The 61,487-nt window shown below is 29.8% G+C and overlaps 2 protein-coding genes across 3 annotated transcripts; one reads left to right on the forward strand and one right to left on the reverse strand.

Annotated features, from left to right (window-relative positions):
* Positions 1-33,084: 33,084 nt before the first annotated feature.
* LOC130664724 (damage-control phosphatase ARMT1-like) lies at positions 33,085-40,435 on the forward strand. 2 transcript variants are annotated; one of them, XM_057464795.1, is made up of 6 exons: positions 33,085-33,244; positions 33,324-33,429; positions 34,393-34,637; positions 34,728-34,913; positions 34,984-35,386; positions 39,043-40,435. In XM_057464795.1, the coding sequence occupies exons 1-6, from the start codon at positions 33,174-33,176 to the stop codon at positions 39,397-39,399; spliced, it is 1,368 nt and encodes a 455-aa protein (XP_057320778.1). In that variant the 5' UTR covers positions 33,085-33,173; the 3' UTR covers positions 39,400-40,435. The 2 variants fall into 2 exon arrangements, with proteins under 2 accessions (XP_057320778.1, XP_057320779.1); XM_057464796.1 differs by having other exon boundaries at positions 33,113-33,254.
* LOC130664725 (Golgi phosphoprotein 3 homolog sauron) lies at positions 40,221-58,133 on the reverse strand. Its single transcript, XM_057464797.1, has 5 exons — positions 57,690-58,133; positions 57,197-57,443; positions 56,943-57,118; positions 50,203-50,478; positions 40,221-40,402 (listed from the first exon to the last, which is right to left on the reverse strand). Exons 1-4 carry the CDS (start codon positions 57,933-57,935, stop codon positions 50,230-50,232), a joined length of 918 nt encoding a protein of 305 aa, XP_057320780.1. The 5' UTR covers positions 57,936-58,133; the 3' UTR covers positions 40,221-40,402; positions 50,203-50,229.
* Positions 58,134-61,487: the final 3,354 nt, after the last annotated feature.

Consider the following 61,487-nt stretch of genomic DNA (forward strand, 5'->3'; position numbering starts at 1 on the left):
TTTAATTCTAAAATAATATTTAATTTCTGTTCCCGTGGAAGATTCAAAAGAATAAAAGAGGATTGGAAAAAGTTGAATTCTAAATAATTCTTTTTAATTCTAAAATAACTTTGAATTTCTGTTCTCGCGGAGAATTCAAGAGAATAAAAGAGGATTAGAAAAAGTTTAATTCTACCTAATCCTTTTTAATTCTAAAACAATATTTAATTTCTGTTCTCGTGGAGGATTCAAAAGAATAAAAGAGGATTGGAAAATGTTTAATTCTAACGAATTTTTTTTAATTCTAAATTAACTTTGAATTTTTGTTCTCGCGGAGGATTCAAGAGAATAAAAGAGGATTGGAAAACGTTTAATTCTAACTAATTCTTTTTAATTCTAAAAAAATATTCAATTTCTGTTCCCGTGGAGGATTCAAAAGAATAAAAGAGGATTGGAAAAAGTTGAATTCTAACTAATTCTTTTTAATTCTAAAATAACTTTGAATTTCTGTTCTCGCGATGAGTTCAAGAGAATAATAGAGGATTAGAAAAAGTTTAATTCTAACTAATCCTTTTGAATTCTCAAATATCTTTGTAATTCTGTTCTCGCGGAGGATTCAAGAGAATAAAAAAGGATTCAAAAAAGTTTAATTCTAACTAATCCTTTTTAATTCTAAATTAATATTTAATTTCTGTTCCCGTGGAAGATTCAAAAGAATAAAAGAGGATTGGAAAAAGTTGAATTCTAACTAATTCTTTTTAATTCTAAAATAACTTTGAATTTCTGTTCTCGCGGAGAATTCAAGAGAATAAAAGAGGATTAGAAAAAGTTCAATTCTAACTAATCCTTTTTAATTCTAAAATAATATTTAATTTCTGTTCCCGTGGAGGATTCAAAAGAATAAAAGAGGATTGGAAAAAGTTTAATTCTAACGAATTTTTTTTAATTCTAAAAAAATATTCAATTTCTGTTCTCGTGGAGGATTCAAGCGAATAAAAGAGAATTGGAAAAAGATTAATTCTAACTAATCCTTTTTAATTCTAAAATAATATTTAATTTCTGTTCCCGTGGAGGATTCAAAAGAATAAAAGAGGATTGGAAGAAGTTTAATTCTAACTAATTCTTTTTAATTCTAAAATAATATTTAATTTCTGTTCCCGTGGAGGATTCAAGAGAATAAAAGAGGGATGGAAAAAGTTGAATTCTAACGAATTCTTTTTAATTCTAAAATAACTTTGAATTTCTGTTCTCGCGATGAATTCAAGAGAATAAAAGAGGATTAGAAAAAGTTTAATTCTAACTAATCCTTTTTAATTCTAAATTAATATTTAATTTCTGTTCCCGTGGAAGATTCAAAAGAATGAAAGAGGATTGGAAGAAGTCGAATTCTAACTAATTCTTTTTAATTCTAAAATAACTTTGAATTTCTGTTCTCGCGGAGAATTCAAGAGAATAAAAGAGGATTAGAAAAAGTTTAATTCTAACTAATCCTTTTTAATTCTAAAATAATATTTAATTTCTGTTCCCGTGGAAGATTCAAGAGAATAAAAAAGGATTCAAAAAAGTTTAATTCTAACTAATCCTTTTTAATTCTAAATTAATATTTAATTTCTGTTCCCGTGGAAGATTCAAAAGAATAAAAGAGGATTGGAAAAAGTTGAATTCTAACTAATTCTTTTTAATTCTAAAATAACTTTGAATTTCTGTTCTCGCGGAGAATTCAAGAGAATAAAAGAGGATTAGAAAAAGTTCAATTCTAACTAATCCTTTTTAATTCTAAGATAATATTTAATTTCTGTTCCCGTGGAGGATTCAAAAGAATAAAAGAGGATTGGAAAAAGTTTAATTCTAACGAATTCTTTTTAATTCTAAAATAACTTTGAATTTCTGTTCTCGCGGAGAATTCAAGAGAATAAAAGAGGATTAGAAAAAGTTTAATTCTAACTAATCCTTTTTAATTCTAAAATAATATTTAATTTCTGTTCCCGTGGAAGATTCAAAAGAATAAAAGAGGATTGGAAAAAGTTGAATTCTAAATAATTCTTTTTAATTCTAAAATAACTTTGAATTTCTGTTCTCGCGGAGAATTCAAGAGAATAAAAGAGGATTAGAAAAAGTTTAATTCTACCTAATCCTTTTTAATTCTAAAACAATATTTAATTTCTGTTCCCGTGGAGGATTCAAAAGAATAAAAGAGGATTGGAAAATGTTTAATTCTAACGAATTTGTTTTCAATTCTAAATTAACTTTGAATTTTTGTTCTCGCGGAGGATTCAAGAGAATAAAAGAGGATTGGAAAACGTTTAATTCTAACTAATTCTTTTAAATTCTAAAAAAATATTCAATTTCTGTTCCCGTGGAGGATTCAAAAGAATAAAAGAGGATTGGAAAAAGTTGAATTCTAACTAATTCTTTTTAATTCTAAAATAACTTTGAATTTCTGTTCTCGCGGAGAATTCAAGAGAATAAAAGAGGATTAGAAAAAGTTTAATTCTAACTAATCCTTTTGAATTCTAAAATATCTTTGTAATTCTGTTCTCGCGGAGGATTCAAGAGAATAAAAAAGGATTCAAAAAAGTTTAATTCTAACTAATCCTTTTTAATTCTAAAATAATATTTAATTTCTGTTCCCGTGGAGGATTCAAAAGAATAAAAGAGGATTGGAAAAAGTTTAATTCTAACTTATTCTTTTTAATTCTAAAATAACTTTGAATTTCTGTTCTCGCGGAGAATTCAAGAGAATAAAAGAGGATTAGAAAAAGTTCAATTCTCCCTAATCCTTTTTAATTCTAAAATAATATTTAATTTCTGTTCCCGTGGAAGATTCAAAAGAATAAAAGAGGATTGGAAAAAGTTTAATTCTACCTAATCCTTTTTAATTCTAAAATAATATTTAATTTCTGTTCCCGTGGAGGATTCAAAAGAATAAAAGAGGATTGGAAAAAGTTTAATTCTAACGAATTTTTTTCAATTCTGAATTAACTTTGAATTTTTGTTCTCGCGGAGGATTCAAGAGAATAAAAGAGGATTCAAAAAGTTTAATTCTTACTAATTCCTTTTAATTCTAAAAAAATATTCAGTTTCTGTTCCCGTGGAGGATTCAAGAGAATAAAAGAGGATTGGAAAAAGTTGAATTCTAACTAATTCTTTTTAATTCTAAAATAATATTTAATTTTTGTTCCCGTGGAGGATTAAAGAGAATAAAAGAGGATTGGAAAAAGTTTAATTCTAACTAATTCTTTTTAATTCTAAAAAAATATTCAATTTCTGTTCCCGTGGAGGATTCAAAAGAATAAAAGAGGATTGGAAAAAGTTGAATTCTAACTAATTCTTTTTAATTCTAAAATAACTTTGTATTTCTGTTCTCGCGGAGAATTCAAGAGAATAAAAGAGGATTAGAAAAAGTTTAATTCTAAATAATCCTTTTGAATTCTAAAATATCTTTGTAATTCTGTTCTCGCGGAGGATTCAAGAGAATAAAAAAGGATTCAAAAAAGTTTAATTCTAACTAATCCTTTTTAATTCTAAAATAATATTTAATTTCTGTTCCCGTGGAGGATTCAAAAGAATAAAAGAGGATTGGAAAAAGTTTAATTCTAACTAATTCTTTTTTATTTTAAAATAACTTTGAATTTCTGTTCTCGCGGAGAATTCAAGAGAATAAAAGAGGATTAGAAAAAGTTCAATTCTCCCTAATCCTTTTTAATTCTAAAATAATATTTAATTTCTGTTCCCGTGGAAGATTCAAAAGAATAAAAGAGGATTGGAAAAAGTTGAATTCTAAATAATTCTTCTTAATTCTAAAATAACTTTGAATTTCTGTTCTCGCGGAGAATTCAAGAGAATAAAAGAGGATTATAAAAAGTTCAATTCTCCCTAATCCTTTTTAATTCTAAAATAATATTTAATTTCTGTTCCCGTGGAAGATTCAAAAGAATAAAAGAGGATTGGAAAAAGTTTAATTCTACCTAATCCTTTTTAATTCTAAAATAATATTTAATTTCTGTTCCCGTGGAGGATTCAAAAGAATAAAAGAGGATTGGAAAAAGTTTAATTCTAACGAATTTTTTTCAATTCTAAATTAACTTTGAATTTTTGTTCTCGCGGAGGATTCAAGAGAATAAAAGAGGATTCAAAAAGTTTAATTCTTACTAATTCCTTTTAATTCTAAAAAAATATTCAGTTTCTGTTCCCGTGGAGGATTCAAGAGAATAAAAGAGGATTGGAAAAAGTTGAATTCTAACTAATTCTTTTTAATTCTAAAATAATATTTAATTTTTGTTCCCGTGGAGGATTAAAGAGAATAAAAGAGGATTGGAAAAAGTTTAATTCTAACTAATTCTTTTTAATTCTAAAAAAATATTCAATTTCTGTTCCCGTGGAGGATTCAAAAGAATAAAAGAGGATTGGAAAAAGTTGAATTCTAACTAATTCTTTTTAATTCTAAAATAACTTTGTATTTCTGTTCTCGCGGAGAATTCAAGAGAATAAAAGAGGATTAGAAAAAGTTTAATTCTAACTAATCCTTTTGAATTCTAAAATATCTTTGTAATTCTGTTCTCGCGGAGGATTCAAGAGAATAAAAAAGGATTCAAAAAAGTTTAATTCTAACTAATCCTTTTCAATTCTAAAATAATATTTAATTTCTGTTCCCGTGGAGGATTCAAAAGAATAAAAGAGGATTGGAAAAAGTTTAATTCTAACTAATTCTTTTTAATTTTAAAATAACTTTGAATTTCTGTTCTCGCGGAGAATTCAAGAGAATAAAAGAGGATTAGAAAAAGTTCAATTCTCCCTAATCCTTTTTAATTCTAAAATAATATTTAATTTCTGTTCCCGTGGAAGATTCAAAAGAATAAAAGAGGATTGGAAAAAGTTGAATTCTAAATAATTCTTCTTAATTCTAAAATAACTTTGAATTTCTGTTCTCGCGGAGAATTCAAGAGAATAAAAGAGGATTATAAAAAGTTCAATTCTCCCTAATCCTTTTTAATTCTAAAATAATATTTAATTTCTGTTCCCGTGGAAGATTCAAAAGAATAACCCTCGCGGACTCGGGATTACTCCGAAATCATGGTGAAATTTCGGTGAAATCATAGTGAAATGACAGTGAAATCACTGTAACTTTGTGCCATTTGCTTACTGTGTGATAATTATCATCCGATGGTAATTTTATGATGATTTCACCATCGATTCATAGTAGAATCACAATAGCATAACAGTCAATTTCCAGTAGTATAGCTGTAAGTTGACAGTATTATTACTGTGTATGTACAGTGATTTTACTATCAGTTTATGCTGGATCTGCAGTGCTTCAGTCATGCTTTCTCAGTAATAATACCGTGATCATACAGTGATTTCACAGCAGTCTTACTATAGATTCTTCGTGAAATCACAATAATATCGCTGTGAATTGACAGTAATATTACTGTGATTTCTTAATCATTTAATCCTGGATCTGCTTAGTTTTCATCGAGATTTAGGGGCAATATTGAGATCCTATATTTATTGATTCAAAGATAATAATAATAAAATTAATAATAATATTATAATAGCAACAATAATCCTAATCTTGGTTTTTCAATAAATAATTTTTCTTGTTTAAAAAAATTGTTTAGTATCCATCCCTTTGTACGACTTCATGTAATTCCCCTGGAGGATTAAATGCTATTTTTTTACCCTCGGTAAAGAAGGAATTTTATTTTTTTTTAACGCATGATGGGACTCGAACTGCCGACCCTTCGATTGAGAGTAGCTTAAGTCATGTACTTTAGCCCGCTCGGCCACCACACGCATTCGGAACTACATATTTAATCTGTTACTTCATGCTATTCAATACTATATATACTCAAGACTAAGCTATAAGAAAAATTATTTTATTAAATACTATAAAATTAAAAGAATTCGATATTTATCAAAAAAAAATTTTTGCCTTCATTTGTAAATCATCAAGTTTTCTTAATTTAAGAATATTTTATTTTAAATTATGATAAATAATAAATATTTACTATTGAAATATTAATCTAAATGATATTCTCTTTATTTTTTGCAGTAGTTTAAATTCAATTTATACAGTTTTAAAAAAAAAGTTATTCAATTTTTTTATTTATTTATTTTTTTTCATAATTCTGAAGAATTTTACCGTCTTAAGCTTTTATAAAATTAACTAAATTAGATAATTACAGATAAAATTTCACTCGGAAATTCCTAAAATAGCTAAATTTATAATAAATAAAATACATTTGTGCCCAAATATTTGCTAAACTTACAAATAATTATAGGAGCATTTATGAAATAATTGATATTATTTTTTTTTTAATTCCATTTCTATCGATTAATGACATTAAAAATTCAAATTTTGATTTTGAAATTGGATTAATGATAGATATACCGTATCAGATCACTATCAAAGTAGAGTGAAATCATGGAGAAAACACTAATAATTTGCTGTGAAAGTATCATAGAGTCACAGTGCTAATACTACTAGGTTGTCATGGGATCACGGTAAATTCATGGTTAAACCACTATGAACTGACTGTGAAACTATTGTAAAGTCACAGAGTTAACACTATCAAATTACTATGGAATCACAGTGAATTCGTAGTGAAATCACGATAAACTGACTGTGAACCCATGATAAAGTCTCAGTGTTACCATTGTTGGGTTACCATAAATCGATAGCTGATCGACAGTAAAATTATCATGAAAGTATGGTAATTTAATTCTAAACCTACAAAAGAATCACAAGTGAAATCACTATGGAACTACCATAAAATTACTGTAAAATTACTATATAACCAGAGTGACGAAATGGCACAAAACGACTGTGAATTCACTATGAAATTACCATCAATACACAGTAAACTTACGGTAAAATTGATTTCACTGTGATTTCACTGTGATTTCACAGTAACCCCGAATCCGCGAGGGAAAAGAGGATTGGAAAAAGTTTAATTCTAACGAATTTTTTTCAATTCTAAATTAACTTTGAATTTTTGTTCTCGCGGAGGATTCAAGAGAATAAAAGAGGATTCAAAAAGTTTAATTCTTACTAATTCTTTTTAATTCTAAAAAAATATTCAGTTTCTGTTCCCGTGGAGGATTCAAGAGAATAAAAGAGGATTGGAAAAAGTTGAATTCTAAATAATTCTTCTTAATTCTAAAATAACTTTGAATTTCTGTTCTCGCGGAGAATTCAAGAGAATAAAAGAGGATTATAAAAAGTTCAATTCTACCTAATCCTTTTTAATTCTAAAATAATATTTAATTTCTGTTCCCGTGGAGGATTCAAAAGAATAAAAGAGGATTGGAAAAAGTTTAATTCTAACGAATTTTTTTCAATTCTAAATTAACTTTGAATTTTTGTTCTCGCGGAGGATTCAAGAGAATAAAAGAGGATTCAAAAAGTTTAATTCTTACTAATTCTTTTTAATTCTAAAAAAATATTCAGTTTCTGTTCCCGTGGAGGATTCAAGAGAATAAAAGAGGATTGGAAAAAGTTGAATTCTAACTAATTCTTTTTAATTCTAAAATAATATTTAATTTTTGTTCCCGTGGAGGATTAAAGAGAATAAAAGAGGATTGGAAAAAGTTTAATTCTAACTAATTCTTTTTCATTCTAAAATAATGTTGCAATTACTGTTCTTTCCGAGAATCCGAGAGAATAAAACAGGATTCGAAAAAGTTCAATTCCATCTTATTTTTTCTAATTTCAAAGTCATATGTTACAATTCCTGTTCTCGCTGAGAATTCGAGAGAATTGTAACCATAACAAAAAAAATTAATTTTTTTTTTAAACTGAAAAAACAAAATAATAATGATTTGTAATTATTTATATATTAAAATTTTATTCTGGGAATGAAAAGAAATAATAATTTTATACGTGAAATTTTATTTTTTTTTATGGAGAAATTTTTGGAAAAAAAAGTAATCATAAGAGAAAAAGGCAACGGGAAAAAAAATGTAAGAGTGATCGTGAGACGCTCGCCGACCGACAATCTGGCGGGAGAGAGTAAGTGAGCGAAAGTTAGTTCTGCGCTCACCGCTAGAGCGTGCGGGCTTCTTGGATATGGACACTTATAGTAGAAGTGTTAAAAGCAAATGCAGCGGACGTTATCGTCAGTCATCACTCCACTGCTACCAAGCGAACTTTGCGTAGCAGAGTGGGAAGTACCTACTGGTACCCAGTAAACACATTGACGTAAATTTGACGTCAGAGTGACGTTACGCTATGTCATCATTTACGTAAGATATAAGTCACGAGTGAGTCAGGTGTGACTCATTATTTCCCACTTTTTTACGTAAGATTATGATGTAAAACTAATGACGTATGCATGATGTAAATGTGATGTCTGTGTGACCTTCTATGACGTCAATATGACATATGGGTGATGTCAAAATTATCAATTTGGAAAAAATATTTTGAAAAAGAAAAAATTAAAATGAAATACCGAATTTTTGATTTGATTATTACCGCGCGAACGCATTGTGAATTCTGAAACAAGATTAGATAACGTTAAATGATGAAAAAATCCTGGGCGTCTGCTGGGTTCGAACACGGCTCCTCTTGGCTGGGAGTCCTGAACGTTGCTCACTGGTCCACATCACGAGAGTTCAAATCTCGTGCTTAATTGATGTATTTAGAGTGAAATGCCGGAAAAGACAGAGTTAATAAGTTTTCGTGATGGATTTTTACAAAATTTAAAAAACTCCATGAACTTATATGAAATTTTATAGAAGCAATATTTGTCGACCTCGATGATAATTGTATAAAATTTCATTAAGTTTCATCAAATTTTTTAATTTTTTGTTGTGATGTGAAATTTAAAAAATTTTATATAAAATTTTGCGAAACATTAAATAATTTCACAAAATCGTATGAAATTCAATCTATTGAAAAATTGTGATACTAAACTTTAAAATCATAATAGCAAAAGAGTTCAAACTGTTGTTACATTTTCTTTGTAATCCTAAATGATATTTTCGATATATCATTTAAAAAAATAAAGTTAATTTTTTTATGCTCACGCTAATGTTTTATTCTAAAACGTCTGAATGATCTATTACCGAGTTGATCGATTACTTTGACCCCAAAAATGTTTGACGTTTAGTTGTTATTTTTACACATTTACACATGTTTGAAAATTCATTCTATGATTGTTTTATTTCAATAAATAGATGATAAAAAACTATGACTCGGACATTACATCAGCATTGCGTAAAATACTGACTTGTCACTGATGTAAAGATATGATTTAAGAGTGACATCCACATTACGTATAACCGTGACTTTGCTACTGACATAAATGTATGATTTTAAAATTACGTCATTATGATATACGGATAATGACTTTATTACTACATAACAATGTGATGTAGATTCTATGTCAAACGTACGTAATACATAAGTCATAACTGTGACATCGTACAAGAGTCATGCTTACATCAATATGATGTCACAAGCTTTACATCATATTAAAGTCATATAGAACGTCAGATTGACATCAAATTTACATCAGATGTCGTGACATTGCTATGACCTACGTATGACGTCAAAATAAGGTCATGTGTTCACTGGGTAGTGGTGCAGTATACCTTGCATCACGTCCTATATATATATATATATATATATATATATATATATATATATATATATATATATATCTGGTATAGATAATACATTATATTTGGTATAACCAGTGGTCTTCCTCACGGACAATTCGGGATATCCATCCCAGTTCGGGCTCTCTATATTTTTCTTGGGAATAGTTTTTTTTTCTATTCGATTTCTCTGAAGAGAATTAAATAGTATTAAAAATTTCAAAATATGAATTCTCCTTAATTCTATTTAATTCTCTGAAGAGAAGTTAAAAGTATTAATAATTTGTAAATATGAATTCTCCTTAATTCTATTTAATTCTCTGAAGAGAATTAAATAGTATTAAAAATTTCAAAATATGAATTCTCCTCAATTCTATTTAATTCTCTGAAGAGAATTTAAAAGCATTAAAAATTTGTAAATATGAATTCTCCTTAATTCTATTTAACTCTCTGAAGAGAATTAAATAGTATTAAAAATTTCAAAATATGAATTCTCCTCAATTCTATTTAATTCTCTGAAGAGAATTTAAAAGCATTAAAAATTTGTAAATATGAATTCTCCTTAATTCTATTTAACTCTCTGAAGAGAATTAAATAGTATTAAAAATTTCTAAATATGAATTCTCCTTAATTCTATTCAATTCTCTAAAGAGAATTAGAACGGATTCAATTCATTTTTAATCCTCTTTAATTCTCTTTTTTAACCAGGGAACCGATTTTGATCTTTGAGGTGTCATTCGACGCGGCTTGTTAATGTCTTGAAGCCGTGAAAATTTGAACTTAATCGGTAGGGTGCGTTCAGAGATATTTCAAAAATAAAATTTTTTCGAAAATGTTTTATTTGGATAACTTTTAATTTGCTTGATGGATTGATTCCAAAATCTAATCAGCTCTAAAACTCTATAAGCCGCGTCGAATGCCACCTCAACCATCAAAATTGGTTCATTCGTTCAAGAGAAACCGTTGACGAAAGAATTCAAAAAAAAATTTTTTTTTAGTTTTTTCGAAATTTCTCAAAAACGACTTGATAAATCGATTTCAAAATTTGATCAGCTTTAGAACTTGATAAAACACGTCGATTGCCGCCTCAACCATCAAAATCGGTTAATTTGTTCACGAGATATCGTGGGAGAAAGAAATACCAAAAAATGGTTTTTTACAAAACAATGGCATACAAAAGTATTTGCGAGCTCGAAGAGCTTGAAAATGTATTCACAATAATGTTTTCGAGTTCAACAAGCTCGAAAACAGCGGGAAGTTTTGGAGCTGGCCCGCAGGGTCAACTTATAGACCGATTTTTTTTTCTTAGCCCAAGCAACTTTTATTTTCACTTAAGCAATTTATTTTTCGGAGCAAGAGAATTTTTTTCTTGGGCCAAGAGATTTTTGTCTTGGCCCAAAGGTTTTTTTTTTTTCAATCAAGACGTTTATTTTTTGGAGCAAAAAAATTTTATCCTTGGACCAAGAAATTTTTTCTTAGCCCAAGTTAACTTTTTTTCGTTCAAAACTTTGATTTTTTGGAGTAAGAAATTTTTTTTCTTGGGGCAAGAAAAAGTTTTTTGGCCGAAGTTAAACTTTTTTTCGTTCAAAACGTTGATTTTTTGGCAAGAGATGACTTATTTTCTGTAGCCAAGAATTTTTTTTCTTAAACCAAGTAATTTTCAATTTCGCTTCAAAAATAAATTTTTTTGGAGCAAGAGAATTTACTGTCTTGAACCAAAAAAAAGTTTTTGAATCAAGTGTTCTACTTTTATTAAATCAAGAAAGAAAATTCGGAAGACAATATTTTTCTTAAACCAAGTTAACTGTTTTTTCTGTGCAGGATATCTACGGTATTATTACCAAAAAATACGATTTTATTATTATAAAATTATCGTATTATTACGGTATTTATATAGCATTTTTTCGTTAAAAGTTCGGCATTTTTATAGTTTTTCTACAGCATTTTTTTGGTAAAAGTTCGGCATTTTTTTAGTAATTTTACTGTAGTAATCTGGTAACTCTACAGTATAAGTACATGAAAAAAACTGGCCAATGTAACCATATTACTACCAAATTATTACGGTAAATTTACGGCATGTGTATAAATGCCGAAAATTTACGGCATTCGCAAAACCGCGAGGGATATAATCAAGCATGAACGAAAATAGTCATTTTTAGAATCTCATTTAGAATATCTGTAAATTATTAATTAAGTAGTTTAATTAGGATTTATTGTCTTCATCAATATCAATGTCGGTTAAAATTAAATACAAAAAAAAAAAAAAAATTATCAACCATCGACAATTATTTTACTACGAGGTCACCCATCCAATTAATGTCCCTCGCCGATGCTGCTTAACTTTGGTTATCGATGGTTTGTAGTCTGATCCTCTAGTCTGTTATACACTTACAATTAAGAAACGTTTATGGCATTACTTAACTCAAATAATCAAATTGATACTTTATACTTTTAAATTGCTGCCGAAACCTTTGAACATTTTTTAAGTATTGGGGATTTAAGTTTGATTGATAGTGGACAAAACAAAAATTTCATAACATTGATATTAAAAAATTATCATATTATTCAATATATATAACACGAGGGTGGCGCAAAAAACCGACAATTTTTTTTTTTTCGATCTCGCGTGAAAATTTGTTGATTTACGATGTTTTGAGAAGCCTCTCCAAAAATCAGCTCGATAACAAATTTTTAAGAGGTCGCTCACGAATTTTGAAAATATCAAAAATAATCGAAATTCGGATTTTTATTTCTGAATTTTCTTCTTTCTCGTGGCAGCAATAGTTTATATTTGTGAAATCATGACTACGCTAAGAATTTCAGCCCAAAATTTGAATATTTAAACCTCGCTCAAGAATTTTGAATGTTTCCGAGTGCTGTCTTTTGGATGTTTTTGAGCGACCCTTGAATATTAATAATAACGCTTCTCGATTTTTTCACCATTAGTTTACATGACAATGAATGAAAATATAACCTGATAAATAGAAATATCAAGTTTTTTACATACTTTTTTATTTTCTAATTCAATTTGTAGGTTTTTTCGCTTATTCAAAACTTACCAAATTTTATTGTTTAAGACTGTCCTATATATTTTTGGTTATGCAAAAGTTATATTTAAGTGACATGACAATAATTGAGTTATGAAAAAATATAAAAACTAATTCAAACTATTAGTTACATATTATCAGTTAATATTCAAAATTCTTGAGCGCCGTTCGAATATTTAAATTTTGGGCTAAAATTTTCAGCATAGTCATGATTTTACAAATATAAACTATTGCTGCCACGAGAAAGAAAAAAATGTAGAAATAAAAATCCGAATTTCGATTATCTTTGATATTTTCAAAATTCGTGAGCGACCTCTTGAAAATTTTTTAACGAGCTGATTTTTGGAGAGGCTTCTTAAAACATCGTAAACCAACGAATTTTCATGCGAGATCGAAAAAAAAAAATAGTCGGTTTTTTTGCGCCACCCTAATATACACCATTATTAAAAGAAACGATTCAAACGATTAGAAAAAAAAATTTATAATACATTTTTAAGATTTTGAATACTTGGAATACTTTTGAATCGCCCTTCTTATAAGCATTTAACATTGGAAATCGTTTCGAATCGTTTCTTTCAATCAGGTTATATATATATATATATATATATATATATATATATATATATATATATATATATATATATATATATATATATATTTAAATATTTATAGGTTTCATATCAATGAAATCTGATCAGATTTAATCATACATAGACATATATAACTACATATAGGTTTATATTAGTCACGTCTGATCAGATCTAATTATATATAGGTATATATCTAATTATACACTAATGGAAAAAATTAAAGGATTAAAAAAATATTCTAAATTTTTAGGCAATTTTCAACAGGCTCTAACTTTGAGAGAAATGGTCGTACAAGAAAAGAAAAAAAAGAAAATTGTAGCTCCAAGTATCTACTTTTTGGATTAGAACTTCAAAATTTTTTAGCGTCAGCAGTTTTTGAGTAATCTTAGAAAAACCAACGACAAAAAAATTTTCAAATTTTTTTAATTTTTTTTTTTTGGTCTCCGGGCGTGGAAAAAATTATTTTTGCTTAACCACTATGAGGATCGGATACCTTCATTATACAGCTTTAATTTCTTTTTTTATGGACCTTGATACGTCCACTTCTCGCCGAGATATCGGTCTTCAAATGGAAAAGGATCCTTTTGTCATTGATTATCGATATCTCAAAAACCAATGATCGCACAGAAAGTTAATGGTGGGTTTTAAAAACTTGAATAAATTCCCTTCAATGATGAGCCATTGCTTTTTCGAAAAAAAAATTTTTTCTTATCGTCACATGAACTTAAAAATGCAACAAAAAAAGGGCTTTTTGTGGTTTTTTGGAAAATCAAGCGCTGGAACGAAAATATTGTGGAAATCGATAATGTTGACTGTGCATTTTACAGTTCAATATGTCCACAAAAACCCTGCAGAAAGCCAGATTAATCCAACCAGCCGTTTTTTTGTTTCACGCTATCAAATTTAAAAAAAAATTAGGATCACGTTTTTTGCTCTGAAAAGCTCATAATCTTTAACAAGATGAAAACAAACATTTTTTCGGAGCTTTGCCCACAATTTTATTGCAGACAGTGCTTAAATTTCCAAAAAAGAAAAAACTTTTTTTTCAAAACAAAATTTTCAAAAAAAAAAAAAATTTTCAAAAAAATTTAATGACTGGGAGATCAGTAAAATCACGGAAGGCAGCAACGTAAACGTGCTAAAAATCATTGGGTGTTGGTTTTGTAAATTTCCTAAAGTTATTCCAAAAAAAAATTTTTATGAAAATTTTTTTTTTTTGAAAATTTTGTTTTGAAAAAAAAGTTTTTTCTTTTTTGGAAATTTAAGCACTGTCTGCAATAAAATTGTGGGCAAAGCTCCGAAAAAATGTTTGTTTTCATCTTGTTAAAGATTATGAGCTTTTCAGAGCAAAAAACGTGATCTTTTAATTTTTTTTAAAATTTGATAGCGTGAAACAAAAAAACGGCTGGTTGGATTAATCTGGCTTTCTGCAGGGTTTTTGTGGACATATTGAACTGTAAAATGCACAGTCAACATTATCGATTTCCACAATATTTTCGTTCCAGCGCTTGATTTTCCAAAAAACCACAAAAAGCCCTTTTTTTGTTGCATTTTTAAGTTCATGTGACGATAGGAAAAAATTTTTTTTTCGAAAAAGCAATGGCTAATCATTGAAGGGAATTTATTCAAGTTTTTAAAACCCACCATTAACTTTCTGTGCGATCATTGGTTTCTGAGATATCGATAATCAAAGACAAAAGGATCCTTTTCCATTTGAAGACCGATATCTCGGCGAGAAGTGGACGTATCAAGGTCCATAAAAAAAGAAATTAAAGCTGAATAATGAAGGTATCCGATCCTCATAGTGGTTAAGCAAAAATAATTTTTTCCACGCCCGGAGACCAAAAAAAAAAAATTAAAAAAATTTGAAAATTTTTTTGTCGTTGGTTTTTCTAAGATTACTCAAAAACTGCTGACGCTAAGAAATTTTGAAGTTCTAATCCAAAAAGTAGATACTTGGAGCTACAATTTTCTTTTTTTTCTTTTCTTGTACGACCATTTCTCTCAAAGTGAGAGCCTGTTGAAAATCGCCTAAAAATTTAGAATTTCTTTTTGATCCTTTAATTTTTTCCATTAGTGTACATAGGTTTGTATCAATCATGTCTGATCAGATCTAATCATGTATAGACTTATATATGATCATATATGCTCTCTAAACATGAATTAGTGATTTTTCACTAATTCCAAGTGAATATTCACTTTTTGTTAATGCTACAATCGTACCACGCAGAATTAGTGACTATTCACTAAATGAATATGTGAATATTAGAAGTCACTGATTTGATAAGTGAATATTAGAATTCACTGATTTGATAAGTGAATATTTGAATTCACTGTTTCGATAAGTGAATATTAGAATTCACTGATTTGATAAGTAAATGTAAGAATCCACTGATTTGATAAGTGAATGTCAAGTATCAAAGTAGAGAAATCAAACCACTAATTCACTAAGTTAAATTCACTGAACATAAAGTATGACTATGGCACTGATTCAAGTAGTGTAAAGTACTATTTGGATTAGTAAAACGAACTCGTTAAATTAGTACGATGGCATAAAAATGTTAGTGATAAAAATATAATAAAAAAAACTATATAATTCGAAAGACCGAATCGTATTGAATCTGACAAATAATAATTACTATCTGTCATAAAGTAATATAAGATATACTATAGTACTACCAAAAACGGCACTTATTACTCTGTCAAATGACAGAGAAGTACTTGTGTCAGAATTGCTTCCAATTCGCAATATAACACTTCTAAAATAAGTTTCTTACCAGGGACACTACAAGTGGTAGGTGCGATCTCGTGGCAAGGACCGAACTACTCCCGCTGCTGCTGCCTAGCACCGGTGCCTTTCCTCTCCTCTATATGATTCTTTTCTTTCTAAAAGTTATTCTTATGGTTTCAAAACGATTCATTTTCATTCGCACTTAAAAAATGATGTCGATTAAGTCGATTCAAAAGTATTTAAAACGATTAAAAATTTTTTTTTTAAATGTTTTGAATCGATTTGAATTGTTTCTTTTAATCAGGGGTGAATCAATATTAATAGTGAAATTCGACTAGTGAAATAGTGAAATTCACAAATTAAAAAGTGCATAACAGCTTCACTTGTGGAAGTACTGAAAATGTCGCTAGATCATTAGTGAAAATCATTAATTTGCTAGTGAAAATTAGAGATCTAAATTTATTAGTGAAGATTCACTAATTTATTGTTGAAATACACTGATTATGAAGTGAATACTGCTTCACTAACGTAATTAATGAAATTTTCACTAATTCATGTTTAGAGAGTGGGGTTATAACAGCTAGGTATAATTATATCTAATTATATATAGACTCATAGATGATCAGATCTGATCATATATAGACTCATATATGGTTATATATGGAGTTATAACAGCCAGGTATGATTATATTTAATTATATATGGGGCATTCCAAGACAAATCGGACGGTTTCAAAAATTGATTTTTCCGATTTCCTTAATTTTTTTGTATTTTTTAGTACCCCTCAAAAGAGGCTTCCTGGTAAATTTTGAGATTTTTTTGATCAATGGTTCAAAAAATATTAAATTTTCAAAAAAACCGCTCTTTTTATGGTTTTTTGATCATAACTTTCGTAATAATGGTAGAAATTCAATGGTTTTTTTTTCAAAATTTTCGTTTTTAGATGGCCTTTATAGAAAAAACTACAAAACAAATATACGAAATGTTTTTAATCGAGATATTTGAATTTTAAGTTTTCAACCGTGTTTTTAAAAACTGTATCCTTCGATTTTCTTGAAAATTTTCTATCTTAAACTTCTATCCATTTTGCAACTTTTAAGCCCGGTCCGGTAGTGGGCCTTCCATAATTACTATTTTATTTAGATTTTTGAAAATTGAAAAAATTTTTTTTTCGCTATAAAGTATTATCAATACCGATTTTTGACATTGTACACTTGTTTTTCTTGAATATTATAAATTGATTTCGATATTTTTTTGTTCTGAGTAGGGATTTAAAAGCAGTAAGTAAAAGTTAATGCTATTTATAAGCAGTTATAGTAAATGTTTTTATTTATTAAGAAGCAACTATTTCGAAGCAAAACAAACATTAGATTTGCTATACAATAAAGCTAAGACCATTACAGGAGCTCAAAAATTCCATATTATTCTTCGAAAAAGCTACGAAACTGTATTACAAACGTTTTTAATTATTTTCGTGTTCTTTCGAAAATTTTACATTACCGATTGTTTTATAAACTAGAGTACTCATTAGCAAATATAGCTCCGTCGCTTTTTCGAAGAATAATATGGAATTTGGAAAGACAAATTTGCGGTTAATTTTTGCTCAATTTAGACCTTCATTTTTACTACAAAAAAAAAAGTCGGTAATGTTCGTTACTACCATTTCAGAAGATAAGCAAATTTATACATAAGAATGTCTACAGTTTAACGGTAAAAAAGTACTTCACAATTTTTCAAGTCAAATTAACAATAAATTGATGTAAAAATTTGCCTAAAGATTGACGAAAAATATTTTCTAGTTATCTTTTTAAGTGAATTTGCATTTAAATTTGGGTAATAAATTTACGTCAATTTGTATAGCAAGTTGTATTCAAATTGTTGTCAAAAACGGAAAAGCTTGAAGTTGACAGCCATTTGACGAAACATTCAAGGAAACTTTTGTAAAATAAACTTTTGCTAAAGAAAACTATGCTGTAAGGGTGATAGCAAATAGTTATCATAATATAACCCTAACGGCACAGTTTGCTCAACACAAGTTTACTTTACAGAAGTTTCCTTGAATTTTTCGTCGAATGGCTATCAACTTCAGGCTTTTCCGTTTTTGACGACAATTTGAATACAACTTGCTATACAAATTGATGTAAATTTACTACCCGAATTTGAATGCAAATTCACTTCAAAAGTTGTATCCAAATTTTTCTACTAAAAAAAGTTACCTCTGAATTGAGGAAAAATTAACCACAAATTTTTCTTTCCAATGAAATTGTCGGTAAATTTGGGCAGAAAATTTCGGTAATTTCAATTGTCAAATTACTGTTAATTTCAAGCTAAAGTGGCTATTAGGGAAATTAATAACTGATGACTATTTGAGGATACACAAAAGCTAACATTTCAATGCTGACAATTTGTTATCCGAAAATGTTAACAAAATGTCAAAATTTTTACGTAATTTAAAAGATAAGATTGAGTTATCAAAGTTGTGTTAACTATTCAAGGTGAACGTATTGTTGTATTTTAATACTATCTCTTTTTTACCCGGGCAGATATAAATTACGGTCAATTCTCGTAATTTACCGTCTTTACCGTAAGTACGGTATTTCTTAGGCTAATGTGCCGTATGTTACGGAAATTTACCGTCATGTATTGTAGTTTACTGCGAATTACGGTAAAAATAGAAAATTTACCGTATTTGGTGACATTTTTGCCGTAAGCACCGTATACTTTTTTATTTTTACAGTTTTTATAGAGCTATACTTTACGGTAAAATACCGCAGGCTTGCCTCAATTTTTTTTTCCGTAAATTTCCGTTCTTTTACCGCTCATTCTCGGCAAAAATATCATAAAGTTGCCGTAAAATACCGTAGTTCAGATCCACCAGGGTGAAATTCTGAATTCGATATGTCAACATAAAAAAGTTGTCAACTTTTTAATCTTTTCGGTTTCGAAAAACTAACTGCCGTTCGTCAACAACACGTTACAAAGTGTCATTAAAAAGTTACCAAAGTGTTATCAAAAAATTGACAAATTGTTACCATAAATTTATTTATTTGAATCATACTAATGTTAACTTTTGGTTTGACATTAGATATATCCACAATTTCAATGTCAAATTACGGTTTATTTCTAGCTAAGTGGCTATTAGGGTGATAGCCAGACTTTCTGATGAGTGCTGGTGTACATTAATTTCGACCAACTGGATGACAACTTGTCGACAATCTTTCAGCTTTTGTAACTATTGCCGTGATAGCTACACTTTCAAAATAATTGTTCAACAAGTTCTGCAATTAAACATTTTCGGCTAACTTAATGACAAGTTTCTGGCAAGCCTCGGCTGGATAATACTTGCGTGCAAGTTGATGCAAATTGACTGCCGTTATCTGAATGTAATTTGACAGCAAAACTTGCTGTCAATTTGAAGTGAAACTTTTAATCAACTTAACGTTATTGTAGTAACAATTGTAGTCAAATTGAATTCAAGTTACAGACAATTTACTGTCAACTTAAAGGTAACTGCTTGCTCTCCAACACTTTCCTTTAAATTGGTTTCAGAATACGGCAGTAGCTTGAAGTTACCTTGTGGTTAAAGTGGCTATCAGGGTACAGACATCTTATCATAGTGTAGGTAACTCATACACTGGTCAGCAGGGGTGGGTAGTTACGCGTAACGGACAGTTTCTTACGTATTTTACGTAAACTACGTATAATACCTTAATTACGGTATTATACGTCGATTTTTGTGCCAACTAGCGGATGTTACTTGAAATTGCACGATTTTTAATTTCTAACCGTTTTTCAATTGCTTCACAAGTGACGGGTCGGAGTATATAATTTTACCCAAAATGAGTTTATTTAAAAAAAAAAATGTATCAATCATTCTTGGAGGAAAATGATTTTGTAATTGAAAAATTGGATAAGAAAAATATCGCTCGATGTTTAAAGTGTAATCATATGCTAAAAAACACTGCACAACTCCGATTACAGAGTCAGCGGTAAATATTTTATTAATAATTATTTATACTTTTATTTAATTAAAGAAAGTATTCATTTTACAATAATTAATACACTTATCCAAAAAATTAAAGGAACAAAAAAATTTTATAAATTTTTTAGTGATTTTTGGAAGGCTGTATTTTCGTGAAAAATGATCGTATCGAAAAAATTAAAAAAGCAAATTGAAGCTTGAAATCTCTACTTTAAAGATCTTCCCGCAAAATATTTTTTTGAGCGACGGTTTTTGCTTTTCCTCTTTACCTTACATTCACTAAATGACTGAAAAATGAAAGAAAATCCAAAAAAAATTAATTTTTTCATTTTAGTAATGATGACACAAATTAAGTGTTACGTTTTCACTGCACGATGTTGATGTTGAGCTCAGCTAGTTCTGTAGTATTTCTAGGTATTGGGTTCTCGACAGCAAATCACCTCACGGTGACCCGAAATAACTGGTTGTATTTTAGATATAACAATAACTTTATTCACAATTGATAGTTATAGAATTTAGAAATTGAAGTATACACTTAATATACAAATGATGTATGTTCAATAGTCAAACTTACAGAAGGTATAACTATGGACTTGATAATTTAATAAGCTCTGATATCAAAGATCTGGTGTTCAGAGTCTAAGTCTAATGTGTCTAAGACTAAATGTATCTGAATAATAATCGAACAGAGTGAGCCCCTCCTGCTCTGAGAGCGAGGGTTTTTATAAGGTATTCTAAGCACCAAAAATAGTGGGGTTGAATTGTTGATCAGAGTTCACACTCAGTGGTCATTGAACTCGTCATTGCTTATCAGCGCGAGGCGATTGGGCATGAGACCCATGCGTCGAGCGCGAGAAGGGATTTGATCCTCGGCTGATGTAATATCTGAGAAAAGTTATTTATTTGAAAGTCAAAGTCCATTTTCATATCATCTGCGTTTGTTACAAATTATTACTAATAGTTTATACAGCTGTGTTTTAAAATGATTAAATTATCTCTAGTTGAATATACTTGAAGATTATTATGAAAAATGTTCTCATACGTGGGATTAAGTACATCCGGTGATAGTTTGTTATTTGATTATTGATTTGTAAAATACACGTATGTTAAAGATATTCTTATTTTATACAATTTAAATGATGGAGTAATTCTTATGATATATAATATTCTTAAGTTATTATAATTATCTACTTAAGGTACTCTAATTGTTGGTAATTAGGGTGCCTTATTTTGGGAATAGACTTTAGGTCGGTAAAATAATCTAGTGAGCTAAGAACGGGCCCTGCTTGACAGCCAGGATATAACATAAGGAACAAAACTTGTTCCTTTAATTGTTTTGTAAAACTTTAAGCAATCGGTCCGAACAAACGGTTCAATGAATCAATCTGAAAATTTTCAGGGTTTTTTGGGGTACATTAAGCTGTAAAATCACCTGGCAACATTATTTTTTTATCAATATTTGCAGAGTAGCGATGAGTCGACTAAAAAACCAGAAAATGGCCATTTTTTATGGGTTTTTCAAATGGATATCAAGGATGAAAAAAAATTTTTTTTTGAAAAAATCGAAAATGGAGCTTGTAGGGAATTTATTCAAGTTTATTAAACTGCCCTTTAAATTACTGTGTGACCATTACTTGCTGAGATATCAATAATCAAAGACAAAAGGATCCTTTTTCATTTGAAGGCTGATATCTCAGCAGCAAATTGTCGTACAGAAAAACAAAAAAAGCAAATTGTAGCTGAATAAATTTCAAAAACGATGATTATATTTATACAAGAAAAAATTTTTTACGCTAAATTTTGCAAAAATGCCTCTTCTCTCTGGATTTATGTTTATCGAGTTCGTCTTACGTCAACAGGTGGCGCTACAACACTAAACGTAAAATACGTCATGTTGAGACATCTAGTGACGACTGGCCTTTTTTTTCGACTTTGAACGCAACGATAATTATTGTGGCAAATAACAAATAAATAAATATAAATATTTAATTACAACATTCATTCTTAATCTGACTAGAATTTTGAGTATATTAAAAAAAAATATATATATATATTTAAAAAATAAAAAATTGTTTCACTTAAGTTAATAAATTAAAAAGATAACCTCACTTTTGCCGCATGGCGGCAGATACACAATTAGACAACGATGTTTCCATGAAACATGCCGAAGATGAGTTCACACCGACTGATTTTGATGCGGGCACAACGGGAGCTGCGTCACTCGAAAGCTTGATGCTTTCAAGCTTAATCAACGAATCGCAAGGTAAATCAGTAAATTTAAGAAACTACTCAGATAAAAACTCCAGAAATATCAGATCAGCGAGTTCAACTCGTGAAATCAACACAGCTAAAAGAAGAAAAGAAGAAGTAGACGAAATGACGAAAAACAAAAGCGGCAATAAGTCCAATCAACAAACAACTAACTCCCATAACCAAGCATACACAAATGCGTCACAGATCCATACACCACCCAGAGGAAGTATCAGCAGCAACAACTCCGACCCCGACCCAAACTCAACGACAAGCAGACAGGCCCAATCAACAGCACAAGAGTTGAGGTATGAAAAAACTGACAAGGCACCGTTTTCGATACATTTAAGACAAGAGGATTTAACTAAGGGACCCAAAAATATATTGACAGTAAGCAGACAAATGGTAAAGTGTAACATCAATTTCAAGCTTATCGAACCTCCCTGATTAAAAAAAGCGATTTAAAACGATTCGAAATAAAAAATTTTAAATACTTTTTAATGCTTTTGAATACCTTGAATACTTTTGAATCCCTCTTCTTATGGGCATTTAACATTGCAAATCGTTTTAAATCACTTTTTTTAATCAGGGCTCTGTCAAAAGGAGTATGGTTATTAACCTTTGATCAATATAACGCCCAGACAGCATTCAAGTCAGAATGACTGCTTTACGACGTATTTTTGAAGGAGTCTTCAAGAAGTCTTATAATGACTTCTTAAAGGTGTCATTTTTAAGAACTTTAAATTAAGAGTTCTTGAAGACTTCATAAATAAGACGTCAGTTTTGTGACGTCGAAATGTATTCTTTTTTGAACTTTTTTGAAGTCATAATTAGGAACTCCTTAAGACGTCATGGTAAGTTCATTCTGAAGTCTTATTTGCGGAGTCAGAAAAAAGAACTCTTTGAGAACTCTTTGAGAACTTTTAAAGATGTCTTACTGAGTTCGCTAGGTGGCGCATTCGACATCTTGAGAACTTCTTAAAGACTTCTTTAACGTGTTTTTAAGACGTCCAAATCATAAATAGGAACTCATTCAGAACTCATCAAGACGTCATTTTGCTATCTGGGTACGAAGCTAACAAAATCTTAAACAACAAAGAACTTATTAACAATCATGGCTTCACTGCGTTCATACCCAGGGAAAAACTATTCAGGAAATGTGTCGCAAGAGGAATACCTCTTGACATCACCAAGAAGGAGTTTATCGATAATGTCAACTCATCAAATAGAAGCGTAGTTGTAACGGATATGTATCGATTCCAAAGAAGAGTCACCAAGGAAGGGAGTGTCAAACGTGTGGATACTGAATCAGTTTGCTTCACGATTAGAGGCACAACCAGACCTAAAGATATTGTACTGTTTAAAACAATGCTTAAGATATCACCTTATATTCCATCAATTAGACAGTGCTATAAATGCGAAAAAATTGGCCATACTAGTAAATTTTGCAGAGAAATCGAGAGATGCCTTATATGCAGCGAGAGTAAACATCAAGAAAATGGATGCCAGCAGACTCCAAAATGTATTAACTGTGGTAACTCCCATCGCTCACTTGATAGAGACTGTCCAAAGGTCAAGGAAGCTAACGAAATCAGTAAAATTATGGCATATGACAATCTCATGTACAAACAAGCAAAAAGCCTTTATGAAGCAAAAGGAAGGGTGCCACCATCAACACCTGATATGACCCTTATAAACTTTCCCCCTTTGGTGCAAAATTCTGTCCCAGGGCAAAGGCCAGCGCTTAATCAGTCCTTCAAAGGAAGCACTATCACTGCTGAGGCAGTAAAGGATCAATTAAAAGATAGAAGAAGACTGAAGTCACCTTCATCCTCGGAGACGACTAAAAAATCAATTCAAGATTTTGCGGAGATGATACCAAATATCCCAAATCAAGAAACACTATGGCAGAGAATTTGGAAAGTTATATCGTTGCACATAGCTCAAATACAACCTCAAGTTCAACCCCAAACCCAAGATGGCACGAGATCCTAGTCAGCTGCGATTCCTTCAATGGAATTGCCGCAGTTGTCGGAGAAAGCTACCGGAAATACAAAAAAAAGCTCAAGATTACGACGTGATTCTATTATCCGAAACTTGGTTAAATAAAAAAGATAATATTTATATAAAAGGCTTCGATATAGTAAGGAATGACCGTAAGGATAATGTGGATGGTGGAGTAGCCATCCTAGTAAATAATAGTCTTAAGTATAAAAGAATATATAATTTATATAATTGTAAGGGAAGTATCGAATTGTGTGCAATTCAAATCTTTTTAGCCGAATCAAAACTTACTGTTGTTTCCTGTTACAGATCTCCAACCAATAATATCAATGAAACTTCGTGGTTGCGCTTTCTGACACAATTTGAGGAAAAATTTATTGTTGTTGGTGACTTCAACACACATCACCCCTACTGGGGCAATAGAGTACGTTGCGAAGAAGGTAAAAAACTTTTTAACGCGTTGGAAAGATCAGAAGTGGGAATCTTAAATCAGGGGAGTGGTACATACTACTCGCGTCAACACGGTACAGAATCTGCTATAGATTTAGCTTTCGTTGATAACGCTTCGCTGGCGTCATACAACTGGTCGGTGGGTCGTGACTCATGGGGTAGTGATCACTATCCCATTTTTATCACACTTAACGAAAGAACTGAACAGAAAACTTACTTCAAACCAACGAGACTCGTTAACTGCAAAACAGATTGGAACTTAGTAGACGAAAACCTAAAAAAGTGCGTCAAACAATGTGCTGAAGTTATTGATAACAATAGTATAAACACACAAGTCAAGTACACAACATTTTTAGCTATAATTACTAATTGTATAGAAGAGGCCAACCCAAGTAAAAACTCCAACAGATCTAGAAATAACAGCAAACAAAAAACGTAAAATAATACTCCAAATACCGCCCCGTGGTGGAATAATGAATGTGAGAAATTAGTCAGAATCAGAAAAGCAGCGTTGCTCCAGTTTAAACACAACGCTAGTAGAGACAACTTCAGAAAATTGGTGAAAGCAGAGCACAATGCCAAAACCGGATTGGCTACGATTAAAAAAGAGAATTTCAAAACGTTTTGCGACTCTCTAACAAAATACACCGATCCATCGTTCATTTGGAAGAAGCTTAAAGTCTTTAAAAGCAGATGGAACACCTCTAGTACCTCCAATGAATATTCGGAAGAGGTCATTAATAATGTTAATATGGCTATAGATCAATTATGCCCATCTTGGACTCCAACACAAAAACCCAACTTTTATAACGAAACCGGGGATCCTTTCTTAGAACGACCCTTCCTCATGAACGAGCTAGAGATTGCACTAGACAAATGCAACACAAACAGCAGCCCGGGCTTGACGGAATTGATTATTCAATTTTTAAAACTGTATACGCTTTATGTGAAGACGCTAGAATCCATTCCACGTAATAGATGTCAACTCGATGAGTTTGCTGACGACGACACTTACTACAAGAGAGCTAAACATCCAAGTCAAGCGTTAGATGATTTAGAAGATACTAAGAAAGATGTCCTAAAGTTCCTAGATTCTAGTGGATTACAGCCATCACCAGACAAATACCAGCTGTGTGTTTTTAGCCGCGACAGCAGAATAACATCCAGGGAGTGGTCACTCACAATTGCAAGTAAAAAGGTCAAGTCCAGCCCAGTTTTTAAATTATTGGGTATATACTTTGAAAGTTCGCTTAATTGGGATACACAAATTAACTCAATTCGAGAAAGATGTCTAAAATCTTTGTCTATACTAAGTTATCTTCGAACAACTTGGGTAGGAGCTGACCCCACAGTTTTATTACGGTTATACAAAGCACTAATACGATCGCGGATGGAATATGGAGGCTTCCTATTTCATCCCTTGTCAACTAAAGCATCTAAAAAATCATTAGCCATTCAAAACAAAGCGATAAGGCTCGCCATGGGATACAGCCCAGTGAACACATCAACGTAACAGGGATGTCACATTTATAGAATGAAAATTTCCGGTTACGTAAAATCTTAAGTCACAGGTACATCACATCTTCATAACATGTATATCACAATTTCACACTCATTTACGTAACATTGTTACGTAACATAATGAACGTAAATGTGATGTTAATGTGACGTACATGTTACATTGGTGATATAACTGTGATGTTATTTGAATATAATATTTACATAACATAGAAGTCATGAAAAAATACAAATTTTACGTTAAGGTTATATAACAGTGACCTCTGAGTGACATCATTTTCTATTAAATTGTACAAAGCACTATTGTGTGCTAGAAATTATAATTGCTATATTAAAAAAAAAATTCATAAAGAAAAAACATAAGAGATATTAATATGTGATTTATTAGCTGAAAAACATACATACTTTTTTTATACGAAAGTACATTTTTTTTAATAAATATTTAAAAATCTCCAAGTTCTTACTTTTGTTTATTTTTCTCGATACTGAAATATTATTTTTTTTTTTAGTATCGTCCCATATGGGTCGATACCAGACAAAAATGTATCCGTTGGACTGGTTACCTCGAATGTCCATTCGACTGAGGGATAAAAGGTGGATCATATGTATCCTTGGAGGAACAATTTGCGCGCCCATGAATATCTTAGCGGTGGATTCCTGAACTAACAAATATTTATTATGCAGCGAATGCATGTTCTCACGTCAGACACTTTATTAATTTTTCCACCTGCTTGTAAATAATCATTTTTATTGTTATTTATTTGTATTTAATTTAATAAAAAAGAATAACAACAATAAAAATTAGAAAAACCAAATAAAATGACTAATCATAAAATAAATATATGAATAACAATAAAAATAATTATTTCAATTATTTATAAGCAAATGAAAATACAGATGAAAATTTATATAAATAAAAAAAAAGGTTACTCCACCGATTCGACATAAAACTCAGCGGGTTTCAATATCAAATATTATTTTTTACATAAATTTAACGTAAAAGTATTAATTATAACAAATACAGAATTTTTATGCATAACCCTTTCTATCGCAATGCCGTCAAAATACATACATCATTTTAAAGTAAAATTTTTTACATAAATGTGATGAAATGTTTCGATGTAAAATAAATATAACTAATTTTTATGTGAGAGTGCTGTAACAATATGAACATATCCGAAACATTACATTGTGATGTGAATGTGACGATAAAATAGAATCACGAAGATTATGTCACTTATAAGCCGATTTTGTTTCGTAAATCCGAGGTAATATCTAGAATGTAAAGCTAACGTTAGTATGTGATATAAATATAACGTCACATTTAGGTCACCAATGTGATATCATTCGGTCAGTAACATGCATGTAATCGTAATGTCACATTTACGTTACAAATTTGACGTACCACCCTGATTAAAAAAAATGATTAAAAATGATTTCACACGTTAAATGTCCATAAGAGACAGGATTAGAAATGATTTGAAGGATTAAAAAGTATTTAAAATGATTAAAAAACAAATCATTTTAAATACTTTTTAATCATTTTGTTTAATAAGGGCATTTACATTACAATTTATATCATCAGAATGTAAAATTTACGTTGTATTTGTTACGTTACATGTTCTCTAGATGTGATATCACTGTTACGTTGGTGTGTTCACTGGGAGGCAGTCAACTCCGATCAACTTGATGTTGGCAGAGGCTAAAGAAGCTCCGATTCCTCTGAGATACCAATATTTGTGTATGAATTTTTTATCTAGAATGATGGCAAATATCGAGCATCCGCTAATCCCAGTTCTCGATAAACTGGTCTCCAACAGAGACAATCCAACATTTATATCGCACGGACCAAGACCTCTCCTACTACTAGCATACGAGGATTTGATACCAATACAGCATTATGTAGATGCATCTGACAAGCCATGGTGCTTCCACTTCTCCTATGAATCGCTCTGGTTCGTCCCAGACATAGACCTAGAAAAAGGATTTGCAATTCAAGAGACTAAGAATCCCAATCACAAATTTGAAACAATGTTTTGTCGCGAACTAAGGAGAGGTAACTGTTGGTTTACGGATGGATCAAAAACAGAAGGTAGCGAATTCGTTGGATTTGCAAATCTCCAAGCAGCTTCAGATCTCAAAGGAAGATACCGCACAGTTAGATACGCGTCAATCTTTACTGCAGAGGCAATGGCCATTTCCACCACGCTCGAGTTGTTCTTTGACAATAGAGAATCAGAGTTTCATATCTTCAGCGACTCTAAAAGTGTTCTCGTCGCGCTCCAAAACTTTCGCAACTCGGACAAACAAAAACCTATTATCTATCACATTAAGGATCAGCTACTTAGACTACACTTGCTGAAGAAAAAAGTCAGATTATATTGGATACCTGCTCACGTGGGTATTCAATATAATGAAACTGTGGATCAACTGGCTAAAGAAAGTGCGTTAGTGGGCGTTGATACCCAACTTTTGATCCCCGCTTCTGATCTAAAAGGAATTTGGAAAAAGAAAATTCGAAATAAATTTAATCAGTGGTGTCTAGCCACAGGTAAAGACAAAGGTTCTAATTATTTCCGCAAATTTTATACAGAAAGCGCACACCCGTGGTTTAAAAATTTTAAATTTCGCAGAAAATCAATTGTAACTATTAACAGGCTAAGAAGTGGTCACACTTCTTTAGCTAGTAGCTTGTTTCGTTTCAGAATAGTAGAGTCCAATCAGTGTCCTTGTGGAGAGTCTGAGGAAGAGCCAAACCACGTGTTTTGGCAGTGTAAATTATACGATGAGGCTAGAAAATATTTGATCCAAGATCTCATAAAGAATAAAACATATCCCCTTTACTCTATCGAAGCCATGTTAAGTGAAATTAATTCAGTGGCTGTGATTGCCCTCGCTAAATTTATAAATTCTATTAATGTAAACATTTAATTAGTCACCTCAGTATTTCTCGATTATTTTATTTTTATTTTTCAACAGATTATTTTGTTACTTAAACTTAGTGCCTTATAACTCTCAGTGTTACCACCCTTTAGAGGGAATTTTAGTATGTAAGTGTTGTTGTATTTTGTAGCTACCTCTGAACGGAGCTTTAGTACACTCATTGTCATTAATGCCTGGTCCCCTGTATGGCTAAGATTCCATAGTCTGGGGGACCAGGCATTAATGACAACGAGTGTACATAAGATTTCTATAACTATTTGTATTCACGGCAGAGTGAGCTCTCAGCTCAAGCCTTCTTTATATATTTTCAATAAAAAAAAAAAAAAAAAAAAAAAAAAATACGTCATGTAGAAAACTCAGTAGGTATTATACCTAGTATTATACATGTATGAAACTATGTATAATACGTCAAGTATTTTACTTGCCCTTCCCTGACTGGTCACTCATTTTAAGGTGGCTATCAGGGTGACTTCAAGTTGTTAAAGACTTTTTCAGATAGTTGACGACAGATTGCCATAAACTCATGGAAATGCCATTTTCTGCGGTCAAATTGGCCACAAGTTGCTGCAGAAAGAGCTCCACTTCTGTTATAAAACGGTTTTAAAAGTGCACATTATAGCCGTTTATCAACTGTTAATTTACTGTCAATAAACAATTTTTCACTTTCGGTACGGAAAAATTGACACGCGAAAAAAAAAGGTTCCAGCGACATAAATGTTATGTCCTGGGAGGTTACTAGGATCGGAGCTGACGCTCCCTCCTGGACAGTGGGCAGTTTGTTGTCACGCGGGACCAATTTTGAATTTGAAAACAGTGATAAATTTATTGTTGACTAAGATGATGATGATTATGATTATTATTTAATGAAATAATGAAATTATGGGTAAGGATAGATGTAATTGATAAAATAACTTTTATCTGAAGACTGAGTTTTATTATTAAGTGTAGATAAGATTTGATCAGTAATAACAGTTGTGCTCGTCAATAGTTCTCGGAGAAAAGTGAAGTTACATCAGACGACAGAAAGATCTCTGACTCTCCACTCTTCGACTTCTCCCACCATTCTCATACTCCCACACATACTTATGCAATATATGTACTTATACATATCAACGTTCTTTCTAATTATATACTTATACATTTATACTTCCTACTAATACACGTACGAGATATGAGTTTACACATCTACGTTCTTTATTTATCCGTTCTATGATTTTACTTACTACTTATATTATTTATATTCCATTTTCCTGTACTTAAATACAATCTTTTAGTTAATTATTCTATTATTCTATTAACATTATATTTCTATTAATTTATTTATTATACGAGTCACTCTTTATTTAATATGCATGGGGCATTCCATACCAAATCGACCATCCAGTATCCCTATCACCCAATGAAGTTTAATAGAACAGCAACTACAAAAGGAACTCAAAAACTTCATTGTGTGATATCAAATGACGATGGAAGTTTACTTGTAAAACAATACTCAAATTCAACTGAATTTAAAATTCAAAAATTGTTTAAGCGTAAAAAAAAATAAACATCGTTTATTACTTTGGGGTTTGAATGCGGATCAATTTTAATTACTATCCTTTCCTTGGTTTTTTTTTTTCGTATTGACTATCGGCCACGTGCCACCTCTCCTAGGTTATAAAGATAACTCATAAGTAGTTCTTAGTTGATTTTTAAAATTCATTTACTGAATGAGTAGAAAAACTTCAAAAAATAGTATACTCCAACCGGCACAGTATTTAAAAAAAAATCATAGCAGCTAAATAGACCGATCTGAGAATGTTTATTGGTCAAATTAAGTCGAAAAATAATATTTAAGAAAAAAAAATGTTTTCGAATTAAGAAAAAAAATAGAACGAATTGTTTGCCCACGATCGGATTGGTCTCAAAATTTTCTAAATTCATCCAAGTTTTTTTTTAAATTTTTCCATAAAAGTCGAAGGGGGCATACATTTCGAAAAAACGTTTTTTTTGTTTAAAACTTAAAATAAACCATCAAGGAATTGATTAAGAATAAAAGCGTATTTTTTTCTTGAAAGAACATTCAAAAATGAAGATTTTGAAAAAAAAAACGATCCGATTGGTATATTTTTCGCAAAGTTATAACCGTTTCAAAAAAAAAACCTCGTATTTTGAAAAAAATCAGTATCTTGGAAACGAGTAGTCAAAAAAATTTGAAAAAATTCATGAGAGCGTTTTTTATCAGCCTCCAAAACATATAAATTTTTCAAAAATATCGGAGGGGGTGACCTCAAAAAGTGGCCAATTTGGTATGGAATGCCCCGTATATATATTAACAATAATAGTTGAGTTCTTGTGATATGGTTTTCATTTATGAGGAACATTTATTTATTAAATATATCTTTTTCTTATTTGTTTATAGAGTATGCATTTGTTTATAACCATATTTACTGTTAATTATAGAACAAGGGCCTATTCATGATTTTTATGCGTGTGTTTTGTTTAGGTTTTTAGTATCGGGTGACAGGAAACGTTCCAAGACCACTCAAACTGTATTTATATTTCTCTAAATACAAAATAAAGATTTATTTATCTATTTATTTAAAGTTTCTTGTAATAAAAATATATAATTTAATAAGTATGTGCCACGACGATTTATTATTTAAACTATTGACTAAATATTGATAAGACGCAATAAGTGTTGTAAGATATCAATATATAATTTCAAATGAAATTTTAATGCGCGCTTATTTATGGATCTCAAGTTCACTAATTAATTAACAGGTAGAGGCACCTGAGGCCACTGAGGACATAACACAAAAACTTGTCCCAACCTCCTGTTATGTCCTCAGTGGCCTCAGGTGCCTCTACCTGTTAATTAATTAGTGAACTTGAGATCCATAAATAGGCGCGCATTAAAATTTCATTTGAAATTATATATTAATATCTTACAACACTTATTGCGTCTTATCAATATTTAGTCAATAGTTTAAATAATAAATCGTCGTGGCACATACTTATTAAATTATATATTTTTATTACAAGAAACTTTAAATAAATAGATAAATAAATCTTTATTTTGTATTTAGAGAAATATAAATACAGTTTGAGTGGTCTTGGAACGTTTCCTGTCACCCGATACTTAAAACCTAAACAAAACACACGCATAAAAATCATGAATAGGCCCTTGTTCTATAGTTAACAGTAAATATGGTTATAAACAAATGCATACTCTATAAACAAATAAGAAAAAGATATATTTAATAAATAAATGTTACTTATAAATGAAAACCATATCACAAGAACTCAACTATTATTGTTAATATATATACATATTAAGTAAAGAGTGACTCGTATAATAAATAAATTAATAGAAATATAATGTTAATAGAATAATAGAATAATTAACTAAAAGATTGTATTTAAGTACAGGAAAATGGAATATAAATAATATAAGTAGTAAGTAAAATCATAGAACGGATAAATAAAGAACGTAGATGTGTAAACTCATATCTCGTACGTGTATTAGTAGGAAGTATAAATGTATAAGTATATAATTAGAAAGAACGTTGATATGTATAAGTACATATATTGCATAAGTATGTGTGGGAGTATGAGAATGGTGGGAGAAGTCGAAGAGTGGAGAGTCAGAGATCTTTCTGTCGTCTGATGTAACTTCACTTTTCTCCGAGAACTATTGACGAGCACAACTGTTATTACTGATCAAATCTTATCTACACTTTATAATAAAACTCAGTCTTCAGATAAAAGTTATTTTATCAATTACATCTATCTTTATCCATAATTTCATTATTTCATTAAATAATAATCATAATCATCATCATCATAGTCAACAATAAATTTATCACTGTTTTCAAATTCAAAATTGGTCCCGCGTGACAACGAACTGCCCACTGTCCAGGAGGTGGCGTCAGCTCCGATCCTAGTAACCTCCCAGGACATAACACTCCTTTTTCTAGTAACCTTGATAATAACATATTTAACGTTTGCGTACTTGTAATCCCAGTTTATTTAATTCTACAGTGTCGTAGTTTCAAATTATTCATACTCAACAATAAACGTTTACATTTTTAATCGTAATGGCTAACATAGTAGACCTAATAGATTCAAAACCACCATTTAATGAATATCTTTCTGGAAAATATAAAAAGTCAATTTTTGTAATCATTTAATCTATAATAATTTAACTCATTTTTCATTATTCATGATATTCAATTTTTATATTTCAGAAGCTTTGCTTATACAACAATAAAAGATCGTCTACCTGTGATCGTTACACGTATTATTGATAGTTTAAGCCAATACAAAGATTTAATAATTAAAAAATATGGTTCGGTAAGTCTAATGTTGAACTTTTTTGTTTTGTAACATGTAAGGTAAAGGGCCAAGTTATTGACACTGTCCCAGTTTCTGATACTTTCAGCTTTATTTTAAATTTAAAAAAAAAATTGACTCAAATAGATAAGTAAATTTGTTTTTAATTTGAAAAAACTCATCCTGTACCTAATTAATAGCAATAACAAAAATAAAACTTAAAATTTTTAAGCCGGGAGTAACTGTGCAGTAAGCAGTTTATGGAAGAGCGTTCCAGAATTAAATATGTTTTCTTATCTCCATGCAATGATAAAAATATAATGAAAAATACATGGATAGGTTAGTAATTAACTGTAATTTAGTTAACAATGTTAATAATGTATTATATTAAATAAAATTTCATTATTAAAATGTGAGCGTCAATAACTAAGCTCAATTTTACAGGTATGTCACAGTTATTGACCCTTAAATTCAATCATGATTTTCAATGTTGGTGATAATTCGTTTGTTATTATGAATATTACTATTTTGTAGCATAATTTAAATTGTTTACGTCTTTGAAAAAATTGTTGTATTTATGATAAATATTCAATTTCTTTTAAAATTAAAAATTTTAGTTTATTTGAACTTAATACCACACAACCTAACAAATAATAAGTCATTTTTATATAAATATCAGTGTCAGAAACTGCAGCATAGGGAATTTGGAGTGTCGGAAACTAGGTCTTCAAACATAATTTTTAAAATATTAATTTAAATCAATAATTAGCTCCAAATAATTATTTTGTGCTCATGACCTGTATCTAAAAATTCTAAACTTGTTCATTGTATAAAATACTGTTTACTTAAATAGAATTTCATATTAATTATCATAGAATAACCTCAGCTGTTACTCTTGAAGCGTCAAAAACAGAGCCTTTTACCTTACTATGTATTACTTTTTAAAATGATCATTGATTTTGTAAATTATGAAACTGATCAAAGGACGCTTCTGAAGAGTTGAAACAAATAATAGGAAGCCTGAGTGAATTAAAAAGTGAGTTGATGACTAATAAACCATTAAAATTTTTAAATTCGTCGTCTAATGAGGAAGATGATACTTTAAAATGGAATGACTGTATTAAATATCAACAATCTAAAGGTGGAAATGAGCCGACATGGTACCATACTGTATGGTTACTGAGCGAATGCTATATGTATCGTCGAATAGCACAAATTTTAGCATCAACGTGAGTCAAACTATCTGTCTATTTTAATAATATATCTAATACTTAGTAACTAACTTGAAATCTTCAATCATGTATACAACTATCGAGTAGAACAACATTATCAACTTATGATCCGTTTGAAAAACAAAAACAAGACAATTTTACGGCGTCCATAGACACGATTTTAATGTTGACACATTATACTACAAACATTTTGAATAAGTCAAAATTTCATTCACTGAATGATAAAAAGGATGGACTCTTTCATTTGTTAAAATCATGTCTTTGGGGGAATAAGTATGCTTCTTTACCTTACAATCAAATTGTATTTTAGCTTTTTAATCCTTACCTTATTTTCCAATTATAGATGTGATCTATCTCTAAGCAAAGGTATGCCGTTGAAATTTGAAGATATAATTAACCAAATGAACATGAACGAAGAAAATATTTTAATTGATGATAGTCCTTTAGTGTGGGATATTTTAAATCAATTTCAAGAAAATACGACAAACAATATCATTGATATTGTATTAGATAATGCAGGATATGAACTTTTTACTGACTTTTGTATTGCTGCATTTTTAATAGAATATAACTTTACTAAAAAAGTTAGGTTCTATGTCAAACGGATTCCTTGGTTTGTTAGTGATGTGACTGAACAAGATTTTTTTTGGTCGATTAACGCTATGAAAAATTCAACTCATACTGATTTAATGACATTGGGCCATCTGTTTTCGTCCTATTTAGAAGATGGTAAATGGACTGTTGAAGTAAGTATAAAATCAGATGTATAAATAATTTTGTCATTTCTGATTTCAGTTCAATATGGCGCAAAAGATTATTTATTGTTCAATGGAACCGTATTAATGAATTTAGAAAAATAAATTTAGTACATTTTATTTTGTTCCAAAAAAAACTTGTGGACTGCTAATCGAATTAATTTTTATGTCTTACTAAATCTGAATCTTCAATAGTCTTTACAGTTTTTGCAAGGCTCATTCAAATCTGTAGAATTTTTGAAAAGTATTACCATACTACCCTTTTCGTTTAAAATTTCGTTTTTGATAACCGTTGAGTAAATTGAAAATTTAGGTTAATTGACCTTAGGATTTCATGATACTTCAAAATCGATCAATCTGATTAAACCGAACGATATAAAGTAATTATAAACAAATTTAAGTTTGAAAGTTATTGAATTATTTTAATGCTACCACTTTGAGGGTGTATTCCGAAATGCGGTGCGAGCAGCTGTAGTGTAGCGCAGCACCGCAGCTCAGCAGCACACCGCGCACAGTGCAATGTAGTAAGATAATATATAAAATTTTTGATATATTATCTTACAATGTAGTAGCAGTGTCATTTTTGCGCGAAATTTGAGGTCCTAGGAAGCTAATCTGACTATTTTCAGAATGATGTCCGAATGTATGTGTGTGTGTGTGTGTGTGTGTGTGTGTGTGTGTGTGTGTAAACTCTTTATAACTTTTTAACTAATGAGCCGATTTGGATGTTTAAGGTGGCAATCGAAAGAGCTTGTTGGCCCTCAACTTTCCTGAAAATTTCAGATCATTTGATCAAGTATACTCGAAAAGTATTGGCGAATTACGAAAAAAAAAATTTTTTTTTTTTAGTTTTTTATTGATTCCTCAGAAACGAGTTGAACGATCGACTTCAAAATCTAATCAGCTTTAGAACTTTATAATCCGCGTCGAATGCGACCACAACCATTTCAATCGGTTAATTTGTTCGAGAGATATCGCTGGAGAAAGAAACGGTGAAAAACAGGTTTTCTCAAATATCTTCGAAATGGCTGAACGGATCGATTCCAAATTTCTATCAGCTCTAGAATTCAACTAAACGCACCGATTGCCACCTCAAACGTCAAAATCGGTTGATTAGTTCACAAGACATCGGCGCTGAAAAGTTAAAAAAATCACACTTTATGCTATTTTTTCCGGATAAATTAAAATATAATGTGCTAAAATGTGTCTGAAATCATACCAACTCTTTCTCAATATAGTCTCTTTCGATCATCAGATAATGTCATATAACTTGTTCTTTAGTTTAAAACATATTGTCAGCAAAAAATTGAAAAAACCCAGTCTTTAATGTTTTTCTCGGATATTCCATATATTATTACTCTGACCTAAGTCAAAACTCATTCAAATCTTGATTTTGATCTCTGACATTGATTTCTGCCTCGATACATTTATTTCAGACAATATAATCGAGAATAAAAATTTAAAAGTCACTTCTTCATTAATGATTTTTGATTTTTAACTTTTCAAACTCTTGCATCAAACGCAACTTGTTAGAGCTTGAAAAGCTCATAAAAAAATGATTGCATGTAATAGCATTTTCGAGCTCAAAGAGCTCGAAAATATATTCACAGTGATGTTTTCAAGCTCCTTGAGCTCGAAAACAGCGGGAAGTTTTGGGATGGCCCGCAGGGCCAACCGACGCCTAGATTTTTTTAATAATAATAATTGTAATTTTTTTTATTGAAAAATTTGCAACCCTGAATATAAGTAAGAAAAATATTTCGATGCTAAAGTAGAACGCAGAACGTTTGGGGTATACAATAATAAGCTTGAGTCGCGTATAGAAAATATGAGAGCTATAATCGCCTACTTTGGTGTGAAACGTCTTATAGAAATAAATATAGGTTATAAATAAATTTTTTGAATGTCATACTATGAGACCCATGGGAGTTAGTAAATTCCTGAAAGGTACTTTCTTATGGTGACTTTAGAGAGTAAAAATACCTCTACCTTTGATGTTCTCAGCTAATAGTATTTGGCAAATTATTACAAAGTTGTAAGTATTAAAATGTTATCAGTATTTAGGTGCATCTCCAAGTCACATGGTGGTCACATTTCTAAAAAACCTGAAAATGTCAGGAAATTATAAATATACTAGAAAAATCAGGGAAAAGTCAGGAAATTTCGTCGCTAAGATGGAAAAATTTTTACTTACTTTTTTTTTTTTTAACTGAAAAAATCTGATTAATTTTTTTTTTCTGTCAAAACTGTTCAAAAAGTGGCGCTTGTTGTAATACCGTCTTGAAAAAAAATTAGTAGAAATTGAGTCCAATAGCGAAAAGATAAAGCAGTTAGAATTGAAAAGGCTGTTAGGAAAAAAAAAATACTTAGTAAACAGAAATCGTCAGGATCTTTAAGCTATTAACATGCATATTGACAAGTTGAAAAACCAAAAACATTAAAAGTATACATAAGTATTGAACTAATAAGTTTTACTATATTTAGTAGTCGCGTACTTGATTAATATTTTATCAATATTCTAAAAGTTTATTTATATTTCATTATAGAATAAGTTATATAAAAATATAGATTTATAATAAATAATAAAAAATCATTCATTTAATAAATGAAATAAACCTATGAATATTGACAAATAATAAAATAAAGATCCATTTAGCGACAATGATTGATTACTTATTGAACTGACTTATACCATTTTATTTTGAATTAAAAAAATGTTTCCAATGATTCAATACTACTACATATGGTCAGGGAAATTTTTTAATTATTTGACTGGGATACCTAAAAAAAGTCGGGAAATTTCACTTTCAAAAATCTGTGGTCACCATGATTCATCATGTTTCTGTAAAATGACAGAAATTATACCTAACTTCTTTTTCACGTGGACATTTGAAATCGTTTAAGACAAAATATAGGACCCATCAATGTTAAGAAAATCAATATGAAGTAATCCCTTTTCAAGTATAATGTTGATGTTGATGTCAATTTTGAACAACGCTCATTCTTTCAAGCAGCTATATTGACGCTATACTTGGTCCTTCGAGCCGGATCCTTGTGTTGTTTAACGTACAATCTCGTATTTTATAAACGCTACGCTAATCTCCTATTAAATGATCAATTTCTGTGTTCTCTATTCGCTCTGCAGTCGTAATATTTTCCCGATAAATAACTTGTAAATTCAAGGCAACTACTTATTGGGTTAATATCGGTTTGTACGGTAAATTAATTAAATTTAACTTGCCGCGTATCAGTCGCATTCGCTCAGACCACGTGCCTAATTCTAAACGTGATTTTTTGTGACAGTTGCATTCGCTATTTATTATACTGTTGTCGCATTCGCTGTTTCATAATATTTTACCATTGAATATTTGAGTAAAAAGTGTAAATAAAACCAACTAAATTATTTATTTTAAATATTGCGTATAATTGTTAATTATTAAATCTAGCACACCTACACCAGAAATCCTTTGCGTATTCTCTCACTCAAATTTTGGTGAGTGGGGTGACCATTCATTCGACGTAAAATTTAAAAATATATCTTATGAGCATAAGAAAGTACCTTAAAATTTTTTAATATAAATTGACATAAAAAAGCCTTTCCATATATATTAGGACAAACTTAACAGTCTTCTATAAATTTTTTGCAGATTGAATCTTTTTGGACGGAACCATATGATTTTTCGGAAATGAACATCCAATCACCGAAATTGTATGAAAAATTATCTGAAGCTACCTTAGTTATATTTAAAGGAGATTTGAATTATCGAAAACTATTGGGAGATATTAACTGGGACTATACGACTGATTTAAAAACAGCATTGCGAGGATTTCAACCAACTAATATAGTCACGTTAAGAACAATAAAAGCTGACTTGATTGTTGGATTATCTCATGAAAAAGTTGATAAACTATTCAGTAAACAAGAAGATTGGATGATTACAGGCCAGTATGGTCTAATCCATGCTCTTCTTGACGATAATGAGTTGCGAAACAATGCCAAATAATATTTTCTAGTGCTATTCAGATGTCAAATTGATAATTTTGCAATTTATTATCCAAGAGAATTTTTCAAAAAAATTAAATTGTAGACAATTTATACTTTTTCCATCTTATGGGCATGACATGAATAGAAATAGAAAAAAACTTCTGATTTTACTCTATGTAAAATCATATTTATTTCATTAACTTTAATAATACAATCACTAAAAAATATGAAATTAAATAACTATGATCTGTAAATATATAATATTTTTGTAATCTATAAATATTTGTACAATTATTTATTCTCTATTAAATAATACAGTAATATTTTTAACGTTTGACAGAAATATTTCGCTAACAATGATAAAATTATTGATAAATCAATTATTATTGCTGTCACATTTTAAAATAATTGGATTCTATGATACATTTTAAATCAAACTATTGCTTAATGAAATATCGTCAATTAATCGAATTAATTATGATAGAAATTAATAAAAATGCGGAGTAGTTATAAGTAAAAGATACATTTTCAAAATATAGATAAAATATAAATTAAAATTTGTGCTATTAACTAAAATATTATAATAAATGTATATTAATCTATCACACCTTCACATTGTAAATGAATTTCTAGCGAATGATTACTTACAATTTTATCATATAAATTGAAATCAGTGCTGGAATGACTTTCATAGCATGGGCATTGATAAGATTATCATCAAGAATAATTCGTTTAAATATGTGTTTAATAATGTCGTACTCACGGTTTCATTTATATACTTTAATTTGATTTCTTACAATGCATAAACATAATATTTTCTCAATAACAATTTCTATTTAAAAAAAAAAAAAAAAAAAAAAATTGCGGTGAGAAATATATCATCATATTCTTTCTGCATAATTTCTCGCCAGTAAAATGTTGGGAAGATGAATCATTGTGGAAGAAGTTTTCTATTCAAAGTAGTAAAATTAGAATACTTCCAACCACTTGATTGTAATTTATGTCACGTTTAGAGTAGATTCCTGTCAACATACCAATAAAAATTAATTATTCAATTTGTTAGCCAATTTTTTTATTATTTATTAAAAATAAATTAAATAAATGTTCCATTCTATTTTTCAAATAATTGTATTCCAAAAAATTATAAAATGTCTATTTCTGTACATATTTGTCTAATTTTTCTAGATTATATAAAAATTGATTTGCAAGCATTCATTTTTATAAAATTTTAGATTGAGAGACGGTAATCGGAAAAAATAGCCCTGGAAAAAATAGACCGGAAAAAATAGAGCGGAAAAAATAGCCCTGGAAAAAATAGACCCGGAAAAAATAGACCGGGAAAAAATAGACCTGGAATAAATAGACAGAAGCGATCGACGCAGTATGAATTTTTTCCGTATTACTTCCTGACGTTTTATAAATATATATTTTATAAACCTATTCAATTTTTACTGAGAACGTACTTGATGTCATTCTTCTCAGTTCTGTCGAATTATTAACATATTGTTCTGATAAAAAATGATTTTGTATAATTATATATAATTATATATGAGTCCATATATAATCAGATCTGAAAATTGGCCAGATCTGATCATATACAATCATATATGATTATATATAATCATGCATGAACGAATATAGTCATTTTAAAATCTCATTAAAAATATCTGTAAATTATTAATTAAGTAATTTAATTGAGATCTATTGTTTTCATTAATATAAATATCGGTCCAATTTAAATAAAAAAAAAAAAAAATATTACTACTGGTTGACTATTATTATACTAAGGGGTCATCCGTCCAATTAATGACCTACGCCGATGCTGCTTAACTCTGGTAATCGCTGGATAGTAGTCTGATCCTCTAGTCTGCAATACACTTATAATTACGAATAATTAATGGCATTACTTAACTTAAATAATCAAGTTGATTCATCCTACGTGAATAATGCACCTAATGATGAATTTGGTTTTATACATAAATTACAATAGAATCCATTATATAGATAATCAAATCTTTTTATCTATACACTTATAAATATCCATATATAAATCCATATACAATTTGCATAAGAATAAAAAATTGTTTTTAACTCATCAGGTTGACGAAAATACCGTCAGAACTACATCAACTTACTGGAAAACTAGCACAAAATTATGTTTAGAACACAAGTTAATCAAACTATTCAGAAAATTTTGTAAGTTATACTATTAATATTTTTATGGGTGCCGCGACTATTAAACCGCGGACAGTTCAACCTCGACCGTTCAACCGCGACACTTCGACCGGTGACACTTCAACCGAACGACACTTCAACCGAACGACACTTCAACCGAACGACAGTTCAACCTAGCGACATTTCAACCAACAAAAAATAAATCATAAAATATCCGAAGACATTTAATCCGATAGACTAAATATCCCCGGACTAAATATTGAAGAGACAAAAAATCCGTGACGAAATATCCTGTCGATAAATCTTATTCAGAAAAATATATTTTATTTGAAAAAATAATTCATGGTTTTCAATAAACGAGTACTGTACCATTCCAAGCATATGTGTTGACTTATGTCCAAAATAATACCCACCCAAAATCTGTGAAAAAAGGGCACAGTTCGATTTCAAGCATATGTGTTGACCTATTTCCAACTGGTTTCGTTCCTGGTGATACCGACATGGTCTGGGTTCGATTCCCAGTTCGGGCTATCTACATTTTTCTCAATTCATCTATAAATTGTCTTATTGAGAAGGTTAATTGTAAGTTTAGGTTTCACTATATTTAAAAAACAATATGATACTGTACATGTTAAAATTTAAAAGTTTTCGTTTAAATGTTTGAATATTGTTTGATTTCATCGTTTTCAGTTGAAATGTCGCTAGGTTGAACTGTCGTTCGGTTGAAGTGTCGTTCGGTTGAAGTGTCGTCGGTTGAACTGTCGCGGTTGAACTGTCTTCGGTTTAAATGTTACAGAACCGTTTTTATGGCATATTTTTTTCGATTCATTTAGGTAACTTGTGTTGAGTTACTCAAGGGTTCAAATGACTATATTAACATTCATTTTAATAAATATTATTTTAAAGTATCTAATTGTTCGCGAAAGTATATTAATCAGCCGTCGATTAAGTAGATTTCGTAAGATAACGTTGAAAAGATATTGATAGTATAATTTTTGATAGCCGCTTTAGCTTGAAATTAATAGTAATTTGAGAATCGAAATTACCGAAATTTGCTGCCCGAATCTGTCAACAATTTGACAGCAAAAGTTGGAACGAAAAATTTGCGGTTTATTTGTTATATTATTGATTGTGATATAATAAGTAGAAATGTTTGTATATCAGGTAATTATGAGGTAATTTTTCAATAATTTGATAGCTACTATTGTATTTATAGTAAAGAATAGAATATTCTAAATCAACAGTATTTTTCCCGGTCTATTTTTTCCCGGTCTATTTTTTCCGTGTCTATTTTTTCCGGGTCTATTTTTTCCCGGTCTATTTTTTCCGGTCTATTTTTTCCGGGGCTATTTTTTCCAGGGCTATTTTTTCCGGGATTCATGAGAGTCATTCTTTATTGTCTGATTTTCCAAACTTAAGTTTTCAACAAATATCGATATTCTAAAGCCATTGAAAGCATATTGGGTTATTCATTAGGGTGGGTTGAAAAAAAACTTTTTATTTTGTTTTTCTTAGCATGGGGGTAGAATTTGTACCTTATAAAAAAAAAAATTTTTCAAGAAAAAAAAAATTTTTTTACTCAACATTTTGAGGTGGCCCACTCGTTTTTTAAATAAATAATTTATTAAACGGGGTAGTTCCAACGAAAAAAATTTTTTTTTGTCCAAAATCGTGGAAAACATCGAATAATTGTCGAATGTAATTTTTTTTTACTTCACTTTCATTTTAATTCAAAAGAAAATGCTTTTCATTTTTGGATTTTTTTACTTAAATTACAAAAATAATAGGAACAAAATTTTTTCAACTTCTAACTTTCAATTAGCTTTCAAGGGGACACCCTACAGATTCTAGAACGCCGTGTTTTTTTTTCGTTGGGACTATCCCGTTTGATCGATTATTTATTTTAAAAACGAGTGGGCCACCTCAAAATGTTGAGTAAAAAAATTTTTTTTTTCTTGAAAAATTTTTTTTTTTTATAAGGTACAAATTCTACCCCCATGCTAAGAAAAACAAAAAAAAAGTTTTTTTTTAATCCACCCTATTATTCATGAGAAACCTTTAAATACTCTCTCAAAGGAACTGAAAAAACGATTTCAATAACTATTCTCTTCAATTTGTTTACGCTTGACAATAGCAATAAGCTTTAAAGCTGTTCAGGGGGATATTCACTGTAAAAAATAAAAAAAAAAATTTTAACTTCCCGCTAAGAAAATCGACGATTTCCGAAAAATTCGGGAAGTTATTGTTTTCACCCTGATGTGCGGAAAACAAAATTTCATCGGATGTCGACGTTTTGAGGTCCTAGGAAGCTATTCTGACTATTTTCAGAATAATGTCCGAGTGTCTGTATGTACACTACAAAAACAGTTAACTTGATTCAAGAAAATTATAGTCTTCCGAATTTTCTTTCTTGATTCGATCAAAATGAAACACTTGATTCAAAAACTTTCTTTTGGTTTAAGATAATAAATTCTATTGCTCCAAAAAGAATTTACTTTTGAAGCGAAATTGAAAATTTCTTGGTTTATTAACCTTTCGTTACTCGCGCTATGAGCGTGACGCCGCCTTTTTGACTAAAATTGCAATTAAAATTACTGTATGGGTATTTGTCATTTTATACTTAACCAATTCTCTTTTTAAAATCTATACTTTTGTTAAATATGATTATAATTGATAAATATATATTTTAAATATAAAAAAAGTATATTTATGTATTACAAAAACGTGAAAAAGCGGCACAGTGCTCATTATGCGAGTTAAATCGTCGATTCAATTTTTGTGACCACGTTGCCAAACTTACTGGTTACTGTAAGAAATAATTCATTATAGGATTATAATTTAGCAACGTCGCATTTTCTTTAGCATGGGCGGCACAGTGCTTGCCGCGCGATGAAAATCGTCGGGCGAGTGGACGCGAGTAACGAATGGTTAAGAAAAAAAATTCTTGGCTGAAGAAAATTAGTTATCTCACTCCAAAAAACCAACGTTTTAAACGAAAAAAAGTTTACTTGCATGGATAAACTTTTTCTTGCCCCAAGAACATTTTCTCAATTCAAAAAATAAACGTTTTGAACGAAAAAAAATTTTCTTGGACCAAGAAACTTTTTTTTGCCCCAAGAAAAAAATTTTTTTGCTTCAAAAGATAAACGTCTTCAATGAACAAAAAAAAGTCTATTGGACCAAGAAAAAATTTCTTGGCCCAAGAGAAAAATTCTCTTGCTCCAAAAAATAAATTGCTTATATACCCGGGAAAAAATAATCAGACCTGATCAGATATGAACAGACATGAGTCTTCAGGCCTGATCAGACATGAAAAATGACCATGCCTGACCAGGCCTGATCAGGCATGTTCAGGTCTGATCAGGTATGCTCATGTCTGTTTATGCCCATCCGGGTAAAAAAATTATATATAAAAAATGGTCCTATATAATTATATATAATTATGTATAACTATATTCAATTATACATGTATATAATTATTGCTATAAAAATAAACAAAATAAAAAATTCGGGCGTGTGCAGGATTTGAACCGTGGACCTTGCGCTCGAAAGTGTAACTCGCTACCCACTGACCTAAGAGATTTAGTTGAAAAGTAGGTTTCGTATGAACTTCAAGTAATAAAAATCTTATACGTGATAGATTCTTGGTCAACAAAATTTTAGATCTATGAGCAGACATGAACAGCCATGAACAGACATGAACATATATGACCAGGCATGAACGGGCATGAACAGGTATGATCAGGCCTGAGCGTATTTAACGCTTCAGACATGAACAGGCATGAACAGACATGACCAGGCATGGACAGGTATGATCAGGCATGAGCGTATTTAACGCTTCAGACATGACCAGGCATGGACAGGTATGAACAGGCATGATCAGACCTGACTGTATTTAACGCTTCAGACATGAACAGGTATGATCAGGCCTGAGTGTATTCAACGCTTCAGACATGAACAGACATGAACAGGCATGGACAGGTATGATCAGGCCTGATCATGTCTAATTTCAGGCCTAATCATACATAAACAGGCATGATCAGGTCTAATTTCAGGCCTGATCATACATGAACAGGCATGGTCAGGTCTGATCATTTTTTCCCGGGATAAGTGAAAATAAAAGTTGTTTGGGCCAAGAAAAAAAATTTCTTGCTCTAAAAGTTTGCTTCTTTAATAAAAAAGAGAAATTTTCTCAGTCAGAAATGTATTCTCTTTCCGAAAGATTGACGTGTTGATTTTTTTTTTTTTTTATCTGAAACGTATTTTTTTATTTCGTGAAAAATTATTCAAGTAACTATTAATATTCAATATTAATGTCATGATGTATTATAGAATATACTATAGTAGAATCCAAAAAGATACTTGTCACTCTGTCAGATGACAAAGGAGTACTCGAACAAAATCGTATTGAAATTTTTAATATAACAATTCTAGAATATCTTTCTTACCAGAGACAATACAAGGTGCTGAACGCGATCTTTTAGCAAGCACCGAACTACTCCCGCTGCTGCAGCCTAGCACCGGTGACTTTTCCCTTCTCCATATCGATCTTTTCTCCCAAGAAATTTTTTCTCTTGGCTTAAGCAATGTTTGTTTTCTTGGTCGAAGCATACGAAAATACTTGCGTGAAAAATATAGTACTTGTTCCGAGAAATTTTATTTTCTTTAAACAAAAAAATATTGTATCTTGCTTCAAAAAAGATATCTCTAACTTTAAGTAATATAAACTCTTGAAACAAGTGAAAATTTTTTGATTAAAGTGTTAAAATATGTTGACATGAGAAAAAAAATCTTTCTATCGGTTGACTCTGCGGACCAGCCCCAAAACTTCCCCGCTGTTTTCGAGCTCCTTGAGCTCAAAAACACTGTCATGAATACATTTTCGAGCTCGAAAATACTTTTGTGTGCCATTGTTTTCGAAAAAAAAAACGTTTTTTACCATTTATTTCTTCAACTATATCTCTCGAACAAATTAACCGATTAAGATGGTTGAGGCGGCGATCGACGCGTTTTATTAAGTTCTAAAGCTGATTAGATTTTGGAGTCGATCGTTCAACTCGTTTCTGAGAAATCAATGAAAAACTAAAAAAAACAATTTTTTTTTTTCATAATTCGCAAATATTTTCGAGTCTACTTGGTCAAATGATCTGAAATTTCCAGGAGGTTGATAGTCAACATTCCGATTGCCGCCTAATACATCCAAATCGATTCATTAGTTAAAAAGTTATAGACCGTTCACACACACACATACACGCACACACACACCCACACACAAACACACACACACACACACACACACACAAACTAGGGTGATTCATTTCTGCAAAAGTTTTTTTTTTTTTTTTAGTGCTCAAGCAAAATCTCAATCTACATCGAAAAAAAAAATTCTCACCAAACATTAGCTCTTAATTCCAATGCTAAGTACTTTCCGTTTTGATTTCAAAGATTTCCCATTTAAAATCCACGTAAATTAAATTATTTTTTTTTTAACTTTCTAATACTCAGCTGCGTTCCATGATATCAACGCGGTTTTGGTTGCAAATTGTAGGGCATTTGGTGTTCTTCAAAAGTGCCCATAGGTACTTAGCTATAATTCCAGCTGTTTCACTTGTGTCCGTTGCAGAACTCATTTTTCCTATGAAATTGATCTTTATTGGCTTGCAGAACGTAAGCCAATGAAAGTACACTAAAAATTTTAATAGGAATTTTATAGGAAATTTTATTCCCTTCAAAAAAAGACCTATGAGTCAAGTTGCTAAAGTCCATAGTTTCCGAGTTATAATCATTTCAATAATTTGAAAAATATAATATAAAAAAAAAATTACAATTGATATTTTATTTTTTAAATTATTAAAATGATTATAACTCGGAAACTATGGACTTTAGCGACTTGACTCATAGGTCTTTTTTAGAAGGGAATAAAATTTCCTATAAAATTCCTATTAACATTTTTAGTGTACTTTCATTAGTTTACTTTCTGCAAGCCAATAAAGGTCAATATCATAGGAAAAATGAGTTCTGTAACGGACACAAGTGAAACAGCTGGAATTATAGCTAAGTACCTATGGGCACTTTTGAAGAACACCAAATGCCCTACAATTTGCAACCAAAACCGCGTTGATATCATGGAACACAGCTGAGTATTAGAAAGTTAAAAAAAAAAGTAATTTAATTTACGTGGATTTTAAATGGGAAATCTTTGAAATCACATAGAAAGTACTTAGCATTGGAATTAAGAGCTCATATTTGGTGAGAATTTTTTTTTTTTCGATGTAGATTGAGATTTTTCTTGAGCACTTGAAATAAAAAACTTTTGCGGAAATGACACCCTAATACATACGTACAGACACTCGGACATCATTCTGAAAATAGTCAGAATAGCTTCCTAGGACCTCAAAACGTCGACATCTGATGAAAACTCGATTTTCGAAAATCGGGGTGAAAACCATAACTTCTCGAATTTTTTTGTAAATCATTGATTTGCTTAGCGGAAAGTTGAAAAAAATTTTTTTGCTCTCGAAACCATTCTCAAAATTTTTTTTTTTTCTGATTCTTGAAACTAATGAACCACAAATCACACTATAATGTCCATCAAATATTTTCGTAGAGAATTGAACGCTCTACACAAAAAGTCTCTTATCATTTTTTGATAAATCCATCTGTTCGAAAGTTATTGGAGCTGGAAGTCAAGTCTATAGTGAATTTAGAGATCTTTTTACTTTTCCAGCAAAACTATTAGACTTATCAAAAACTGTCGTAGGTCCTTTTTTGTAGACAATTTTATTCCGTACAAATTACTTTTCATGAAGTTCATTCAAATTCCGCATTGTTTTCTAGTTATTGTCATTTTAATGTTAAGTTCTCAAAATCGATTAGAAGACTATTATTTTTATGAGCTTGGCATTAAAGTGAAAATAACTAGAAAACAATACGGAATTTGGATGAACTTTATTGAAAATAACTTCTAGGGAATAAAATTGTCTACAAAAAAGGTCTGATAATATTTTGTAATAGGTCTGATAGTTTCGCCGGAAAAGTAAAACATCTCAAAAATTAGTATAAATTTGATTTCAAGCTCAAATAACTTTTAAACTCATGGGTTTATCAAAAAATAATAGGAAACTTTTTTTGTAGAGCATTCAATTTCCTACAAATATAAGTCTGCAGATTCTTTTTACAGCGCGTTGTTAGCTAGTTACAAAAATCAGAAGACGCAAAAAAAAATCTTTTCCTTGTTATTCTTACGGAAAATAGAAAAGTGCGATGCGGAACCTCTTAATGTTAATATTAAAAACTCTAATTTTCACAGACGTAATTTTTTTTTTTTATCTAAATGACACTTTTGAACCTGTTTCCGAGAAGAAAAAGAAATTTATTAATTTTTTTTTTCAAACACCCTAATATATGTTTCTTATTGGATGTGATATGTAACAAACGGGTCACGACTGAATTTTACACGACATAATATCATGTGATATTTTGACGTAATGCTATCTCAATGTACAGGCTGGTGATATTATGACTGTGATATTTTGTCGTGTGATATTATAAATGTGATATTTAGCCATGTAACCGTAACAAACATAATAATCAAGTGCTTGTATAACTAGATTACTTATTAACCCTTCGTCACACGCGCTATGAGCGCGACGCCGCACTTTCTACATTTTCATGGTTTTTTTTTATTGATTTTATCAAAAAAAACGTTCCAAAAAATTTTAATGCTCTTTTTGAATCTTCTAGAAGGGATGAATATTAATAATAATTATACAGTTGTCTTAGAAATTTAATAATGATATATTTTTGAGAAGCATCTCATGAATGCGGTGCCGCGTCTTCCGGTGCGTGTAAGCGCCAGATCGCAATTCAAATCGCGCTGTTGCCAAGTCGTGTTTCCGCTCTTAATATACAGCTGTAAACAAGGTAACCTAACCTGTAATTGTTAATCACTGATTATTATTAAATAAAAAATAATTTCAATTTTTAAATTATAATAATATTTTTTTAGTCATGTTATTATTCTAGTTACATAAATAATATTTTTCAATTTGTACCATTAATAAAATACGTAATTATTATAATATACATAGGTACTTATAATAATTTAGGATTTTTTTTTTCAGCATAAAAATTTAGTTTGAAAAAAAAATTTGCACTCGCAGAAATTAAAAAAGTTATATATAAATTTTTTATAAAATTCCCTTTTTATTATTAACTATGTAAAGAAAATTAAATAATTGTCAAGTATCAGCTAATCTCGAGATTATTTATCTGTCATTACTAATTAGTATTGTTACTCTCATTATGATTCATTATATTTCTTTCTTGCTTTAAATTATTATTACTCTCTTATTTCATGAAAAAATTTTCGAAATTTGTTAAATGTTTAATTTGATGTAAAATTAAATAAAAAATATAATTATTTTCTGATAATATGTATGAAATATTTATTGAGTACTTGGCAACACCACATGAAATTTAAGACAGCGGCGCGGCGCTCATCGTGCGTATGACGAAGTCGGGTAAAAACACACGTGTGATGAAGGGTTAAAATTAATACTTCAGTGATTGAATGTTAATTAAGATATGATTACGAACATTAATTTTTTTTGCCCCATGAAATTAACCTTGTATTTTTAATTCATACCTCATATTTTAAGTTTAGAGGATAATGTTACTTTGTAAATGCTGCAAATACAGCCCATAAAACTTGATTTGCATTGGACTTAGAGGCTTCTGCTTCAAAATCGAGTTCTAATAATGTTCTTACTCGACGCATGGCTACTTCATAATCATCATCTGATAAAGGTGCAAATGCATTTTCTAACACATCAGCTGCATGGGCTAGAAAAACGAGTGCCAGAGTTCTTCTGTCCATACGACTAGCATCATTTACCCAGCGACATAGAACAGCTTCCTGTATCTAAAATTATAAAATAAGTTATTTTTACTAATATGTAGAACGGAAAAATAAAAAAAAATTTATCCGGCTATACCTGAAATGGAAAGGTATATATGCTTTATTTTAATAAATTAGAAAATTCGATTTTTAAGAAACTTTGTAGAGAAATTTACCTATTGTATTTTTAGTTCTAATACAGAAATTAATTTCCAAATTGATTTTACAATATCTTTTAGATAATAATCAATGAGTATTCATTTTTGTAAACCTCAAGCGCGAACGCGCTGTATGTGCCTCTACGATCGAAATTATTTTTTCGACTAATTCACATACGTTAAATTATCTCTGCACTCTTTTGATTACATTAAAATGAATTAAATTCTATAGAAAGACAAAGACAATTTGTTAAGAAATAACGTCGACTCAGTATTAAGTCGATTAATTATTTCATTGATTTGAAATGAATTATTCGTCCTGTACGCATCTTTGGACGCACGATAACTCTCGAAAAATATAATAAATTAGCCTAATATTTTTAGGTAGATTTCTTTAGAAATTGGACTATTGCAAAAGGTCTCATGATGAAATTATCAAAAAATTTTGCCACCATATATCTTACTTTACCTAGTAGAGTTAAAAAATATCATCCACTCAAAAGTTTATATATGTATGTATGTATGTATATTAACATTAAGAGATTCCTCATCGCACTTTTCTATTTTCCATAAGAATAACATGGAAAAAAATTTTTTTTACGTCTTTTGATTTTTATAAGTAGCTAACGATGCGTCATAGGAATAATTGACAGGCATATTTTTGTACGGAATTGAATGCTCTACAAAAAAAGATTTTTATCATTTTTTGAGGAATCTATTTGTTCAAAAGTTATTTGAGGTTGAAGTCGAATTCATATTAAATTTTGAGATTTTCTTACTTTTCCGGCGAAACTATCAGATCTATTACAAAATATCATTGAACCTTTTTTGTAGACAATTTTATTCCCTAGAAATTATTTCTAATAAAGTTTTTTCGAATTCCGCATTGTTTTCTAGTTATTTTTATTTTAATGTCAAGCTCTTAAAATCGATCAGAAGACTATTTTTCTATGAGCATGACATTAAAATAAAAATAACTAGATTAAAAGTGATCATCGATAAGATTTGATTATTTTTCAATAAAGTTAGATCAAAAATTAAAAGAAGCATTGCATTATTTTTTCGTGAATATTCATCGAATTTAGGATATGTAAATTATTTAAAAGTGTAAGAAAGCTGTGTAAATTTACACAGCTAAAAACATTTTTTATTGAATGATTTATAAACAGTAGACTTGAATGGAATGTGACTTTATTTTCTTACACGTTTAAATAATTTACATATCCTAAATTTGATGAATATTCACGAAAAAATAATGCAATATGCTTCTTTTAATTTTTGATCTAACTTTATTGAAAAATAATCAAATCTTATCGATGATTATGACTTTTAATTATTGTTTTTATTTTTTTTACTCGGATTTTGAAGTATTCTAAATCTGCTGAGAAATTTTCAGAAAGGTATAACGAAAAACAAACATTAAAAAAAAATTTTTTTTTTTCATTTCAAAAAAAAATAGAAAGAAAAAAAATGCCACTCTGAAAATTTCAGGAAATTCGCAGAAATTACTGAAGTTTAAAAAAAAAAAAAATCGAAAATCAATAATGTCAATCATCCCGAAATTTTCTTTTTTTTTCAAAAGTTTAAAAAAAACGTTGAATATAAATCCGCATTATTATTTTTATTTTTTTTCTACAAAGTACATTTTAAAACAAAAATTTTCAAATAAAAAAAATATCAATAAGTCAATTTTCAAAAAAGTTATAGCTATTTAAAATAAAAAAAGCCTTTTTTTTTTAAATTTACAACTTTTTTTTGGTTGGGTGGAAAAATTTGAAAAAATTGTCTTCGTGGTAGTATACAATTTGACCAATTTTATTGTAATCAAAAGAGTATAGAGATAATTTAATGTGAGTGAATGAATCAAAAAATTTAGAGCGATCATAAAGCACCCTCAGCGCGTTCGCACTTGAGGTGTGCAATTATGAGAAACGTGTTTGATGGGGTAGAAAAAAAGAAAAAATTTTCGGCCAATTCTAAAGGGGTCGGGTTCAAAAGTGGTCGATTTGGCATGGAATGTCCCATATGTAATTTATATTTCTGCCCTCCAGCCGGAAAGTTGCAACTTTCCAGCTTCGTCGAGCAGAAAAATAGTATACGCAATATATATTTTTTCAATATATTATCATATATTAATACGGCAAAAATATAAATATTATTTTATATATTGTGCAATATATCACATTCTAATATTCATATATTTTAAAGTATATTCTTTGACATATAAAGTTTTTTCATGCGGGGTATTACTTCGCCGTCAGTTTTATTATAAAATATAAGAGTGGCGACGAGACGGAGTCAAAAAAGTATTCGGAAAAATACAACTTAAAATTTGAAGTTCTTTGAGCAATTTGGTTTAATATCAAGATTCATAACATGTATGTTTACGGGAATATTAAAAAAATTAAAACAAAAATTTTTTTTGGTTCTAAAAATTCGACTTTCTCAGATACTAAAATTTGCTCAGAAAAAATCGTTATATTTGAGTGTATCAAATTTCAAAATGTTTCAACTATTCTTAGATTTTTTAAACCCCGTTTGTTCATTAAATTTGATAAAAAAGTCCAATTATTTATAATCAAAGATTTATTAATCTGAATAAGTTCAATAAAAAAGGAAAACGAGACGATTTTTACCACTTTACAACTTTTCTGTAGACACTGACGATATAAGTCTTATAGTTTTTTAATAATAATAAAAAAAAAATTTTTTTGTGTTTATATAAAAATGAAAAAGCGTACAATAATTTCACCTAGAATTCTGTAATATTTTATTTCGATTTTTTCCAACGAGAATTCTCTTGGAGCTGTTTTGATTTGTTTTTGTTGAAACTGCTTCCCTTACTGGGCTAGATGGTTAATTCAGAAGTAATTAATTATCAAAGTCGAAAGTGTTATTTTTACGATAACACACGGAAAAAAAAATTACAGTTCAATTTATAATGCTAACATCGTAATTTTTCCTATTGATCATTGTAGTGGTGGACTATACCTTTAAAGATGTTTGGAAGACATATTAAAATATTCAGTATTTATTAAAAAAATTATAGATTATTCCGTTAAGTTTCCCAAGGCTCCTCAAAAAATTTTTTTATTAAACCGTTCAAAAGTTATACCAGTTTTTATTAACAACAAACATATTTCATATACTTTAGTCTCCGATTGTACCTCCAAAACATCCTTAAAATCATAATTTTTACGATGTAGCATTGTACATTTTATTTGAAATAATACTAGTTATCGATAACACAAAATCTTAAGCTCTTTAGTATAGATTACGATGTAAACATTGTAATTTTTATAACTTACATCGTATTGCAGCAGAGGCAGCACTGTATTATTTATTTGAAAGATAAATATAGGAATAAATAGTTTTCATATTGTAATTTTTTTCTGTTCTTTTTAAAATGTTAACATTGTAATTTGTATTCCAAAAAGTCTTTGTTAAAATTACGATGTTAAATAGTAAAAAATGTAACTTTCATAGTAAATTTTTGAATAAGACATTTGAAAACTGATGTTTATGAAAGTATAGTCCACGATTACGATGTTAACATCGTAAATTTTACTGGAATTTTCTTTTCGTGCAGCAGACAACTTAACTAACTACATACCGCGGTATAGAGCTCGACAACGGATCTAATTCAAAAGAAAAAAACAATTTCAAGGCCCTCGATAGTTATAAATATAAAATGTAAAATTGATTAAATCCGTTAACCCAAAACTAGAGAAATCGAGCTTTAAAATTAGTAGTTTTTGCCTTTTCTATGTATCTACGACTAATTTTCGATGATTTACCATTTATTGAAAATCACTACAAAAACCCATGAATATTGTTGGTTCCTTAATTATTGTGAGTAATTAATGTATGTTGGATCTTTATTTCTTAATAATACATAGCGAAAAAAAGTTTTGGAAAAAAACTCGCTGATTTGAAATGTAATGGTCTATATGTTTAGCTTTCAATTTTATGTTGGCAGATGTTTGTGCAACATTTAACTCCTTAGCTACAGACAACCATAATCACACTATTGTTCATAAGCAGCTTCTTATTCAATAAGTAAATTTAGAAAAAATTTCTTTTCAAAAATGATGACTTTTTATGTTTTTTCTCGTAGAGATTTATGCTCAGTAAATTTATAGATAATCAATTTTACTGTTGTATTAATAATTTTCGGTATATACTTTGTGACAAGAATATGCTCTTAAAATCAGACTTAAATTAATAATTATCAGTAGATTTTTGTGTTGATATAGGGATGTAAAAAATTCAGCCAATAATTTCATTCGTCATAGATTCTGTCAAACAGATTTAAGTGTTTTTTTTTTGCTGCTTATTGATTGCTTAAAGAATTTAAAAGTAACTAAAGAGCTGCGTATCTGCATTTACCTAAGAAGTTCTAACTTTTTTTGTTATATTCCACTTTTCTCGAAAGGCAGAGGGCCTGTTTCTGACACTTTAGGAGTAACAGCTAAGGTAATTCTATGATAACTAATATAAAATTCCATTCAAATAAACAGCATTTTATCTAATAAACAAGTTTAGAATTTTTGGATAAGATCACAAGCACAAAATAATTATTTGAAACTAATTATCAATTTAAATTCATTTTTAAAAAAATTATGTTTGAAGACCTAGTTTCTGACACTCCTGCACTGTAGTTTCTGACACTGATATTTATCTAAAAATGATTTATCATTTGTTAGGTTATGTGATGTTGAGTTTAAATAAACTAAAATTTTTAATTGTAAAAGAAATTAAATACTTATCATAAATTCAGCATAATTTTTTTTAAGACATAAACAATTTAAATGAAGCTACAAAATATTAATATTCATAATAACAAACGAATTATCACCAACATTGAAAATCATGATTGACTTTGAGGGTCAATAACTGTGACATACCTGTAAAATTGAGCTTAGTTATTGACGCTCACATTTTAATAATGAAATTTTATTTAATATAATACATTATTAACATTTTTAACTAAATTACAGTTAATTATAAACCTATCCATGTATTTTTAATTATATTTTTATCATTACATGGTGATAAGATAACATATTCAATTCTGGAACGCTCTTCCGTAAACTGCTTACGCTATAATTAAAAAATATCTCCCACTGCTACTTCCGGGTTAAAACTTTTTTTTATTAAGATATTTTATTTTTTATTTTTTATTTTTGTTATTGTTATTAATTAGGTTCAGGGTGAGTTTTTTCAAATAAAAAACAAATTTATTTATCTATTAGAGTCAATTTTTTTTTAAATTCAAAATAAAGTTGAAAGAGTCAGAAACTGGGAGTGTCAACAACTGAGCCCTTTACCTTACTTTAATTTACCTAAAAAGGTAATTGACCATACAAAATAATCAGGATTCATAATTAATGGTTCAAGGCTATAATTATCTATTTATAAAATTATATTCTTAAAAATATAGTCGATTGAAAAATTGGTAAAAAACCCAGCGCTAAAACGAAATATCGTTTTTTTTGTTCATACTTTATCATGTTAGCATATAGGTGGAGCAGAATGAATAATCATGCGGATTATTTCAAATATTTATGTACATCGTCATAAATAAAAATTTTACTTAATTACGATTTAATACCGATTAGTACCCATTGAGTATTATGATTGTATACATCGTGTATACAATATTAAATCAATAAATAAGAAAAATATGGATTAATAGATAACACAGAAAACGTAAAATAAAAAGTCTGAAATGAACAAAACAATAGAAAAAAAAATAGACTTGGAAATAATTGACTATTTGAAAACCCCTGACTGTCGTGAATATTTGAAAAGTAAAAAATAATTTCTGTTCAGCAATAAATGAAGATGAACATCTAAAATATATCTAAGTTGGAACGCATGGTAAAATCAAAATTTGGCGTTTTGAAAATTGTGTAATGAATGTATCAATCGCATCCTTTGACTTTAATATATTTTACGTGCTCATCTTAAATTATTGTTGAACAAAAATTATTTTATACTTTTTAAATATTCATGACAGTCGGAAGTTTTTTAATAATTTATTTTTCCCAATCCGTCTTTTTATCTATTTTGTTTTTCTTTTTTTTTTTTTTTTTGATACAAAATGTCTATATAAAGCTGGAAAATAAAAAATTATTTTCTGTATTGATACTAAAGTTCTCAAAGCAGGAACTTTCTACTTTCTAAGAATTAATATTTTATCGATAATTAAATTATACAAGACTTCTCATTATTTTAAAAAGTTATATTTATATATTAATTATGGGAAATTCGAAAAAATATGTACTCGAAAGTACAAAACTATTAAATAGAAATGATATATTATACCTTTTTGACGAGTCGAGTTTTGGCTAGATTGTCAGTCAATGGGTGTGTTGTCATATCAAATAATAAAAAATTTTGTTTTTCTGTTGTGAGGACACCTTTTTCAACTAAATTTTTCGCCAATCGTTCTCGAACATTTTTCAACTGATACCTCAGCTTTAGGGGATTCCATGTTTCTCCTACAATTAATATGACATTAAAACAAAAACAAGAAGTAAGCAAATGTCATTTATATAACTTTGAGTTTTAGAACGAACCGCTTAAATATTCAATCCAACTTTGAACTGGTTCTGGTGGTTCATATTCTTTTAGATGTTTTAAAGCTTCATCCAATAGTACATCACCAGTAGGAGCGTCATTTTTCACCAATAGTTTTCTAGTTAGTAAACCTCGCTTTCGCATTCCAGCTTTTTCTAATTCAACTCTGCCACGAAGACCTAATTCTGCTAATATACATCCTCTCAACCCAGAACTTATACAATCATTCCAAAATGAAGTATAGCCCTGAATAAATAAAATAGATAAGTGTAAATATATATTTACTTAAGTTTTAATAAATGTTAAATAATTTTATCTTCTTTTTTTTTTTGATAGTGTCATTGCCGCCACCCACGGATGAACTTTAAAAGCGCTCTTTGCACAGGACACTGATTTATGTAAGTTCATACACAAATCCATCCATGGATAACGACAATAGCAGTACTATTATTCTACAGTATATAAAAAAAAAAGAACCAAAATTAACAAAACCTCTTTATCTTTTAATCCAAGCAACAAAACTTCTTCCATTAACGTCAATCTGGTTTCTTTATCTGAGTCTTCATCTAGAGTTGGATTAGAATTAAAATCTTTCAATGAATTACCCTCGAGATCAGGTCCATGACCAGATGATTGGTCATTCGAAATCCCACTTGAATCAGAATTTCCATCCTGTCCTAGTGTATTGCTACTATTAACTACTCTTCTCCTCTGTACTAAACCGTCAGTACGATTCATGTTAATTTTTTTTTCAACTGCAGCGTTCTATTATGTATATATCACCACGTAATTGAAGTTTAACCTTTATGTTTCTCACTTTTTTAATTTTAAATAAAAACAACTACGATGCAATGAAAAAGGTTGTTGACATCGACAACAACATTACTCTTATTTCCAAAATGGCTTGTCTACTACTGTCTTCAAGGTTTGTGAGATAATCATAATCAGCAATTGCAAATGACACGTTTGTGTAATCGACTTTTATCCGTCAGATGTCACTAACTGTCAACACTACATACTATTTTTCTCTTTTGAAAAGAAAAGGTAACTTACCCTGATAGCCACCTTATCGACAAGTTAACTTCAGGCTACTGCCGTATTCTGAAGCCAATTTAAAGGAAAGTGTTGGCGAGAAAACAGTTACCTTTAAGTTGACAGTGAATTGTCTGTAACTTGAATTCAATTTGACTACAAGTCTTACTGTCAGACAATGACATTAAGTTGATTGGAAGTTTCACTTCAAATTGACAGCAAGTTTTTCTGTCAAATCACATTCAGATGACGGCAGTAGATTTGCATCAACTTGCTCGCAAGAATTATCCAGCCGAGGCTTGCCAGAAACTTGTCGTTAAATTAGCCGTAAATGTTTCACTGCAGAACTTCTGAGCAATTATCTTTAAAGTGTGGCTATCAGGGTATTGTTAAATCTTTCGAGTTTAAATGATTCAACTACGGCCTGATAGCCAAGCTGGCAGCAAGCTGGTGACAACCTATTGCAGCAACTTTTAACCAAGTTGACTGCAAAATTTGGCATTTCCATAAGTTGACGGCAACTGGTCGTCAACGTTCTGAGAAAGTTGAGGGCAAAAGTTGACACTCCATTAGTTGACAGGAAGTTGCCTTCACTGTCCTCAGAAAGTTGGCGACAATCTATTGTCGCAACCCTGATCGAAAAACTTTCTGGACGGAAAGTTGGCGTCAAATAGTTGCGATTAAGTTGACAACTTTCAGCTTTTGTAACTGTTGACTACAAGTTGTTATCAACTTCCTGAGAAAATTGGAGAAAACTTTCCGTCAACTTATGGAAACGCCAATTTTTGCAGCCAACTCGGTGACAAGTTGCTGCAATAGCTCAGGAAACCAGAGAATCAGCTTAGAAATTGAAATGAAACTTTCGACATCTTAATGACGTACACTACACGGAGAGAAATTAATTATTGTATCTACAATAAAAAAATTGTAATTTTAACTATCTAAAATGGTAATAACATTTTTCAGCGGTTATAATAATTAGTATTACTATTAAAAATGATAACAGTTACAATTGATGATGGTAGCGGTTACTATCGAAGATGCTTATTGTAATTATTAAAAATTATAATTGTTACAATAGAAGATGGTAACTGTTACCATTCAAAGTTGTGAAAATTCTTAACTAAGAATGTGTGTGTGCTCGCGTGAGTGTGTGCATGAGTGCGCTCGCGCGTGTGTGTGCATGTGTACGTGCGTGGGTATATGTGTGCGCGCGCGCGTGTGTGTGTGTGTGTGTGTGTGTGTGTGTGTGTGTGTGTGTGTGTGTGTGTGTGTGTGTGTGTGTGTGTGTGTGTGTGTGTGTGTGTGTGTGTGTGTGTGTGTGTGTGTGTGTGTGAAATTAATCACTTCCCCAGTTAATCAAATTACACATAGACAAGCGTCAGACTATAAAGTTTAGATTTTAATTTTTTATTAGCTTAGATGGTCATCATTATTTTGGCTGATAATAACCATTACCATCAGGTTATTAAGAATTACGATTTTTTATAACAGTAGTAATTATTTAAGATAATAACAGTTATAATTTCTGGTTATCATAAATAATTGTAAACTTTACCATATAGATGTTAGATACTACCATTCAGATTTTTTATATGTAATAATTTAAATGATATCATTACACCGGCACACAAAAAAAAATAAGTTCTCTGTACTTTTGACGGGACCGATTTATTCCCATGTATTTAGACCCGCTGAATCCGAATCCAAGGTCCGTTTAACCCGTACACCCTCAGATTTTTAGAAAACTTTAAAAAACCTCAAAAATACACAAAAATCGACCGTTTTTTTAATTTATAAATTTTTTTAACCCTAATTAAGCATGATTTTTATGTATTTCGGTCCTCCACATACTAACCTGAAGTTTATTTAAAACATTAGCCATTCAAAGTCTGAGTAAATTCCAAAAAACCCCAAAAATTTGCAAAAAAGCAAAAAAATTCTTAGTATTGTGATGAAAAAAATTTTATAGGGCTAAATAAATAATTGTTTTCATGTATGTTTATCTGTCACATATAATTCTCGAACATCCATGGCTCAGACATCTCTAAAATTTTAAATAAATGGCAAACATTCCCAAAAAATCGAAAAAACTAAAATTTGGTATAACAAAAATCAATTTTTAAATCGAAATAAATAAAAGAAATCATATTGTTTGATCTGTGATATATATATAAAAAATATTTTGGCCTAAAACATAAAAAAATTTTACTGTGCTTCAAAAAATCTTTATAGAAACGTTATTTCAATATTAATTCGTTCTCCGCTTATATCTAACCCTTTTGTCCTCAAATGTCCTACATAAAGGGTTTCTCTTTCGTTTCCTCATTTCTTCAGGTAGATCCTTCTGTAGTGTCCAACAATCTGCCATCATATTGACATCCCACTTACCTTGATAACGTTTTTCCATTACACTGATGTCCTGATGGAATCTTTCACCTTGCTCTTTACTATAGTCACCAAGATTTTCAGGAAAGTGTGAAAGGTGAGAATGTCAATAGTGCAATTTGGAATTCATTAAGCAACCCAAAGTATCATAGTTGTATATATATATCACAGATCAAACAATATGATTTCTTTTATTTATTTCGATTTAAAAATTGATTTTTACCCAGTGAACACATGACCTTATTTTGACGTCATACGTAGGTCATAGCAATGTCACGACATCTGATGTAAATTTGATGTCAATCTGACGTTCTACATGACTTTAATATAATGTAAAGCTTGTGACATCATATTGATGTAAGCATGACTCTTGTACGATGTCACAGTTATGACTTATGTATTACGTACGTTTGACATAGAATCTACATCACATTGTTATGTAGTAATAAAGTCATTATCCGTATATCATAATGACGTAATTTTAAAATCATACATTTATGTCAGTAGCAAAGTCACGGTTATACGTAATGTGGATGTCACTCTTAAATCATATCTTTACATCAGTGACAAGTCAGTATTTTACGCAATGCTGATGTAATGTCCGAGTCATAGTTTTTTATCATCTATTTATTGAAATAAAACAATCATAGAATGAATTTTCAAACATGTGTAAATGTGTAAAAATAACAATTAAACGTCGAACATTTTTGGGGTCAAAGTAATCGATAAACTCGATAATAGATCATTCAGATGTTTTAGATTAAAACATTAGCGTGAGCATAAAAAAATTAACTTTATTTTTTTAAATGATATATCGAAAATATCATTTAGGATGACAAAGAAAATGTAACGACAGTTTGAACTCTTTTG

The sequence above is a fragment of the Microplitis mediator genome, chromosome 3 (assembly GCF_029852145.1).
Source record: "Microplitis mediator isolate UGA2020A chromosome 3, iyMicMedi2.1, whole genome shotgun sequence".
In the NCBI taxonomy this organism is placed as follows: Eukaryota; Metazoa; Arthropoda; class Insecta; order Hymenoptera; family Braconidae; genus Microplitis; species Microplitis mediator.

Bases quoted from the DNA above. Each gene is read 5' to 3' on its own strand.
- LOC130664725 (XM_057464797.1), bottom strand. From the start codon at position 57,935: ATGAATCGTACTGACGGTTTAGTACAGAGGAGAAGAGTAGTTAATAGT. The intron at 57,444-57,689 runs GTTTTGTTAATT...TTATTTATTCAG, and splicing joins TTGGATTAAAAGATAAAGAG to GGCTATACTTCATTTTGGAA. The intron at 50,479-56,942 runs GTATAATATATC...TTATAATTTTAG, and splicing joins AAACTCGACTCGTCAAAAAG to ATACAGGAAGCTGTTCTATG.
- LOC130664724 (XM_057464795.1), top strand. From the start codon at position 33,174: ATGGCTAACATAGTAGACCTAATAGATTCAAAACCACCATTTAATGAA. The intron at 33,430-34,392 runs GTAAGTCTAATG...AACTGATCAAAG, and splicing joins TAATTAAAAAATATGGTTCG to GACGCTTCTGAAGAGTTGAA. The intron at 34,638-34,727 runs GTGAGTCAAACT...ACTATCGAGTAG, and splicing joins GCACAAATTTTAGCATCAAC to AACAACATTATCAACTTATG.